At 48.4% G+C, this 70,756-nt stretch overlaps 3 protein-coding genes across 3 annotated transcripts; all 3 read right to left on the bottom strand.

Moving 5' to 3' along the window:
• Positions 1-13,027: 13,027 nt before the first annotated feature.
• On the bottom strand, positions 13,028-21,737 carry LOC128066734 (serpin A3-8). The gene is made up of 5 exons (XM_052659833.1): positions 21,674-21,737; positions 19,179-19,814; positions 17,083-17,356; positions 14,283-14,433; positions 13,028-13,222 (listed from the first exon to the last, which is right to left on the bottom strand). Exons 1-5 carry the CDS (start codon positions 21,735-21,737, stop codon positions 13,028-13,030), a joined length of 1,320 nt encoding a protein of 439 aa, XP_052515793.1.
• A 9,736-nt stretch (positions 21,738-31,473) lies between these two features.
• Positions 31,474-37,203, bottom strand: LOC128066732 (serpin A3-3). Its single transcript, XM_052659830.1, has 4 exons — positions 36,568-37,203; positions 34,459-34,729; positions 32,708-32,858; positions 31,474-31,668 (listed from the first exon to the last, which is right to left on the bottom strand). The coding sequence occupies exons 1-4, from the start codon at positions 37,199-37,201 to the stop codon at positions 31,474-31,476; spliced, it is 1,251 nt and encodes a 416-aa protein (XP_052515790.1). The 5' UTR covers positions 37,202-37,203.
• Positions 37,204-55,581: 18,378 nt separating this feature from the next.
• LOC128066736 (serpin A3-7-like) lies at positions 55,582-63,936 on the bottom strand. The gene is given in 6 exon segments (XM_052659836.1): positions 55,582-55,776; positions 56,817-56,967; positions 59,405-59,675; positions 61,317-61,952; positions 63,763-63,858; positions 63,861-63,936. Coding segments are annotated over 6 exon segments (1,425 nt in total).
• Between the last annotated feature and the right edge of the window lie 6,820 nt (positions 63,937-70,756).

The following is a 70,756-nucleotide window of genomic DNA, read 5'->3' as shown; positions in this document are numbered from 1 at the left end:
CTCTCACATACATACATGACTACTGGAAAAACCATAGCTTTGACTACATAGACCTTTGTTGGCAAAAAGTGATGTGTCTGCCTATTAATATGCCATCTAGGTTTGTCATAGCTTTTCTTCCAAGGAGTAGGCATCCTTTAATTTCATGGCTGCAGTCACTTCTCAGCGAGTTTGGAGCCCAAGAAAATAAAGTCTGTCACTTTCCATTTTTTCCACATCTATTTGCCATGAAGTGATGGAAGTGGATACCATGATCTTAGTTTCCTGAATGTTGAGTTTTAAGCCAGGTTTTTCACTTTCCTCTTTCACTCTTATGAAAGTAGCTGGTCTCCCATGATGGGGTGCTGGGGGCAGAGGGGTGGGCCTGGGGGGAGGAGGGCCCAGCTCAGCTGCAGGATGGAGATGCCCAGGGGCTGTGCCAGCAGAGGTCAGGGTCAAAGCCCCTGCTGGTGGGCACGAGGGCACATCCCAGGCCCTGGGGAGGAAGGAGTGAATCTGGGCATGGACCCAGAGCCCCTGGAAGTGGGCAGCAGGCAGCAGGGCCCCTCCCTGTTCTAGGCCTGTGGTCCAGTGGATTTGATCACAGGCACAAAGCCTGCTCCTGGGCTGGTTGTGGAGGCTGAGGCAGAGGGGTCCAAGGTCTGGGGTGGGCCGAGCATGTGTGGGAGGTCAGGGGCTTATCCTCGGGGCCCAGGCAGCAGCAGGGCATGGAGTCAGGCAGAAAAAGGTGGAGACACACAGGAAGGAGTGCTGTCCGAGGAAGGTGGTTTATTGCTGTGAAGGTCTCGGAGCCTCCTCGTGACCAGGACACAGACTCCCCATGCATGTGGAGGCCCCAGCAGAGTCACTGTCACCTTCCCAGGGGCGAGCAGGTGGGGACAGGCTGTGCTGAGGGACCTGGGCACCCAGTTCCTTACCACTCAGAGTGGAGCTCTAGGCTTCACTGGGGTTGATGACTTTGCCCCAAAAGATGATGCTCTCAGAATCTTTGCCGAGTATGGAAAATAGAAATGGCCTGTTTAAATGCACCGTGGTCATTGGGCATATGAATCTAGAGAACAGGTTAACTTTACTTCTTGCGGCAGCAGCTGCTGCTGTGCCCAGCTCCCGCACGTCCCCCTGTCGGGACACCAGAGCAGTACCCACCGGAGATGGGCTGGGCGGAGGTGAGCAGTCACCTAGCGCCTCTAAGGGGACACCTTCATCCCCCTTCTGCCACTGGCCTGTCACTACGCTGCTAACCTGTTCAGTTTGTCCACCCAACAGACCTCTCAGCCGGTTCATATAGACGTGACCCATGGCTGTGCAAAGTGCAGTCAAAGGCAGTAAGTCCTGGGCCCAGGGTCAGAGAAGCAAAGCGCAGGGGCTCCCTGATCTGGATTCCCCTCTGTCTGAGTCCAGAGACTCTGCTGTCCCCCAAACACCCTCTAGTGCAGGGGGAGGGACCACGTCAAGGCACTTTTATTTCAGCAACTGTCCACAGTCCAGCCATGTCGAAGCAGCAGATGAGTGGCACTGCTTTCTGCTCCTCTCTTGCCCTTGCTGACGTGTCCCTGAGTCCTCAGCTACCTTGCCTAGGATTGGCTTCCCAGCCCCGGACCGTGAGGCCCCATAGCCCCTGTGACTCCTTTACCGGGTCCTCTGGCAGGTGGGTGCAGGGGAGACTGCAGGGCTGCCCAGTCACTGACCCGCCGCTCCCCGACCGCCCCCCGCCCCCACCCCCCTGCCAACTCCTGGATTTACTCTAGCTTCTCTGTGGCTCAGAGGTTAAAGAGTTTGCCTGCAATGCAGGAGACCTGGGTTTGATCCCTGGGTCGCGAAGATCCCCTGGAGAAGGAAATGACAAGCCACTCCAGTATTCTTGCCTGGAGACTCCCATGGACGGAGGGGCCTGGTGGGCTACAGTCCACGGGGTCGCAAAGAGTCGGACACGCCTGAGCAGTTTCACTTTTCTTTCACTTTCTCTGCTTCTAGGACCGGAGTACCAGGACCCCTGTTGTTCTTCTCTAGTTTATAGTGCATTTTCATCACACTAGCCCTGAGCCACTGTTAGTCACTGCTGGGCTCTGCACATGAGCCAAGAAGTATCATGTTCCTTTTAAAAATGACAGGATTCAAGGGTAGAGGACTTTAGTTATTTGCTGCCATGGACAATATAATTGGAGCATGAAAGTTGAAATAGTGTTAGTCAGTTGGTTGTGTCTGACTCTCTAGAACCCCATGGACTATAGCTCGCCAGACTCCTCTGTCCATGGGATTTCCCAAGCCAGAATAATGGAATGGGTGGCCATTCCCTTCTCCAGGCGATCTTCCCAACCCAGGGATCCAACCTGGGTCTCTCTCATTGCAGATAGTTTCTTTGCCCTCCGGGCCACCAGGGGAGCCTCACTTTGGAGGGTGGGGATTCACTGCTGACCCCACAGCAGAGTCTTTCCAGTGACTGCTTTCTGGGTCACATTACATTTAGGGAAAATGGGGACCAGTCCCCAGCACTGTTGGACCACAGCTGTCCTTGGCTTGAGGATTTTAGAGTGAGGGTGATTTTATAATGAGAAATGCAGCTATTTTGCAAATTCAAGATTATCCAAAATCTGCCTGACCTTCCACATTTCAAGCTTTGATGCAGAGGATGAATTGTCGGAAGTTTAAAGACCTACCTGGGAAACTGCCCAGTTCTGGGCCCGTCAATCCTGCCAGGTCAGCCTCATGGGTGAAGACTTTTGTCACACCCAGCTGGGGAAGGATGTCGTCCAGGTGATAGTCCCTGGAGATGGAGAATTTTGGCAGATGGAGGTCACATATCTATGCCTAGGAAGTGAGAAAAAACTTGAACGTTCGCTTGACTCGGGGCCTGCCTGCCTTTCTGCCACCTCACAGAGGGTCTGGTTTTCATTCCTCCATTCGCTCCTCCCTGTGATGAGTGCCCCTTCCTCGGCTTCTAGACCCCTTGGGCTAACCCTCCTTAATTCATTAATAATCCATTCACATCTGCAGCTGTCTCACATGCCAGGTAGCGCGCCAGGGCTGGGCTGTGGTGGTTCCTGGGCCTGACCTTGTGAGCCCCTTAAGCCCCTCTTTGCAGGAAGCAGGTGGCTGACAGCGACCTTTTTGTCTTTCTCTGTAGCAAAGCTACGCATATGAATTCTTTCTGGTTGCTACCAAAAGTATTTGGTCTTCATCGCTACCCACCAGCCTTCTCTGGTTGCGGCGAGTGGGGGCTACTCTTTTTGCGGCGTGCGGGCTTCTCCAGCAGTGGCTTCTCCTGTTGTGGAGCACAGGCTCTCTAGACACGCGGACTTCAGTGGTTGTGGAGCACAGGCTTAGTTTCTCCACGGCATGTGAGATCTTCCCAGACCAGGGATCAAACCCATGCCCCCTGCATTGACAGGCAGATTCCTAATCACTGTACCACCAGAGAACTCCAAAGCTATAGCTTAAAACTTTTTACCAGGTGCCCCCATGCTTAACTAACCTCTGGTCTAAGCACCTATTCAAAAGCTCTTGATCACACAGCACCTTAACTAATCTCTGGATTCTTTTCTTTGATTAAAGAAGTAGAAATGAAGAATAAGGAATTATCAGGTGACTAGACCCTTTCCCCAGATTCCCCTTTGGTATCTGGGGAGCAGATGCTGTGAACAAGACAGTGTCTAAAAAAGGTCACAAGGAGTCCACAGGTGTGTACTCAGTGGGAGATGAAGAATCTGACCCATGACCTCTATGGTTAACTGAGACTACATCCCTTTTTTCCTTTTAAAAACTTTCATGGTCAACCAGAGTCTTAGGAATTGGTTCTAGAAAATGAATCCAACTTCTCCCCATGTTGCCAGACTCTTGAATAAAGCAAGCTTTCCTTCTCCAACCAACACTTGTCTCTCCAGTATTGGATTCTTGGTGGCCAGTAGCCCAAACCTGAATTCCATAAGAGCCCTGCTCCTCAAGCCTGCAGGGCATGGAGACACCTTCACTCCGATAGGGATCCATAGCTACTGGAAGACTATGCTGGTGGGGCTGCTTCACGGGCACCAGGAAGGCTTCCTGCAGGAGGTGGCATCCAGCCTGGATCCCAAGGAGAGGACTAAGCTGGCTGGGTGAAGAGGAGGGCAGGAGGCAGGAAGATGTACCTGTAGGAAAGAGAGAAGCAAGGGGGGCTGCTCCACAGCATGAGGGCAGCCTGAGGGTGGGCTGCAGGGAAGGGCGGGGCTGGGCAAGGACTTACTGAACGTCCTCCATGGGCCAGGTGTGTGTAGATCCACGTCCCCTCAGTGCTTGTAAATCAAGGTGTCTGATGAATATTCTGTCCATTTACAGCTATTCACTGAGCCCCCAAAATTAAAATAAAGTCAGCCACTGTTTCCCCATCTATTTGCCATGAAGTGATGGGACCAGATGCCAAGATCTTAGTTTTCTGAATGTTGAGCTTTAAGCCACACTTACTCAGTTCAGTTCAGTTCAGTCGCTCAGTCATGTCGGACTCTTTGAGACCCCATGAATTGCAGCACGCCAGGCCTCCCTGTCCATCACCATCTCCCAAAGTTCACTCAGAGTCATGTCCATCGAGTCCGTGATGCCATCCAGCCATCTTATCCTCTATTGTCCCCTTCTGCTCCTGCCCCCGATCCCTCCCAGCATCAGAGTCTTTTCCAATGAGTCAACTCTTCACATGAGGAGGCCAAAGTACTAGAGCTTCAGCTTTAGCATCATTCCTTCCAAAGAAATCCCAGGGTTGATCTCCTTCAGAATGGACTGGTTGGATCTCCTTGCAGTCCAAGGGACTCTCAAGAGTCTTCTCCAACACCACAGTTCAAAAGCATCAATTCTTCGGCGCTCAGCCTTCTTCACAGTCCAACTCTCACATCCATACATGACCACAGGGAAAACCATAGCCTTGACCAGACAGACTTTAGTCGGCAAAGTAATGTCTCTGCTTTGGAATATACTATCTATATTGGTCATAACTTTTCTTCCAAGGAGTAAGCATCTTTTAATTTCATGGCTGCAGTCACCATCTGCAGTGATTTTGGAGCCCCCAAAAATGAAGTCTGACACTGTTTCCACTGTTTCCCCATCTATTTCCCATGAAGTGATGGGACCGGATTCCATGATCTTCGTTTTCTGAATGTTGAGCTTTAAGCCCACTTTTTCACTCTCCTCTTTCACTTTCATCAAGAGGCTTTTTAGTTCCTCTTCACTTTCTGCCATAAGGGTGGTGTCATCTGCATATCTGAGGTTATTGATATTTCTCCTGGCAATCTTGATTCCAGCTTGTGTTTCTTCCAGTCCAGCGTTTCTCATGATGTACTCTGCATAGAAGTTAAATAAGCAGGGTGACAATATACAGCCTTGGCGTACTCCTTTTCCTATTTGGAACCAGTCTGTTGTTCCATGTCCAGTTCTCACTGTTGCTTCCTGACCTGCATACAGATTTCTCAAGAGGCAGGTCAGGTGGTCTGGAATTCCCATCTCTTTCAGAATTTTCCACAGTTTATTGTGATCCACACAGTCAAAGGCTTTGGCATAGTCAATAAAGCAGAAACAGATGTTTTTCTGGAACTCTCTTGCTTTTTCGATAATTCAGCGGATGACAGCAATTTGATCTCTGGTTCCTCTGCCTTTTCTAAAACCACCTTGAACATCAGGAAGTTCACCGTTCACGTATTGCTGAAGCCTGGCTTGGAGAATTTTGAGCATGACTTTACTAGCATGTGAGATGAGTGCAATTGTGCGGTAGTTTGAGCATTCTTTGGTATTGCCTTTCTTTGGGATTGGAATGAAAACTGACCTTTTCCAGTCCTGTGGCCACTGCTGAGTTTTCCAAATTTGTTGGCATGTTGAGTGCAGCACTTTCACATCATCACCTTTCAGGATTTGAAACAGCTCCACTGGAATTCCATCACCTCCACTAGCTTTGTTCGTAGTGATACTTTGTAAGGCCCACTTGACTTCACATTCCAAGATGTCTGGCTCTAGATTGGTGATCACACCGTCGTGATTATCTGGGTCGTGAAGATCTATTTTGTACAGTTCTTCTGTGTATTCTTGCCTCCTCTTCTTAATATCTTCTGCTTCTGTTAGATCCATACCATTTCTGTCCTTTATCGAGGCCATCTTTGTATGAAATGTTCCCTTGGTATCTCTAATTTTCTTGAAGAGATCTCTAGTCTTTCCCATTCTGTTGTTTTCCTCTCTTTCTTTGCATTGATCACCGAAGAAGGCTTTCTTATCTCTTCTTGCTATTCTCTGGAACTCTGCATTCAGATGCTTATATCTTTCCTTTTCCCCTTTGCTTTTTGCCTCACTTCTTTTCACAGCTATTTGTCAGGCCTCCCCAGACAGCCATTTTGCTTTTTTGCATTTTGTTTCCATGGGGATGGTCTTGATCTCTGTCTCCTGTACAATGTCGCGAACCTCAGTCCATAGTCCATCAGGCACTCTATCTATCAGATCTAGGCCTTTAAATCTATTTCTCACTTCCACTGTATAATCATAAGGGATTTGATTTAGGTCATACCTGAATGGTCTAGCAATTTTCCCTACTTTCTTCAATTTCAGTCTGAATTTGGTAATCAGGAGTTCATGATCTGAGCCACAGTCAGCTCCTGGTCTTGTTTTTGTTGACTGGATAGAGCTTCTCCATCTTTGGCTGCAAAGAATAGAATCAATCTGATTTCGGTGTTGACCATCTGGTGATGTCCATGTGTAGAGTCTTCTCTTGTGTTGTTGGAAGAGAGTGTTTGCTATGACCAGTGCATTTTCTTGGCAAAACTCTATTAGTCTTTGCCCTGCTTCATTCCACATTCCAAGGGCAAATTCTCCTGTTACTCCAGGTGTTTCTTGACTTCCTACTTTTGCATTCCAGTGCCCTATAATGAAAAGGACATCTTTTTTGGGTGTTAGTTCTAAAAGGTCTTGTACGTCTTCATAAAACCGTTCAACTTCAGCGTTCAGTTTCTTCAGCGTTACTGGTTGGGGCATAGACTTGGATAACAGTGATATTAGAAACCCAAGTAAGATGGTAGGTGTTGCAAGAGGCCATCAGAGGTCAGACACATTGAAACCATACTCACAGAAAACTAGTCAATCTAATCAGACTAGGACCACAGCCTTGTCTAACTCAATGAAACCAAGTCATGCCTGCGGGGCAACCCAACACAGGCAGGTCATGGTGGAGAGGTCTGACAGCATGTGGTCCACTGGAGAAGGGAATGGCAAGCCACTTTAGTATTCTTGCCTTGAGAACCCCATGAACAGTATGAAAAGGCAAAATGATAGGATACTGAAAGAGGAACTCCCCAGGTCATTAGGTGCCCAATATGCTACTGGAGATAACTGGAGAAATAACTCCAGAAAGAATGTAGGGATGGAGCCAATGCAAAAACAATACCCAGTTGTGCATGTGACTGGTGATAGAAGCAAGATCCGATGCTGTAAAGAGCAATGTTGCATAGGAACCTGGAATGTGAGGTCCATGAATCAAGGCAAATTGGAAGTGGTCAAACAAGAGATGGCAAGGGTGAACGTCGGCATTCTAGGAATCAGCGTACTAAAATGGACTGGAATGGGTGAATTTAACTCAGATGACCATTATATCTACTACTGCGGGCAGGAATCCCTCAGAAGAAATGGAGTAGCCATCATGGTCAACAAAAGAGTCCGAAATGCAGTACTTACTCACTCGCTAAGTATTTATTGAGTGCCCACTGTGTGTTAACCCCTGTTGTTGTTGTTCAGTTGCTAAGTCACATCCGACTCTTTGCAATCCCATGGGCTGTAGCATGCCAGGCTTCCCTGTCCATCACCAACTCCCAGAGTTTGCTCAGCATCAGTCCTTTCAATGTATATTCAGGCTTAACTCCTGTAATCTTATTGAGAATATAATCCTATACAAAAGTGTCAGAGTCCCCACTCTCGAAGAGTTTTGAGTGTAGTAATGGGCACTGATGAGTAAACTGGCAGTTAAAATACATATTGTGCTTTATTCTTTGTAACAGAGTGGGTCAGGTGGACTTCTATCTCAAACCATGTATAAAACTTAGCTCAAAGATTTCCCTGGTGGTTCAATGGCTAGAGCTTCACACCCAAGTGGAGGGGCTCAGGTTCAATCCCTGGTCAGGGAACTAGCTCTCACGTGCGGCAGCTAAGACTCTGTGCAGCTAAATAAAGAAATGTATATTTTTTTAAACTTTACTCAAAATAGTTCAAAGACCTAAGTATAACAACTAAACCCATAAATATCAGAGAAAAGCAAAATTAACATCCTTGGATTTGGCAACAGATTCTAAAATCTGACACCAAAAATCATGAGCAACAACAAAAAAGGAGATAAATTGAACTTTTTCAAAATTAGAATTTTTTTGCATCAAAAGACACTATCAAGAGAGCAAAAAGACAAATTACAAAATGAGAGAAAATATTTACAAATCAAATATCTGATGGGAAAATTGTATCTATAATACTGAGAGAACACTTACAACTCAACAATAAGACAATCCAATGAAAAATTAAACAGAGGACTTGAATGTCATTTCCAAAGAAGATACATAAATGGCTAGTAAAGACTTAACAAAATCTGTATGTGCGTGTGTGTGTGTGTGTGTGCTCAGTTGTGTCCAACCCCAAGGATTCTAGCCCACCAGGCTCCTCTGTCTGTAGAATTTCCCAGGCAAGAATTCTGGAGTGGGTTGCCATTTCCTCCTCCAGAGAATCTTCCCAACCCAGGAATCAAACCTGCGTCTCTTGCATCTCCTGCACTGGCAAGAGGGTTCTTTTTACTGGAGCCACCAGGGAGGCCACCTGGTCAGAAAAAAATCTGACCATCATTCATACATAGAGAAATGTAAGTAAAAAGCACAATGAGATACCACCTGATATCTACTAGAATAATAATGATAATGATAATAGTATATGCTGCTACTGCTGCTAAGTCGCTGGGATTCTCCAGGCAAGAACACTGGAGTGGGTTGCCATTTCCTTCTCCAATGTGTGAAAGTGAAAAGTGAAAGTGAAGTCGCTCAGTCGTGTCCGACTCTTAGCGACCCCATGGACTGCAGCCCACCAGGCTCCTCCATCCATGGGATTTTCCAGGCAAGAGTACTGGAGTGGGTGCCATTGCTTCAGGTTACATGTGCTTTAATAATATATAATACCAATAATAATGATAAATAAACAACCGGTGTTGTCAAGAATACGGAGTAGTTAGAACCCTCATACACTGCTGGTGAAAATAAAATGGTGCAGCTGCTGTGGAAATCAGCTTGGTGGTTCCTCAAAGAATGAAAGGTAGAGTTACCATATGACCCAGCAACTCCATTCCCATGTACACACCCAAGAAAAACGAAAATGCATTTTCACATTATAGCCTGTACCTGAATGTTTGCAGTAGCATGACCCCTCGAAACCTGAAACAGACAAATGACCAGCAACTGACAAATGGATAAACACAGTATGATATATTCAGACAACGGACCGAATTCAGCCAGTGGCATTCAGCCATGAAAAGGAATGAAGGACTGACACACGCAACCCGTGGATGAACCGTGAAAGCATCAAGCTAAGTGAATGAAGCCAGGGACGAAAGATCACATACCGTATGATTCCCTTTATAGAAAATGTGCAGACATTAAATCTGGAGACAGAGAAAGCATATTAGCAACTACTTCTTAGTGTTGGGGAAAGGCAGTAGTGCAGAGTGAGAGCTTAACGGGTATGGGGTCTCACTGTTTAGTCATTTAGTTGTGTCTGACTCTTTTTGGCAGCCCCCAGGGACTGTAGCCCACCGGGCTCCTCTGTCCATGGGATTTCCCAGGCAAGAATACTAGAGTGGGTTACCATTTCCTTCTCCAGGCGATCTTCCTGACCCAGGGATCAAACCCACATCTCCTGCCTTGTAGGTAAATTCTATACCAATGAGCCCACAGGGAATTTAGAGATGATTTTTTAAAAGTTGGAAAGTAAAACATAGTGATGATTGCACAGCAATTGAGACCGTACCAATTGCCATTGAATTTTACACTTTAAAATGATTAACTTTTAGGTATTTAAATATCATCTCAATTTCAGAGAGAAAGAAAAGAGAATTTGATGTAGGGTAACTAAACTCCCTGTGTAGCCATTGTTTGGATTCTAATTGAAAGAAACCAATTAAAAAAAACCACACAAATATTTGGGAACCACTGAGGGAAGCAAAGACTTGATATTTGAAAACATTAAAGAATTACGTTTTATTTTCAAAGTATGATGTACTATTTGGGGTATGACTTTTAAAATTCTAATAGTTAAAGTGTAAAGGATGTGTAGGATTTACTTCAAAACAACAAAAAGGGGGAAAGTGATTGAGAGGTAGAGAAAAATGACGCTGGCCGTATACTGATAATGACTGAAGCTGCTGATATGTGTGTGTGGGGGGGGGTCATTATGCCATCCTCTTTATTTTTGTATATATCTGAATTCTTCTGTAATAAAAATCTAAAACACACAAAAAAATCATTGAGGACAGGATTGTGCTTTATTCATCAGTACTGAATAGACCCTTGGCCTGAAGTGGGCACTCAAGAGAATGAATGAGTTAATAAACAAATGAATGGATAAAACCATGCATCTCATAGTAGCCCCTGCTGCGCCCTCCCTTTAGTGAACATCAGGAGAAAGAATCAAAGATCCTTAGAAGTCAAGGAAAAATGAGACTGGATATGTTTAAGTGCAGGCAATGGATGAATCAATTAAAAACAAAGTCAGAATGAACAAAGCTGGGAGAAAATTAAGTCTTGCTCACACACCTTTTAACCCATAAAACTCCTGCCTCTGCACTCTGTTTGGCAGCTACCATCCCTGCCACCAAGCCAGCTCAGGAAGGACAAGGCTTTTGAATTACAAAAGTTTTGCAAGCCCTCTTTCTGCTGCTGCTGCTGCTGCTAAGTCTCTTCAGTCATGTCCGACTCTGTGCAACCCCATAGATGGCAGCCCTCCAGGCTCCCCCATCCCTGGGATTCTCCAGGCAAGAACACTGGAGTGGGTTGCCATTTCCTTCTCCAACGCATGAAAGTGAAAAGTGAAAGTGAAGTTGTTCAGTCGTGTCCGACTCTTAGCGATCCCATGGACGGCAGCCTACCAGGCTCCTCCATCCATGGGATTTTCCAGGCAAGAGTACTGGAGTGGGGTGCCATTGCCTTCTCGGCTGAGTACCTATTAACTTTTCTGTTCACGCTGCATGAAAGTAGAAAGTTCAGTAGATTATTCATTACTATTTAAAAAGCACTCTAGCCAAAATGAAGAAGCTGCTATGACGTCACGATATTTGCAACAGTCATAAGCCAAGCTCCTAGCAGGCAAGATCAAGGACGTGAACCCTGTTCTCCACTCATCCCTCCTCTCCCTCTACAGCCTGGACCACTTTGGCCCCATTTCCTGCAACATCCCCTTTAAAGCCCAGCCTGCATCCTGTCCTGGCCCTGAAGCTCTTCTCTATACAGCAGCTGGAGTCATTTTCCTACCAGTCATTTTTCCTCATCTCGACCCTCTGTTTAAATCCCTTTAAAGCTTCCTAGGACTCTATGGAAACATTTCAGAATCCTTGCTGAGTGCCAGAGCCCTGGTTCTCCAGCGGCTCCATCATGGCCCCAACCTCCCTGCAGCCCCTCCACATCCTGCTTCAGTTGTGTCCAGTTTCTTTCCCTACTTGATACTGTCCCACTCATTTTTCTTTTTTTCCCTAGCTGGAAACATTCTCCACTCTGTTTACCCTCAACCTTCTATTTTTCCTCTACTGGCAGACCTGAGATCCCTTCCTCCAGGAAGCCCACCCTGACTTCCCCTGAGTTTGGTCCTCCCCTCTCAGCCTCCTTGTTTATCACCTATATTCCCCGTTATATCCTAAGTCCCACGAGGACCATAGCTGAAAATCCTTATGAGCAAAATGGCTTTGTGGTTTAGTGTTCCTCTGACATCCATCTGGTTAGGATAACATCCTGCCTGCCATAATCTCTAGCAGTATGGCCTTTTTAGGGAATTACAGAGCCTCTATTTCTTCATTGGTAAAATAGGATGAGGTACAGCAAGTATCTCGTGCGATCAGCTCAAGGACTAAATGGGTTATTTCAGGTAGCAGTCTGAGCAGGCTGCCTGGCAGAGAGACCTCAACCCTTCATTTGTGGATGATGTCATTATTGCCCGGAGATGTTCTCCCTGGAGGTGACAGAATCCCTGATCACAGCAAGGGGAGGCAGGGCTGGGTGTTGCTCCTGCAGCAGGTATGTGCTTACTGCTCTTTCACTCCCAGGACACCTCTTCTGCCTGCTGATGGGGATCCACTGTCAGGGGAGGAGGTGGAACTGGTCAGGAGGTGACGGAGCTCAGCTGAAAACCTGGAAGTAGCTGGTCTCCCAGGTTGGGGTGCTGGGTGGCAGAGGGGTGATCCTGGGGGAAGGAAGGCCCAGCTCAGCTGCAGGAGGGAAGGGTCCAGGGGCTGTGCCGGAAGAGGTCAGCGTTGGAGCCCTCTGCAAGCGAGCATGAGGGGACATCTCAAGTCTTGGGGAGGGAGGCGTGAACTTGGACCTGGAATCAGAGCCCCTGGAAGTGGGCTTTGGGCAGCCGGGCCTCTTCCAGTCCTGGGCCTGTGGTCCAGTGGGCTTGGTCACAGGCACAAGACTGGCTCCTGGGCCGGCTGGTGAGGCTGAAGCAGAGGGCCTCGGAAGTAGGGTGGGCCTAGTGTGTGTAGCGTGTCAGAGGGGCTTGTCCCTGGGGCCCAGGCAGCAGCAGAGCGTGGAGTCAGGCAGATCAGAGGGGAGACACACAGGAAAGAGTCCAGTCCCAGGAAGATGCTTTATTGCTGGTGTAGGGCTCAGTGCCTCCTCCTGAGCAGGGCAGACTCCGTGTGCACAGGGGCCCCCAGCATCACCACTGTCACCTTCCTGAGGGTAAGCGGGTGGAGTTGGATAGGGGGGCTGCTCCTCGGTGCACAGAGGTCAGGCTGCTCCGAGGGACCAGGGCACCCAGCTTCTTCTTCGGTGGATCCGCCATTCGGAGGGGAGCTCTAGGCTTGACTGGGGTTAGTGACTTTCCCCAAAAAGATGATGCTCTGGGTGTCTTTGAGAACTATAGCAATCAGGAAGGGCCTGTTGAAGCTCAAGGGGATCTTGTTTACGGACGTGATTCCCAGCTTGATTCCCGTGACAGCAGCTCCTTCCGTGCCCTCCTCGCCCACGTCAAGCACAGCCTTGTGGACCACCTGTGGGGACGCCGGAACATTACCCACTGGAGACAGGGTAGGCAGGGTGTGAGCAGGGGCCTGAGCTCCTCTGGGGACCGATATTCATCCACCTGCTCCTGGTCTGTCACTGGGCGGTCAACCTGCTCAGTTTGTCTGTCCTCCCATCAGACTGTCAGCTGGTTTGCCATCGTGATGCACAGGTGTGCAAAATGAGGTTGTCAGTGATGGGTCGAGGGTTAGAGAGGCACAGAGCCGGGACTCCCTGGTTCTGGAACCCTCTCTGAGTCCAGAGACTGTGCTGCCCCCGAATTCCCCCTAGTGTAGGGGCAGGGGGCACATCAAGGCATTTTTTTTTTTTTTTTTGCAGGGAACTGGCACAGTCCTCCAGGTCCAAGCAGCAGATTTGGGTGGAAACAGCTCTCCTCCTCTCCTGTCCCGGTTGACATGTCCCTGAGGCCTTGGCTACTTTGCCTAGGACGTGATCCCCCATCCCTGAACCCCTCTGGCTTCTTAGCACCCGTGTCTCCTTTATCAGATCCTCTGGCAGGTGGGGTGCAGGGGAGACTGCAGGGCTGTCCAGCACCTGCCCCCCTCATTCACTCTGATTCCTCTGCTTCGGATCACAGTACCAGGACCCCTGGTGTCCTTCTTTCCTGCTGTTAGTGTATATTCATCACGATGGCCCTGAGCCACCATTAGTACCTATTACTTCTTAACTGCTCTGCTAGACTCTGCATGCTGGGTAAGAACAATCACCTCCTTTTACAGATGAAGAAAACTGACGGCTATAGGATTTGCCTCTATAGGAGTGGAGAGTAGAGCTTGGCCTGGAGTCCACCACTGATGTGACCCAGGTCTTTCCCAGTGATGGAATCCGGGTCACATATTTCAGGGAATGTGGGGACTAGCCCCAGTATGATGATAACCCAGCTCTCCTAGGCTTGGGGAGTCCTGGGAAGGGCTACTGAATTATAGGAAATTCAAGGAATTTCTAAATTCAAAATTAGCCAAGTATCTGCCTGTGCGCCCCCATTCAAGCTCCTAGAAGAAGGATGAATCGTCCAAAATTTGGACTCACCTGGGAAACCTCTAGCTTGTGGTCATCTGTGATTCCTGACAGGTCCGCCTCCTGGGTGAAGACTTTCTTAATTTCCAGCTGGGAAAGTATGTCTTTCAGCTTATAGTCACTGGAGATGGAAAACCTCGGTAGGTTGAGTTCATGTATCCGTCTAGGAAATACAAAAAATGAACTCATGTTGACTCAGCTTGATCTTCCATGGTTTACTCTCCACCACCACCTTACCCCTGGGGGGAAAAGTACTCCTTTCCTCAAGTTTCTAGACCCATCTGGCTAACTCTTTCTAATTCATTAATTATCCTTTCCTTTCTGCAGGAGTCTAACCTAGGGACAGTGCACAGAGGTTGGGACCTGGCCCTGCTCCTCCCCTGCAAGCTTGCAGGGCACAGGAAACACCCTCCTCCAGCATGGATTCTACAACTGCTGGGAGACTGTGCTGCTCCACAGGCACCGGGAAGGCTTCCTGCAGGAGGTGGCATGGAGTCTGAGTCCTAGGGGAGGGGATGGATGTGACTGGGTGAAGAGGAGCCTGGGAGGAGGTGGATACACTAGCAGGAATGTGGGAAGCCAGAGGGGCTGCTCCACAGCACAAGGGCGGCCTGAGTGTGGGTGGCAGGGAAGGATGGAGCTGAAAGGGGCTTGGAGGGGACCTGGGGGGCTGGAGGCTGCAGTCAGGGGACTTGGGGACGTGAATCATCCAATTCAGAGTCTCTGTCTTGCCTTCCCGGTGAGTTCCTTGAGGGTAGAGCTGCTGCTTCTGAGCAGAGCCACCAGCAGATTCTTGGAGCAAGAGATGCTGTCTCCCACCCCGAGGCCTCCCTCCCTCCCTCTCTGTCTGTGTTTCCCTTAAGACTCTTGTCAGGGTGTCTGGTCTTACAAATGCCAAATATGAGGAGGCTGTGACTCCCCTTAAGCTCTGGGTCCATTTGGAGCACAGAGGTAACGATTCTCCTCATTGTCATTTCTCATTTAGTCATTCATCCTTTATCCATTTACTCAATAAGATATTACTGATCATCCTCCATGGGCCAGGAGTGTGTACATTGATGTCCCCTCAGGGCTTGTAAATCAAGGTGTGTGGTGAATATTCTCTCCATTTACCTCTATTCACTGCATCCCTACTCTGTGGTGGCTCTTGGGGTTGGAGAGGGAAGGGCTGGGAAGGGATCAGGGGCGAGGAGCTCCCCAGTCCTGGGTCTCTTGGGATCTATAGGGAGGAGGGGCTTGGAGTCAGGAGCCCCAGGGTGTCAGGTCCCCTGGAGAAGAGTCGGGAAGGGGCTGCAGCTTCTACATCACTTGTGGGAAGATCTCTGTCCCGTATGGTTTATAAAGTGCCTCCCACACCCATCCCCCCTGGGTCTGCCCATCCCACACTCAGAACAGAGGGTCAAGGACACCTCTCCCCTCGCAGCAGGGAGCTGAGCCCCAGAGAAGCACAGAGAGTGGCCGGGGGAGTGTGAGCCTGGGAGTGGGACTCTGGGTCTGGGGCACCCCCGCCCCCCTCATGCTGCCCACACCCCCTCCCTACCCGCCCCTGCAGACCCTGGCCCAGCACTGCCTCTCCCCTTGTGCCCCTGAGATCGGTCTCCGGAATCCCACCTCCTGGCCTGTGTGTCTACCCTCCGTTTACCCAGAGCCAGGCCCCTCCCCACACTTCCTGCTCCTCCTGGTCCAGCCCCCAGCGGCTCCCTTGGGTGACCCCATTGGGCTCCTGGTTGGCCTCCCTGCCTCCATGCTTGTCCTGTGCAGGCAGTTCTTCACTAGGCACCCTGGGCAATCCTTTTAAAACATTACTCGGATCATTCACCCTTTGGGCCAAAACCTTGTGATGAGTTTCCATTTCCCTTAGATGGGGGGAGTCAAGGGGTCTGCAAGGTCCCATGTAATCTGTATTCCCCATGGTTCCCCTGACCTTGCCCAACTTCCCCTCTCACTCCCTCTGCTCTGCTGCTCTGGCCTCACTAATGCTCAACCACACCAGACTGGCTCCTGCCTCAGAGGCTTTGCACTGGCTGTTCCTCGGCCAGGAATGCTTTTCCCAACACAACCGCATGGCTCACTCCCTCACCTCGAACATCACCCAAGGACGCTCTGTTTACAATCACAAACTGCCTTTGGGAATAATTATCTTTTTCCTTTATTATCCCTCACCTCTGCATTTCTCATCTCTCAAAGTAACAAACAGTTCCGTTATTTTATTTGTTTCTTGTCTATCTCCTGCAAATACAAAGTAAATGCTGTGAAGGTGGGGGATGTAGGGGCTTATTTGCCTACCTACCATCAGGGTTTAAATTATTGTTATTATTATGAGAATAGTCCCTGGGGCGTAGCATGTCCTCAATTAATCTGTTCAGCCAGTCTTAAGTGGATGAATGAATAAATGAGTGATTATGATGGAAAGACTATGCCAAGCTGGTCCTCAGCCTCTGTCTCACATGAGCCCTCAACTGCCTACAGTTCCATCTTCCTCCCTCCACCTACAGAGGGTTGCGCCAGGGAGAGAATGCGCATGAGTGTTGGGGGTTGTATTGAGGGTCCTCATGACTCAGCACATGTTAGAGGCAGAGGAAACCTCCGCCACTGTCCCCTTTGAGGTCATCATCTTGTAGAAGGAGAAAGTCAAGCCCAGAGCCACACAGGCAGCAAAGAGCAAGGTCATCGCAGGATGGGCTCTCCCGGCAGTTCCCACACCCCCTGGACATTCCTAAGGCCCTGTTGCTGGGGGTCAGGAGTCCAGGAAGAGGGGGAAGGACTGAGAAGGCAGGTGGGCCCACAGCCCTGGGTCCTGGGGGACAGTTACCTGGGGTACAGTGATTCTCGCCACCTCGTCAGCATCTCCGGGATCAGCTTGGCTTCCAAGTCCTGCATTTTGCCCTCGTCGGGGAGGATGAAGAGGGCGCTGTCATTGCTGGTGTATATGAGCTCCACTAGCGTGCAGCCCAGCTCCTCGTCCCGGAAGTAAGGGGTCACCAGGCCCCCAATGCTCATCATGGGCACCTCCACCGTCTCACTCTCGCTCACGTGGAACTGTGACTTGTAAGTTTCTTTGGGATCAAAGGGTGTCCTCCACTGGGCTGGAGGCGGAGGGACAGGTGAGGAGTCTGTGAGTGCAAAGACTGTGCCCTCTCCCTGCCCCACTCCCTGGTCCCTGAGAGGGAAGTCCCTCCCCACACCAGCAGCCCCCTATACCACGTGCCTCTAGGGATGGCCCTGCTAGGTGTGACCTGGGAAGGTAGGCAAGCACTGGGAATGCAAGTGAACACAGATCGGATTGAAAAGAGGAACACGAAGCAAAGCTGGTTAATTGACCTACATGAGCAATCAACAGGAATGTGGAGGGCATGGGAGAGATAGAGGTGAGGCTGGGCCTGGGGAGATACGGGACCTCCTGGTCCTTCAAGGGGACAAGTGACCAGGGGTTAGTTGTTGGCTTTTCAGGGAGGACACACGTCCCCACAGCCTTGTGAGCCTGGCTGGAGCAGGAGCCACACGGGGACCTGGAGGGCAGGGCCGGGTCAACAGAGGAGAGGACTCGGGTCTCCACACAGGAGGATGGATCCTCGCTGAGGCAGAGACCTCTAGGGGAGTTCAGGGCTCTGGGGCTTCAGGGAATGTGTATCCACCCCTGCCTCCTGCTTCCACCTCTGCTTCTGTCCTCCTGGTGAGAGGCAGGGGCGGGGGAAAGCAGGGCTGGCTGGGGTGCTCCTGGGAAGGAGATTTTGGAGGGAAAATGTCTCAGGATGGGATGGTAGGAGAAGAAAGCACAGTAGATACAGAGAACAATCCAGGGAAAATCAGCCCCGGATTCATATTTCAGAGCAATTCCATTCTCGGCCTTCATTTACAAATGAAAACAGTGGCCCCAGAGGGCCGTTCTGGGCTCTGCCAGGAACTCCTAGCTCAGGGCAATCTTGTGCTCACATTTGGTGGGTCTTAGACACCTGACCACTTCTAACTCAGTGATCCTCTCTGGGTCCCTATTGGCCCTTCTTGCTCCCTGTGCAAAACCCATCTGCCTCTACTCCGCCCCTTGTGAATATCCAGGCGGAGGTTTGCCATGCTGACCTCCTGACACCGGGACCAGGCATCAGACCAGCTTGAAGCCAGAAGAGGATCCTGTCTAGGAGGCTCCCTTCTGCAGAGGCTGTTCCCGGATGGTGGCCTGACCTGTTCCACCCTAAGTTGATAGAAGAGCACAGATGAAGACCCTGGGGACGCCCAGGCTCCTCAGAGTCTGTCTCACTATGAAGACCACCAGCCTCACCAGGAGCCTCCAGAAACCAAGTCCCCCGGAAGGTCAGAACCAGCCCATGGTGGGCACAGCTGAGGGTTCCCGAGGGCTCCAACACCACCTCATCAGGAAGGACACACATAAGAGTGATGGGAAGGGGAAGACCCTTCCTCTAGCAGCCGGGTAAGATGAAGTCAAAACAAAACTCTCCCTCTGCGTCAGACAAAGGGTTAGCAGCTTCCCTGCACTAATGTCCTGTAATGAGCATTGGAGTTTGCGAAATCCCAAAACACACAGAGCCTATGGTTGGGGCAGGGTCCTGATGCCCCAGCGTCCTAAACTGAGGACTCGTGTGCAGTCCCTAAGTCCTGTCTGACTCAGTGACCCAGTGGACTCTAGCCCACCAGGATCCTCTCTTCATGGGGTTTTCCAGGCAAGAATACTGGAGTGGGTGGCCAATTCCTCCTCCAGGGGATCTTCCCAATGTGGGAATCGATCTCATGTCTCCTGCATTGTAAGGCAGGTTCTTTACCACTGAGCCACCAGGGAAGTCTACTCCTATATAGTATTTTGCCTAATGTTGGCTGACCCAGAACAGAAATAGCCTGAAGTCACACACACACAAAAAAGTGCATTTCCTTCTGAATACCAATCCGGGCACCTACCTTTAAAGTAGATATAATTCACCAGAATCACCTTTGTGAGTGGGTCAAGGTCCATGAACAAGTCCACAATTTTCCCCTGAGTTTTATTCTTCACATAATCCTTTATTAGGCTCTTGGCAGCTTCAGGATCCTTGAAGTTGGTCGAGAAGGCCTCAGAGGCGTATAGCGCCAGGGCATCTTCCCTGAACTTGTCCAGCAGCTTCAGCCCCTCCTGCACAAACATGGCGTTGCCCACGCTCAGTTGCAGCTCATTGCTGGGTCGATTGAGCGTCTGCAGGAGGTGCTGGAAACCCCGGTGAATTTCTGTCTCGGGAGTCTCTGTGAGGTTGAACTTGAGACCTTCCAGGATCTCTGTCAGGGTGGAGCCACGGGCCCCCAGGGACAGGAAGGCCAAGGCTATGGAGATGCTCAGAGGGGAGAAGATGACATTCTTACTGGGGTTCTTCAAAGCCAACTGCTTGTAGAGGCTGAAGGCGAAGTCAGTGTTGCTGGAGGCTAATGCATGGTCATCCACAGCCGTCCCTTTGTGCTGTCCTTCTGGGGTCACATTCTCTGGGAGGCAGTGGACCCTGGAGCAGAGCGCAGCCAGCAGGAGCCCCAGAGCCAGGAGGGGGGCCATTCTCTCTGCCCTCGTGTCTGAAAAGCAAAGCTCCTTAAGTCTCCACGTGTCAGATGATGTCCGAACCCCCGCCCTCTGTCCCCCGTCGTCTCTGTTCTCTTGGCCCTGCTGCTCTGGGACCTCCCAGGAGTAGGCACACTGCTGGGCTCACAACACACACGAGGTAGCTCTGGGCTCCCTCTTACCCTTTGATCAAGTGCTGTGACCGTTAGCAATTTCCCCAGTGGAGAGACTAGGCACAGAGAGGGGAAGGGGCTTTTCCAAGGTCACACAGCAAGCAGTAGAGGAGTGGGGTTGAGGAGCCTGGGGTGCCTGGCTCCAGGGCAGGGAAGCTGGTGATGGGTGTGAGGTAACATCCAGTGAGAAGGCATCCCTCTCCCAGGACAGACTCCGTCAGAGGGCCCAGGAAGCAGGGCTCCTTTCCCACCGTGACCCCTCTCTGTCCCCCCAGGGAGGAGCCCTGCACTGATCAGAGGACACAGCACCTCTCCCCGCCTCTGAGGACAAGGGTGTGACCTCAGGGAGGCTCTCCTATCAAGGTGCTGGTCACAGTGAGGGTTCAGAAGAGAGGCTGCCACAGGCAGCGGGAGCTGTGCTATAGCCTGGCTGCCCTGAGGAGGGCTGCTGTAAAGAACAAGGAGGGCAGAGCGTTCTGCTCAGCCCCTGCCACGTGGACATGTGGAGGGTGTTTCCAACAAGAACCTGGAAAGGCCTCCTGGTGGGGAGAAGCAGGGTGAGCCGATTCTCAGAGACCTGGTCGAGGATTTTGTTTGGACCACTTGTGAGTGCTGTGTGGTGACGAGCAGTAACTGCACCTCTCTGATCCTCAGTTCCCACCTCCGTCCAACACGTGGACCAGCTCAGGAGACATATAGGAAGACGCTGGGCTCCTAAGGGGACTTCCAGAAATGTCACCCCCTCCACTGGCCACCCTTTAGGACTCTACAAGCCAGACTGTGATCCCTGGGGACAGAGGACTCAGAGCTACTGCCCAGAAGCCTCAGGAGAGACTGAGGTCAAACTGGTGACCTCAGTAAAGAGGGCTGTTTCCCTGCAGCCTCTGCCCCTCATCTCAGAAGACAGAGAGCTGCTGGGGTGGGAGCGGGGAAGGCGAGAGAGACAAGAGGCAGAGATGGGAGGAGATTGGAGGGGAGAGAAGGAGGGCTGTAGGGTAGGAAGCTGAGCTGATTCTTGTCCAGAGACCAGGGGAAAGGCCTTCACACCAGCCTGGGGAGAGAGGCGATCGATTGCCTAAACTCATAGTTTACTCAGGAGTGGTACAATGGTTTTGGCCAAATGAGCTAACCGTTTGCTTCCAAAACTATTCCTGGAGTATTCATTTGTCTGATGGCCGGGCTGCCTCTGCTTCTGAGCAGTCTGTCCTTTCAGTGCTGGACAGACTCAGCTCCTGTCTGCTTGCTGGGGTCCCTGGAGGGACAGTGGAGCCCAGGAAACCCCCCCGGTGACCCCGGAGCCTCGGTCCAGAGGGACCTGGTGCACTAATTCTGTCTCCAGAACTATATGGGAGCAGCGCCCTGTGCCGGGCAAGGAGATGCACCTCAGGGCCCTCGGGGAGCTCTGACCTGATGCTGGATGCACAGCTGGATGGGGCACAGCTGGCTCGAATCACAACTCCAAAGACTCAAAGGCAGAAATTCTCCCAGAAGCCCTGGTGGCACATCCCTCCCTTTGCAGGATAAACACTGAGACTCAGAGAGAGGACTGGTCTTCAGAGGACTCAGAACCCTCCAGCATCAGACACACGTCCTCCCGCCTCCCTCATGCCTCAGGCCCTACCGACCCCTGATCGAGGCCAGAACCACCCTGGGAAAGGGGTCCCTTGGCACCCAGTGTGGGAGCGTCACGGATTACCTGCCTGCGAGAGCGGGATGTGGGCAGTGGATCCAGAGCCGCCGCTTGCTCAGATATTGTAGTTTCATCTGTTTGTCTATTTATCCTGCAAAGATCTCTTCTCTGGCTTGCGAAATATAGGAGGGAACAAGACCTCAGCCTGGAAATGGGCAGATGAACATTTCTGGTAACAGGATTCATTAGGTCTATGCAAATAATTTGGTTACCGAAATAAGTTTTTGGGTTTTTTTCCCTTAAAAAATAGCCAGTAAATAAACCCACAAAAAAATCTTTCCCATGTTAGAGTTCTCTTCTGTTTATGAAATACTCACTGAGGAAATTGTGACAACTCAGAAAACATCAAATGAATCATTGAAAACTACTCCAAATTATTGTTCTTTTTAAAGAGTTATTGACTCTTATTAGTGTTTTATTCCTGGTCTGATATCATCTTTAAGGATCATGGAGAAACCCTGAAAATGTAGAGACAGGCTTGTAAAATATTTCCCAGAATGCTAGCGCCCAGGGAAATCCAAGTTAACATTGTGCTGTGTTTCTTTATTACTCACTTTTCTTTGAAGTGTGTGCATGTGTGTGAGTGTGCACATTTGCATATGTGATAGGACATGATTTTAAAATGCAATACACTATTTGTTTACAACTTGATTTGTAAGTTGAAGCACTCCTCCCCCACTCCCACAGAAGGGGTGTGAGCCCGAGGTCCCCAAAGGGTGTCAGGAGTACAAGTGTCTGGGGCCTCCAGTCTCCAGCACCATCTGTTTGGGGGACCTGCTGTGACTTGGACATTGCTCTGCTCTCCTTCACTGTTGGTTCACCCTAGGAGCTAATTGTCCTCCCTTTTTGACCTTGAGGTCTCCTTAGCTGTCTCAATGAGATAATTTCAGGTATTTCCTGGGCTCATGGGAAAAATCTGTCCCTTCATCCATCATCATCACATCCCTCCAGCCATGACAATCCCTAACAATCCCTGCCAGGCTTCTGGAGATTCCTGGGGTTCTACCAAGCACAGTCTGCAAACCGCTGACTTAGGGATGTTGAGCTTCCTCGATGGCTCAGCAGGAAAAGAATCTGCCAGTAATACAGGACACCCGGGTTCGACTCCTGGGTCAGGAAGGATCCCTGGAGCAGGAAATGGCAACCCGCTCCAGTATTCTTGCCTGAAAAATCCCATGAACAAAGGAGCACAGCAGGCTACGGTCCAGAGAGGTTGCAAAAAGTTGGACACCACTGAGCATGATGACGGCTTTGAGGTGAGGGTATGGCTTTGGCATGAGGTAAGAGAGCTGACTGTGGCTTAGATCATGAACTCCTTATTACCAAATTCAGACTGAAATTCAAGAAAGTAGGGAAAGCCGCTAGACCATTCAGGTATGACCTAAATCAAATCCCTTATGATTATACAGTGGAAGTGAGAAATAGATTTAAGGGCCTAGATCTGATAGATAGAGTGCCTGATGAACTATGGAATGAGGTTTGTGACATTGTACAGGAGACAGGGATCAAGACCATCCCCATGGAAACGAAATGCAAACAAGCAAAATGGCTGTCTCGGGAGGCCTTACAAATAGCTGTGAAAAGAAAGAAGCAAAAAGCAAAGGAGAAAAGGAAAGATAGAAGCATCTGAATGCAGAGTTTGAAAGAATAGCAAGAAGAGATAAGAAAGCCTTCTTCAGCAATCAATGCAAAGAAATAGAGGAAAAGAACAGAATGGGAAAGACTAGAGATCTCTTCAAGAAAATTAGAGATACCAAGGGAACATTTCATGCAAAGATAGGCTCTATAAAGGACAGAAATGGTATGGACCTAACAGAAGCAGAAGATATTAAGAATAGGTGGCAAGAATACACAGAACCGTGCAAAAAAGATCTTCATGACCTAGATAATCACGACGGTGTGATCACTCATCTAGAGCCAGACATCTTGGAATGTGAAGTCAAGTGGGCCTTAGAAAACATCACTATGAAAAAGGCTAGTGGAGGTGATGGCATTCCAGTTGAGCTATTTCAAATCCTGAAAGATGATGGTGTGAAAGTGCTGCACTCAATATGCCAGCAAATTTGGAAAACTCAGCAGTGGCCACAGGACTGGAAGAGGTCAGTTTTCATTCCAATCCCAAAGAAAGGCAATGCCAAAGAATGCTCAAACTACCACACAATTGCACTCATCTCACATGCTAGTAAAGTGATGCTCAAAATTCTCCAAGCCAGGCTTCAGCAATACGTGAATGGTGAACTTCCTGATGTTCAAGCTGGTTTTAGAAAAGGCAGAGGAACCAGAGATCAAATTGCCAACATCTGCTGGATCACGGAGAAAGCAAGAGAGTTCCAGAAAAACATCTGTTTCTGCTTTATTGACTATGCCAAAGCCTTTGACTGTGTGGATCACAATAAACTGTGGAAAATTCTGAGAGAGATGGGAATACCAGGCCACCTGACCTGCCTCTTGAGAAACCTGTATGCAGGTCAGGAAGCAACAGTTAGAACTGGACGTGGAACAACAGACTGGTTCCAGATAGGAAAAGGAGTACGTCAAGGCTGTATATTGTCACCCTGCTTATTTAACTTCTATGCAGGGTACATCATGAGAAACGCTGGACTGGAAGAAACACAAGCTGGAATCAAGATTGCCAGGAGAAATATCAATAACCTCAGATACGCAGATGACACCACCCTTATGGCAGAAAGTGTAGAGGAACTCAAAAGCCTCTTGAAGAAAGTGAAAGAGGAGAGCGAAAAAGTGGGCTTAAGGCTCAACATTCAGAAAATGAAGATTATGGCATCTGGTCCCATCACTTCATGGGAAATAGATGGGGAAACAGGGGAAGCAGTGTCAGAATTTATTTTTTTGGGCTCCAAAATCACTGCAGATGATGACTGCAGCCATGAAATTGAAAGACACTTACTCCTTGGAAGAAAAGTTATGACCAACCTAGATAGCATATTCTAAAGCAGAGGCATTACTTTGCTGACTAAGGTCCATCTAGTCAAGGCTATGGTTTTTCCAGTAGTCATGTATGGATGTGAGAGTTGCACTGTGAAGAAGGCTGAGTGCTGAAGAATTGATGCTTTGAACTGTGGTGTTGGAGAAGACTCTTGAGAGTCTCTTGGACTGCAAAGAGATCCAACCAGTCCATTCTGAAGGAGATCGGCCCTGGGATTCCTTTGGAAGGAATGATGCTAAAGCTGAAACTCCAGTACTTTGGCCACCTCATGCGAAGAGTTGACTCATTGAAAAAGACTTTGATGCTGGGAGGGACTGGGGGCGGGAGGAGAAGGGGATGATATGGCTGGATGGCATCACAGACTTGATGGACTTGAATCTGAGTGAACTCTGGGAGATGGTGATGGACAGGGAGGCCTGGCGTGCTGCGATTCATGGGGTTGCAAAGAGTCAGACACAACTGAGCGACTGAACTGAACTGAAATTTCGATCCTGAAAATACTGCTTACCAGCTGTGTGATCCCAGGATATTTATTGAATACCATGGACTTTAATCTCTTTATCTCTAAAATGCAGATAAGAAAGTTTCCCTGACTGGAAAGAGGTGGGGGAGGTGTCTCTATGAAGAGTTAGTCAAATAATACTAGGTTTAAGCTCTCAGTTCAGTTCAGTTCAGTCGCTCAGTTGTGTCTCTTTGCAACCCCATGGACTGCAGTATGCCAGGCTTCCCTGTCCATCACCAATTCCCAGAATTTACTCAAACCCATGTGCCTTGAGTCAGTGATGCCATCCAACTATCTCATCCTCTGTCATCCCCTTCTCCTCTCGCCTTCAATCTTTCCCAGCATCAGGGTCTTTTCAAATGAGTCAGCTCTTAACATCAGGTGGACGAAGTATTGGAGTTTCAGCTTCAACATCAGTCCTTCCCATGAACATTCAGGACTGATCTCCTTTAGGATGGACTGGCTGGATCTCCTTGCAGTCCAAGGGACTCTCAAGAGTCTTCTCCAACACCGCAGTTCAAAAGCATCAATTCTTTGGCGCTCAGCTTTCTTTATAGTCCAACTCTCATATCCGTACATGACCACTGGAAAAACCATACCCTTGACTAAACGGACTTTTGTTGGCAAAGTAATGTCTCTGCTTTTTAACATGCTGTCTAGATTGGTCATAACTTTTCCTTTCAGTCCTTTCAGTTCTTTTCCTTCCATGTCCTTTTAGTCTCCAGTAATTTCCAGAACTGACAGTATATTTTGAAGTTACAGAGAATCCCAAAGAAAATACTAGCTAAAATAGGACTACAGCTTATTTCTCTCTTGCAAGTCCTGATATTTTAAGCAGTGGGTTGACATGTTGATTCCAATTTGTCAGGGACTCAGGCTGCTTGTATTCTTCATGTTTTCTGCCAGGTGCCAGAGGGCTCATTGCCACATCCACCTTCCATTTAATGGGAGTCAAGAGGGGAAGCTGGCTTGAAACTCAACATTCAAAAAACTAAGATCATAGCATCCAGTCTCATCACTTCATGGCAAATAGAAGGAGATACAGTGGAAGCAATGACAGATACTATTTTATTGGGCTCCAAATCACTGTGGACAGTGACTGGTGGTGGTTTATTCACGAAGTTATGTCCGACTCTTGTGACCCCAATGATTGTAGCCTGCCAGGCTCTTCTGCCCATGGGGTTTTCCAGGGAAGAATACTGGAGTGGATTGCTATTTCTTTCTCCAGGGTGTCGACTAAATAATGATGTACAACTTGAGAGTTGTGACTTAAGTTTTATTTGGGGCAAAATGAGGCCTGCAGCCCTGGAGGCAGCATCTCAGACAGCTCTGAAAAGTCAATATATAAGGTTTTGGTGAGGGGGGAGTTCAGTACCATGAAGCACTCAATTTACAAAAGGTTTTTGTTAGTCATGAGGGTCTGATGTCAACTTGAAGGGAGTTAGTGCTTCTCTAGATATGAGGCGATGCAATGATTGAGATCATAAAATCTCTTCCTAAAAACCTCCAACTATCTAAAGACCTGTCCCACCAGATTCCCTGGAGCACAGAGTGCCTCACTCCACCTTGAACTCCCTCAGGGGTTGTTGAAAGTCAACAGCTATAGGAGCATGGGGTTCAACCTCCGTAGAGGCAGATGGCAAATGTCTTTGTTGTTCAGTTGTTGGCAATGATCTTGGTAAGTGCCAATTTGTAGTTGACAAGGGGATCTTCCCAACCCAGGAATCAAACCCGGGTCTCTTGCATTACAGGCAGATTCTTTTCCAACTGAGCTATGAGTACACCCATGAAATTAAAAGGTGCTTGCTCCTTGGAAGGAAAGCTGACAAAACTAGAAAGCATATTAAGAAGCAGAGACATCACTTTGTTCACAAAGCTCTGTATGGTCAAAGCTTGGTGTTTCCAGTAGTCATGTACACATGTGAGAATTGAACCATAAAGAAGGCTGAACTGTGAAGAATTGATGCTTTTGAATTGTGGTGCTAGAGAAGACTCTTGAGAGTTCCTTGGACAGCAAGGAGATTAAAACAGTCAATGCTAAAGGAAATCAACCCTGAATGCTCATTGGAAGGACTGATGCTGAAGTTCCAAATACTTTGGCCACCTGATGCAAAGAGCCGACTCACTGGAAAAGACCCTGATGCTGGGAAAGATTGAGGGCAGGAGGAGAAGTGAGCAGCAGAGGATGAGATAGTAGGATGGCATCACCAACTCAAGGCACATGAATTTGAGCAAATTGAAGGAAATAGAGCAGGACATAGGAGCCTGGCAAGCTGCAGCCCATGGGGTTGCAATGAGTTGGACATGACTTAAAGACTGAACAAAATAATTTTTAATGGTCTCATCTTATTAGGCTGGAAAACTAACTTTGTACCCAACACCCAATTTAGACCATAGAGAAAAGGAAAGACATACTAAACAAATAAATTAGACTATATATATATATATATATATATATATATATGTACATATACATATGTATATATACACACACACACAGAGTAAAAAAAGAAATTAAAAAAAGAAATTAATACAATTTTAGTCATAGTAGGAAACATAAGGAGAAGAAAAAGGCGTAAAAAGAAAGGAAAGCATCATAAATCTAAATGATAATATAGGGAATACTTAGGAGGAAATATTTTGCAAAGAGAACCAAAGCTATATTTCTCACCCAAGTATGTGATCTTGGCAGCTCCTGGCTGGGCCTGTATGACTGTCAACTGTTATGGAGGAGGACAAGTGATGCCTGTGATTTCTGAGTGTAGAACAGCAGTGTGAGGAAGGCCGAGACACATGGAAGTAACCCATGTATGTGTCCTGACCACAGTTCAGCTGAGATCTTTGCTCACAGCCAGCATCAACCACCAGGCATGTGAGTAAGGAAGTGTTCGGTGGCTTCAATCAGCCATGGTCCATGAGTAAGCACAGGAGACACCCAGAGTGAAAACAGCCTTACTGAGCCCAATCAGAATTGAATGCCAAAATTGTGAGAGACAATAACAAGAAATGATTGTTGATTTATAAGATCACATTTGTATAACCAGCAAAAACATTTTTTAATTGAAGGCAAAATATTGATTTTTTTAACAAACAAAATCTTAGACAATTCATTACCAGTATACCTGCATTACAAAAAGTGTTAAAGTAAGTTCTTGGGACAGAAAGTAAATAGGCAAATAAAAATTTGTACAGAGGAATAGAGTGCCAAAAATAGTAAAAAGTGTTTTTTTTTTTTCTTATTGTGAAACTCTTTGATGGGCAATTAACTCTGTGTAGCAAATAAAAGTTGCAATGTATTATGGAATTTAACACATGTAAATTATAGAGAACAATTGCACATGGGACAAAAGGATGAAAAAAGCAAGAATACTGAGGTAAGGTTTTATACTTTACTTGAAGTGATATAGTATTATCAGAAGATACATATTGATGAGTTCAAGATTTATTGTATATTCTCAATACACTGAAAAAATGCACAAAATAAAAAGTATAGGTTTTAATTCAACAGTTGAGCAAAACAAAAACATGAAAACTCCTCAAATAATCCAAAAATACAGCAAGAGAAAAAGAAAAAAAACAAAATACAGATGGATCAAATATAAAACAAATAGGAAGTTAGAAGATCTATGCCAGTCATATCAATAATACCTTTCTGTGACTAAAATTATAGTGATTTAATCACTCACTCATTCACTCATTTATTTACCAAATGTCCATTGAGTCCCCACTATGTGTAATCCTTGTGGTCCTGCTGAGAATTCAATGGTGTACAAATATCAGGATACCAGCTTTCAAGAAGCTTTAAATATTGTAATGGGCACAGATACTAAAGTGTCAATTAAAATACATTGTAATATATTTCTTTAAAAATAGAGTGGGTCAGGGTGATGGTTCACACCATATATAAAACAAGTCAAAATGGATCAAAGACCTAGGTGTAAATGCTAAACAGATAACACTCTTAGAATACATCATAGAAGTAAATTCTTATGATCTTGGATTTGCAATAGATTCTTAGATCTGACACCCAAAAGCATGAGCAGTAACAACAAAAATAGGCAAATTGGACTTCATCAAATTTAAAATATTTTGTGCATCACAAGTCAACTACCAAGAGAGTGAAAAGAAAACCTATGAAATGAGAGAAAATATTTGCAAATCATACAACTGATGAGTATGTCATCTAGACATACTCATGTAATCATACATCTAGAATATTTAAGGAATATTTACAGCTCAATAATAAAAGACAAAAAATCCAATAAAAAGTGGAAAAAGGACTTTAATAGACATTTTTTCAAAAAAGATACACAAGGGACTGCTAAGCACTGAACACATGCTCACCATCCTCAGAGAAATCAAAATTGCAGTAAGACATTAACTCAAATCGAAGAAGGCTGTATTAATAATAATAACAATAGAAAATCAACAGCACATGTTTCAAGAATATGGAGAAATTGGACCCCTTGTACATCGCTGGTGAAGAAGTAAAATGGTGCAGTTGCTCTGGAAATAGGTTTGGAGGTTCTTCAGAGGTAAATGTCAAATGACCTTGCATGCATGCTGATAATTTGCTTCACTGTGTCTGACTCTTCGCAACCCACCAATCTCCCTCTGTCCATGGGATTCTCCAGGCAAGAATACTGCAGTGCCCTCCTCCTCCAGGAGACCGTCCCAACCCAGGGATCAAACTCAGGTCTCCCACACTGCAGGCAGGTTATTTACCACCACATGAAAAAGGAATGAAATACTGAAACACAGGCAGTGTGGATGAATCTTGAAAGTATCATGCTAAGGGAAAGAAGCCAGTCACCAAAGGTCACATATTGTATCATTCCCTTTATATAAAATACTGAGATGTTAAATTCAGAGATACAAAAATTTCTATTAGTAGTTACCAGGTCCTGGGGAAAGGTTGTAATGGGCATTGAGAGCTTAATGGATATGGGATTTCCTTTAGGGGTGATGAAAACAGTCAAAACTAAAAAGAAGTGATAGTTGTACAGCATTGTAAATGTGTTAATCACCACTGAATTTTACGTGTTAAAGTGGCTAATTTTGTTATATAAATTTCACTTCACTACGGAGAGAGAGTTTTTCCAGTAGTCATGTATGGATGTGAGAGTTGGACTGTGAAGAAGGCTGAGCGCTGAAGAGTTGATGCTTTTGAACCATGGTGTTGGAGAAGACTCTTGAGAGTCCCTTGGACTGCAAGGAGATCCAACCAGTCCATTCTGAAGGAGATCAACCCTGGGATTTCTTTGGAAGGAGTGATGCTGAAGCTGAAACTCCAGTACTTTGACCACCTCATGCAAAGAGTTGACTCATTGGAAAAGACTTTGATGCTGGGAGGGATTGGGGGAGGGAGAAGAAGGGGACGACCAAGGATGGGATGGCTGGATGGCATCACTGACCCAATGGACATGAGTCTGAGTGAACTCTGGGAGTTGGTGATGGACAGGGAGGCCTGGCGTGCTGCGATTCATGGGGTCGCAAAGAGTCGGGCACGACTGAGCGACTGAACTGAAATGAACTGAACTGAACGGAGAGAGAGACTTCAAGATAAAGTAATTAAATGTCATGCGTAGACACTGTGTCTACAATGAATCCTAGTTCAGAAAAAAAAAATTAAGTTTAGGCACCACATAGGGGAGTAATAACTTGATATTGAATAATATTAAAGAATTATGTTTAAGTGATATGCCATTTTAAGTATTTTTAAGAATTCTTATAGTTAAAATAACAGGATGTGTAAGATTTGCTACAAAACAAACCCAAAAGAGGAAAGGGAGGGAATAATTATATTGGCCCCATGTTGATAATGACTGAAGCTGCTCACATGTACGTGAGGTTATACCATCCTCTCTGTTTTTGTAATGTCTGAGTTTTTCCATGAAAACAAAAAAGTCCTTGAGGGAGAGACTGTGCTTTGTTACCCAATTCGTACTGCATCCTCAGCATGAAGTGAATGCTCCATAGTGAATATTTTGCAAACATTCTATCTGCTGAGCACATATTAACTTTTCTGTTCATGCTGCATTAAAGTGGAAAGTTCTATTAATTTATATCAGTAAATAGATTTATCATTTAAAATCACTCTAGCCATAATGAAGTAGCCATCATGACATTTGAAAGGTCATAAGCCAAGTTCCCATGATGCGTGTAGCCTCACAGCAAGAGGTGACCCAGAGGACACAGACTCCCTGTGCACGTGGAGCCCCAGCATCATCACTGTCACCTTCCCAGGGGTGAGCAGGAGGGGACAGGCAGGGTGGATCCTCAGTGCCCAGGGGCCAGGCTCCACCCAGGGACCTGGGCACCCTGCTCCTTAGGGAGGGCACCCACAGCTCAGAGCAGAGCTCTAGGCTTGACTGGGGTTGGTGACTTTCCCCAAAAAGATGATGCTCTGGGTGTCTTTGAGAACTATGGCAATCAGGAAGGGCCTGTCAAGACGCACAGTGGTTCTCTGAAAGGCCAGTTTTTCGATGCTGATTCCCGTGGCAGCAGCTCCTTCCGTGCCCTCCTCGTCCACGTCCAGCGCAGCACCATGGACCACCTGCGGGAACACCAGAGCAGTACCCACCGGAGATGGGGTGGGTGGACGTGAGCAGTCACCTAGCGCCTCTAAGGAGGCTGACATCCACCCCACTGCTGCTGGCCTGTCACTCTGCTGTCCTCCCAACAAACAGCCCACTGTTTGCATACTTGTGATACACAGACGTGCAAACTGAAAGCCAAGAGTGTGAGTGATGTGCCCAACACCAGAGAGGCAAAGAACAGGTACTCCCTCTCCTAACCCAGAGACTGTGCTGCCTCTGAATTTCCCCTAGTATATGGGGAGGGACCAGGTCAAGGCATTTTTCTTGCAGGCAACTGTCCACAGTCCCTCCATGTCGAAGCAACAGATGGGTGAGCACTGCTTTCTGCTCCTCTCCTGCCCCAGCTGACGTGTCCCTGAGCCCTCAGCTCCCTTGCCTAGGATTGGCTTCCCACCCCTGGACCACGGAGCCCCATAGTGCCTGTGTCTCCTTTACCAGGTCCTATGGCAGGTGGGTGCAGGGGAGCCTGCAGGGCTGCCCAGCCACCCCCCACCCCACCACTCCCTCTGGCTCCCCTGCCTCTAGGATCACAGCACCAGGACACTGGGTGTTCTCGCATGCTCTCAGTGTGTTTTCATCACGGTTGCTTTACAGACTTTGTTAGAACCTATAACCTCTTACCTGCTCCGCTAGGCACCAAACAGGAACCAAGAAGTATATGCTCCTTTTAAAGATGAAAAGTTGGGGGCTGCAGAAATGTGATCATTCCCCTCTACAGGCAGAGAAAGATGGAGCCTGATATGGGGCCCACTGCTGTTTCCACTCCGGGTCCTTCCCAGTGACAGGCTTCTGTGTCACTTTATAATTCAGGAAATGTGGGACCTGACGTCACCGTGATTGTAACCCAGCTCTCCTGGGCTTGGGGAGTCCCAGGGAGGGAGACTGAGTTGCAGGAAAAGCAATTATTTTACAAATTCCAGGGGACCTGCCATCTGTCTGGCTTCCACATTTCACGCTCTGATAGGAGGATGAGCTGTCCACACTATAAAGACTCACCTGAGAGACTACCAGGTCCCTGGTCCCTGTGACTCCTGACAGGTCAGCAGCGTCAGTGAATATTTTCTTAATGCCCAGCTGGGAGAGGATGTCATTCAGTTCATAGTTGCTTTTGATGGAAAATTTTGGCAGGTAGAGTTCATGTATTCGTCTAGAAAACAAGAAAAACACATTTGAACACCTGCTTGAAAAGATGTTTGCCTTTTCCCACCTCACAGCACTGTCTTCCAAGGATTCCTCTTAACCAACCCCCTTCTCCCTGGAATAAGGACTCTTGTTCTCAGTTTCTAGATCCCTCGGGCTAAATCCCCTTATTTTGTTACTTATCCATTCCAATCTGCAGGAGTCTAGCATGCCAGGCAGGCACCAGGGCAGGGGGAGGTTAAGGAGTCTGCAAGGCCCCAAGTGACCTGAGTCCACCCCCGGGGGGACCCTGGCCTCGCCCAGCTTCCCCTCCACTCCTTCTGCTCTCCTCTGGCCTCACTAATCCTCAACCACGCCAGGCTCGCTCCTGCCTCAGAGGCTTTGCCCTGGTGATTCCCTTGCCCAGAAATGCTTTTCCCAACACATCCGGAGGGCCCAGTCTCTCACTGCAACTTCACCTAAGGGCCGCCCTGTATACGGTCACAAACTACCTCTGGATACGATTTTCTTCACCCTTTTACTGTGCTCTACTCTCCCCACCTCCCCATTTGTCCCCTCTCAACCTAACAAAGAATTTATATTCATTTCCAGCCGGTCTTCCACAATTAGAGAGTGCCATGAGGACAGAGAATTTAGCGTTTTATTTGCTGACCTACCACAGGGTCTAAGTTAGTCTCTGAGGCATAGTATGTCCTCAGTTAACCTATTCAACCAGTGCTGACTGGGCGAATGAATAAATGAGTGACTACAATGGAAAGACAGTGCAAATATGGTCCTCAGAACCCATCACCCCTGGGCCCTCACCTGATTCTATTTGATCCTTCTGAAGAGGAAAAATTAAAATTTTACATAACCTCCTGTCCATTCTGCCTCTGTAACTCAGCTTGCTTCTTCCAAAGCCTGGATCACATAGGTCACGTAGTCTCAGAAAGTGAGGACTTTGAATACTAGGAACTGGAGCTTATCTCACTCTCCCTTGCTCAGCTTTTTGCAATTGCCCAGCCCCTGCAAACCTGCTTAATCGTGCCTGTCCACGCAAAGGCCAGGCATCCTCCACCCCATCTTGACTGCTCTTCCCATGTGCATGAGATCCCTTAGATTAAACCAGCATATTAACAGCTAGTGTTGTCCACTATAGTCTGCTACAGTCTGTCTATAAAAACTTTGTCACCCCTTTGTTCAGGGCTCAGAGCTTAGAGTGTTAACTCCTCTGGGCTGACCGGCGTAATAAACCTGAGTTCTCCAACTCTCTGAGAGTGGTGCTTGGTTTCTTGCATACTGGTTTCTGCAACACTTCTACCTTCAAAAGGAGGAGTCGTGGGGAGAACCTGAGTGTTGGGCATCATGTTGAGTCCTCATGACTCAGCCCTTCTTAGTGTGAGGCGCGCCTTCTGCTCCCATCCTCTCAGATGTCATCATCTTACAGAAGGATTTAAGCACTGAGCCAGGCAGGCAGCAAAGGGCAAGGTCATCGCAGGATGGGCTCTCCCACCCTGCCCCTGCCCTGCACATTCCTGAGGCCCTGTTGCTGGGGGTCAGGAGTCCAGGAAGAGGGGGAAGGGCCGAGAAGGCAGCTGAACCCACAGCTCCAGGCCCTGGGGAGTCACCTGGGATGCAGTGATTCTCGCCACCTCCTCAGCGTCTCCGGGATCAGCTTGGCTTCCAGGTCCTGCATTTTGCCCTTGTCGGGGAGGATGAAGAGGGCGCTGTCGTTGCTGGTGTACGTGAGCTCCACCAGCGTGCAGCCCAGCTCCTCGTCCCGGAAGTAAGGGGTTTCCAGGTCAAGGGTCATCATGGGCACCTCCACCGTCTCGTTCTCGCTCACATGGAACTCTGCCTGCTCAGTGTGTTTGGGGTCAAAGCGGGTCTTCCACTGGGCTGGAGGTTGGGGGACAGGTCAAGAGTCTGTGAGTGCAAGAGCGGCAGTCTCTCCCTCCTCGGCCCTGGTCCTTGAGCAGGGAAGACCCTCCCCATGCCAGAGGCCCCCCATATCATGTACCTCTATGATGGGCCTGCTCGGTGTGCACGTACACCTGGGCAGCTGGGTAAGCCTTTGGGGACGGGGGTGAACCCCGCAGGTCAGGATTGGGAAGCGGCATATGAAACAAAGCTGGTTAGTTGTGCTAAAGGAGAAGTCGACAGAAGTGTGGAGGGCAAGGGAGAGATGGGGATGAGGCTGGGCCTGGGGAGATACGGGACCACCTGGTCCTTCAAGGGGACATGTTAGTGACCAGGCGTTAGTCGTTGGCTTTGTAGGGAGGACACATGTCCCCACAGCCTTGTGAGCCCGGCTGGAGCAGGAGCCACACGGGGACCCAGAGGGCAGAGGAGGGGGCTTGGGTGTCCCCCAAGGAAGATGGAGACCTTAGTGCCAGGGGTGGGCTTCTTGGGGAGATTGGAGCCCTGGGGCTTCATGGAGGATATACCCACCCTGCTTCCTGCTTTGTTTCCACCCCTGCCTGTGTCCCCATGGTTGGAGACGGGAGGAGAGGGGAAGCTGGGCTGGTGGGTACCCCTGGAGAGGAGAGAGTCCTGGGACAGGTCAGGGTGGCAGGAGATTAGAGCACAGAGAAGTCCAGGAAGAAACGTAGCAGATCCGACCCGGATCATTACCAGGTCTCCAGGGAACTGGGAACCTATGGCTTCATTTACAGAGGAAAACACAGATCCAGGAGGGCTACCCAGGGCTGTGCCAGGAGCTTCCAGTTCAGGGCGAACATGTCCCCCCAGCAGGTGCCCCTTAGGCACCCGACCACCCTCTTGCTCAATGATCACTCTTTGTGGCTTTATTCTGTGTCCTTTTGCACTGCTGGCTCCGCGTGTGAAATCTCTCTGCCTTCACTCTGCCCCCTTATGACCTTCCAGGATGAGGTTTGCAGTGTTGGGTTTCTACCGGTGGGACTGGGCCCTGGACCAGATAGAATCTGGAAAAGAGTTTATCCCAGGCATTGTCCTTCCCTGAGGCTTCCCTCTGGGGTTGGCCTTGCCAATGCTACCCTCATAGCTATGATGGAGCACAGTTGAAGTTCCTTGAGTTGGCCAGGCTGCTCAGAGGCTGTCACAGCGTGAAGCCGGTCGCCAGCCCCACCTCCACCCGCTGAGACCAAGTCCCCTTAGAGGGAGCCCAGGTCACACACAGCCCACAGTGTGCAGAGCAGTGGCCTTCTTTGTATGTGTTAAAATAAGCTGGTGTTCCCAGACACTCCAGACTGACCTTAGAGGAAAGCTCCTTTCTCCAGGCAGTCAGGCAAGTTTGAGAATAAAATGGCTCCCTGTGGCTCAGATGGTAAATAATCTGCCTGCAATGCGTGAGACCTGGGTTCGATCCCTGGGTTGGGAAGATCCCCTGGAGAAGGGAATGGTGACTCACTACAGTATTGTGACCTAGAGAATTCCATGGTCAGAGGAGCCTGATAGGCTACAGCCCACGGAGTCACAGAGTCAGACACAACTGAGTGACTTTCGCTTCACTGTGGCTCAGACAAAGGGTTAATGGCTCCCCCGCCCTTGTGTGTTGCAATGACAGCTGTGATTTAGAAAACCCCCAAATAGACAAAGACTATGACAGGGACAGGGTCTTAGTGCCCAAGCTGTCCTCACTGATGACATCTTCCTCTATAATGCCCAGCCACAGAATTGGCTGGGCTGAAATCGAAATAGCTCTGAAGACACAAAACCAGACGTTTGTTTCCTTCTGAGACAAACAGGGCACCCACCTTTAAAGTAGATGTAGTTCACCAGGACCAACACTGTTCTTGGGGAAAGGAACTTGAACAACTCCTCAATTTTCCCCTGGGTTTTATTCTTCACATAGTCATTTATTAGACTCCTGGCAGCTTCAGGATCCCCGAAGTTGGTCGGGAAGGCCTCGGAGGAGTACAGCACTTGGGCATCTTCTATGAACTTGTCCAGCAGCTTCAGCCCCTCCTGCACGAACATGGCGTTGCCCACGCTCAGCTGCAGCTGGTTGCTGGGTCGATTGAGCGCCTGCAGGAGGTGCTGGAAGCCCTGGTGGATCTCTGTCTCCTGGATCTCCGTGAGGTTGAACTTGAGACCTTCCAGGATCTCTGTTAGGGTGGAGCCACAGGCCCCCAGAGACAGGAAGGCCAAGGCTATGGAGACACTCAGCGGGGAGAAGATGACATTCTTATTGGGGTTCTTCAAAGCCAACTGCTTGTAGAGGCTGAAGGCGAAGTCGGTGTTGCTGGAGGCTAATGTGTGGTCATCCACACGTGCCCTTCTGTGTTGGTCCTTCACCACCACATTCTCTGGGAGGCAGTGGACACTGGAGCAGAGCCCAGCCAGCAGGAGCCCCAGAGCCAGGAGGGGGGCCATTCTCTCTGCCCTCATGTCTGAAAAGCAAAGCTCCTTAAGTCTCCGCGTGTCAGATGATGTCCCAGCCCCCGCCCTCTGTCCCTTGTGGTCTCTGTTCTCTCAGCCCTGCTGCTCTGGGACCTCGCAGGGGTAGGCACCCTCCTGGGCTCCCAACACACACGAGGAGGCTCTGGACTCCCTCTCACCCTTTGATCAAGTGCTATGGTGGTTACCATTTTCCCCAGTGGAGAGACTGGGCAGAGAGGGGAAGGGGCTTTTCCAAGGTCACACAGCAAGCAGTGGAGGAGTGGGGGTGAGAAGCCTGGGGTGCCTGGCTCCAGGGTAGGGAAGCTGGTGATGGGTGTGAGGTACCGTCCAGTGAGAAGGCATCCATCTCCCAGGACAGACTCCATCAGAGGGCCCAGGAAGCAGGGCTCCTTTCCCACCGTGGCCCCTCTCTGTCCCCCCAGGAAGGAGCCCTGCACTGATCAGAGGACACAGCACCTCTCACCACCTCTGAGGACAAGGGTGTGACCTCAGGGAGGCTCTCCTATCGAGGTGCCTGGTCACAGTGAGGGTTCAGGAGAGAGGCTGCCACAGGCAGTGGGAGCCGTGCTATAGCCTGGCTGCCCTGAGGAGGCCTGCTGTAAACAACAAGGAGGGCAGAGCATCCTGCTCAGCCCCTGCCATGTGGACAGGTGGAGAGTGTTTCCATCAAAACCTGGAAAGGCCTCCTGGTGGGGAGAAGCAGGTGAGCTCAGTCTCAGAGACCTGGTCGAGGATTTCATTTTGGCTTCTTGTGAGTGCTGTGTGGTGACGAGCAGTAACTGCACCTCTCTGATCCTCAGTTCCCATCTCCATCCAACATGTGGACCGGCTCAGGTGACATACCAGAAGAAGGTGCTGGGCTCCCAAGGGGACTTCCAGATGTGTCACCCCCTCCACTGGCCACCCTCTCTGGGACTCTACAAGCCAGACTGTGATCCCTGGGGTCAGAGGACAGAGCTACTGCCCAGAAGCCTCAGGAGAGACTGAGGTCAAACTGTGACCTCAGCAAAGAGGGCTATTTCCCTGCAGCCTCTGCCCCTCATCTCAGAAGAGAGAGGGCTACTGGGGTGGGAGGGGGGAAGGCAAGAGAGACAAGAGGCAGAGATGGGAGGAGACTGAGGGGAGAGGAGGAGGGCTGTAGGGCAGGAAGCTGAGCTGATTTTTGTCCAGAGTCCAGTGAAAGGCCTTCACACAAGCCTGGGGGAGAGAGACGATCGATTGCCTAAACTGTTAGTGTACTCAGGAGTGGTACAATGGTTTTTTTTCCCAAAGAAGTTAACCATTTTCTTCCAAAACTTATTTCTGGAGGAATAGTGCTTTTTCATCTGTTCTTGTTGGAGGGTTGCCTCTGCTTCTGAGAAGCCTGTCTTTTCAATTCTGAATAGACACATCTGGCAGCTTGGCCGGGGGCCTGGAGGGACAGTGAAGTGCAGGAATCGCCCCTGGAGACCCCTCTGCCCAGAGAGACCTGGGGCTCTAATTCCGTCCCCAGGGCTCTCTGAGGGCAGTGCCCTGTGCCAGGCAAGGAGACGCAGCTCAGGGCCCTCGGGGGACCTCTGACCTGACGCTGGATGCACAGCTGGATGGGGCACAGCTGGCTCGAATCTCAACCCCAAGTACTCAAAGGCAGAAATGCCCCCAGAAGCCCTGGTGGCACATCCCTCCCTTTGTAGGATGAAAACAGAGACCCAGAGAGAGGACTGGTCTTCAGAGGACTCAGAACCCTCCCAGCATCAGACACACATCCTCCCGCCTCCCTCCTGCCTCAGGTTCTACCAACCCCTGACCGAGGCCAGAACCACTGTGGGAAAGGGGTCCCTTGGCTCCCAGTGTGGGAGCATCACGGATTACCTGCCTGGAAGAGCGGGATGTGGGACGGATCCAAAGTCACCGTCTGCTTGGACGCAGGTGTTTCATGACTGCGTTTGTCTATTTATCCTGCAAAATCTCTTCTCTTGCTTGCGAAATGTAGGAGGGAACAAGACCTCATCCTGGAAATGGGCAGATGAACATTTCTGGTAACAGGATTTGTTAGGTCTATGCAAACAATCTAGTTACCGAAATACATGTTTTTCCCCTTAAAAAATAGCCAGTAAATAAACACACATAAAAATCTTTCTCATGTTAAAGTTCTCTTCTGTTTATGAAATACTCACTGAGGAAGATGTGACAACTCAGAAAACATCAAATGAATCATTGAAAACTACTCCAAATTATTGTTTTTTTAAAAGAGTTATTGACTCTGTTTTATAAGTGTTTTTTCCTGGTCTGATATCCTCTTTAAGGATCATGGAGAAACTCCAAAAATGTAGAGACGGGCTTCTGAAATATTTCCCGGAATGCTAGCGCCCAGCGAAATCCAAGTTAACATTGTGCTGTGTTTCTTTATTAATCACTTTTCTTTGAAGTGTGTGTGTGTGAGTGTGCAATACACTATTTGTTTACAGCTTGATTTGTAAGTTGAAGCACTCCTCCCCAACTCCCACAGAAGTGGTGTGAGCCTGAGGTCCCCAAAGGGTGTCAGGAGTACAAGTGTCTGGGGCCTCTGGTCTCCAGCACCATCTGTTTGGGGGACCTGCCGTGACTTGGACATCATCCTGCTGTCCTTCACTATTGGTTCACCCTAAGAGCTGATTGTCCTCCCTTCTTGACCTTGCGGTCTCCTTTGCTGTCGCGATGAGATAATTTCAGGTATTTTCTGTGCTCATGGGAAAAACCTGTCCTTTCATCCATCATAGTCACATCCCTCCAGCCATGACAATCCCTGCCAGACTTCTGGGGACCACTGGGCTCTACCAACCACAGTTTGCAACCAGCTGACTTAATGATGTTGGGCTTCCCCAATGATTCAGCAGGAAAAGAATCTGCCAGTAATACAGGGCACCAGGTTCAACCCCTGGGTCAGGAAGGATCCCTGGAGCAGGAAATGGCAACCCGCTCCAGCATTCTTGCCTGAAAAATCTCATGAACAAAGGAGCACAGCAGGCTAAGGTCCAAAGAAGTTGCAAAGAGTTGGACATGCCTGTGAAGGAAGGAGCACAGTGATAGCTTAGAGTTGAGGGTATGGCTTTGGAATGAGGTAAGTGTCAATCCTATGCAATATTGCTCTTTACAGCATCGGACCTTGCTTCTATCACCAGTCACATCCACAGCTGGGTATTGTTTCTGCTTTGACTCCATCCCTTCATTCTTTCTAGAGTTATTTCTCCACTGATCTCCAGTAGCATGTTGGGCACCTACTGACCTGGGGAGTTCCTCTTTCAGTATCCTATCATTTTGCCTTTTCATACTGTTCATGGGGTTCTCAAGGCAAGAATACTGAAGCGGTTTGCCATTCCCTTCTCCAGTGGACCATATTCTGTCAGACCTCTCCACCATGACCTGCCCACCCTGGGTTGCCCCATGGGCATGGCTTAGTTTCATTGAGTTAGACAAGGCTGTGGCCCTAGTATGATTGGATTGACTAGTTTTCTGTGACTATGGTTTCAGTGTGTCTGTACTCTTGCAACATCTACCATCTTACTTGGGTTTCTCTTACCTTGGGCATGGGGTATCTCTTCACCGCTGCTCCAGCAAAGCGCAGCCACTGCCCCTTACCTTGGACGAGGGGTATCTCCTCACTGCCGCCCTTCCAGACCTTCAACATGGGATGGCTCCTGTAGGCTCTTCTGCGCCCATGCAGCCACCACTCCTTGGATGTGGGGTTGCTCCTCCCAGCTGCCACCCCTGGCCTTGGGTGTGGGGTTGTGAACCTGAAATGTCAGGTCCATGAATCAAGGCAAATTGGAAGTGGTCAAACAAGAGATGGCAAGAGTGAACGTCGACATTCTAGGAGTCAGCGAACTAAAATGGACTGGAATGGGTGAATTTAACTCAGGTGACCATTATATCTACTACTGCGGGCAGGAATCCCTCAGAAGAAATGGAGTAGCCATCATGGTCAACAAAAGAGTCTGAAATGCAGTACTTGGATGCAATCTCAAAAATGACAGAGTGATCTCTGTTCGTCTCCAAGGCAAACCATTCAATATCACAGTTATCCAAGTCTATGCCCCAACCAGTAACGCTGAAGAAGCTGAAGTTGAACGGTTTTGTGAAGACCTATAAGACCTTTTAGAACTAACACCCAAAAAAGATGTCCTTTTCATTATAGGGGACTGGAATGCAAAAGTAGGAAGTCAAGAAACACCTGGAATAACAGGCAAATTTAGCCTTGGAATGTGGAATGAAGCAGGGCAAAGACTAATAGAGTTTTGCCAAGAAAATGCACTGGTCATAGCAAACATCCTCTTCCAACAACACAAGAGAAGTCTCTACACATGGACATCACCAGATGGTCAACACCAAAATCAGATTGATTCTATTCTTTGCAGCCAAAGATGGAGAAGCTCTATCCAGTCAACAAAAACAAGACCAGGAGCTGACTGTGGCTCAGATCATGAACTCCTTATTGCCAAATTCAGACTCAAATTGAAGAAAGTAGGGAAAACCACTAGACCATTCAGGTATGACCTAAATCAAATCCCTTATGATTATACAGTGGAAGTGAGAAATAGATTTAAGGGCCTAGATCTGATAGATAGAGTGCCTGATGAACTATGGAATGAGGTTCGTGACATTGTACAGGAGACAAGGATCAAGACCATCCCCATGGAAATGAAATGCAAAAAAGCAAAATGGCTGTCAGGGGAGGCATTACAATTAGCTGTGAAAAGAAGAGAAGCAAAAAGCAAAGGAGAAAAGGAAAGATATAAGCATCTGAATGTAGAGTTCTAAAGAATAGCAAGAAGAGATAAGAAAGCCTTCTTCAGCGATCAATGCAGAGAAATAGAGGAAAACAACAGAATGGGAAAGACTAGAGATCTCTTCAAGAAAATTAGAGATACCAAGGGAACATTTCATGCAAAGATGGGCTCGATCAAGGACAGAAATGGTATGGACCTAACAGAAGCAGAAGATATTAAGAAGAGGTGGCAAGAATACACAGAAGAACTCTACAAAAAAGATCTTCATGACCTGGATAATCACAATGGTGTGATCACTCATCTAGAGCCAGACATCCCGGAATGTGAAGTCAAGTGGGCCTTAGAAAGTATCACTATGAACAAAGCCAGTGGTGGTGATGAAATTCCAGTGGAGCTATTTCAAATCCTGAAAGATGATGCTATGAAAGTGCTGCACTCAATATGCCAGCAAATTTGGAAAACTCAGCAGTGGCCACAGGACTGGAAGAGGTCAGTTTTCATTCCAATCCCAAAGAAAGGCAATGCCAGAGAATGTTCAAACTACCGCACAATTGCACTCATCTCACATGCTAGTAAAGTCATGCTCAAAATTCTCCAAGCCAGGCTTCAGCAATACGTAAACTGTGAACTTACAGATGTTCAAGCTGGCTTTAGAAAAGGCAGAGGAACCAGAAATCAAATTGCCAACATCTGCTGGATCATGGAAAAAGCAAGAGAGTTCCAGAAAAACATCTATTTCTGCTTTATTGACTATGCCAAAGCCTTTGACTGTGTGGATCACAATAAACTGTGGAAAATTCTGAAGGAGATGGGAATACCAGACCTCCTGACCTGCCTCTTGAGAAATCTGTATGCAGGTCAGGAAGCAACAGTTAGAACTGGACATGGAACAACAGACTGGTTCCAAATAGGAAAAGGAGTACGCCAAGGCTGTATATTGTCACCCTGCTTATTTAACTTCTATGCAGAGTACATCATGAGAAACGCTGGACTGGAAGAAACACAAGCTGGAATCAAGATTGCCAGGAGAAATATCAATAACCTCAGATATGCAGATGATACCACTCTTATGGCAGAAAGTGAAGAGGAACTCAAAAGCCTCTTGATGAAAGTGAAAGAGGAGAGTGAAAAAGTGGGCTTAAAGCTCAACATTCAGAAAACAAAGTCATGGCATCTGGTCCCATCACTTCATGGCAAATAGATGGGGAAACAGTGTAAACAAGTGTCAGACTTCAGTTTTTTGGGGTCCAAAATCACTGCAGACGATGACTGCAGCCATGAAATTAAAAGACGCTTACTCCTTGGAAGAAAAATTATGACCAACATATTCAAAAGCAGAGACCTTACTTTGCCGACTAAGGTCCGTCTAGTAAGGCTATGGTTTTTCCAGTAGTCATGTATGGATGTGAGAGTTGGACTGTGAAGAAAGCTGAGTGCTGAAGAATTGATGCTTTGAACTGTGGTGTTGGAGAAGACTCTTGAGAGTCCCTTGGACTGCAAGGAGATCCAACCAGTCCATTCTGAAGGAGATCAGCCCTGGGATTTCTTTGGAAGGAATGATGCTGAAGCTGAAACTCCAGTACTTTGGCCACCTCATGTGAAGAGTTGACTCATTGGAAAAGACTTTGATACTGGGAGGGATTGGGGGCAGGAGAAGAAGGGGCTGACAGAGGATGAGATGGCTGGATGGCATCAGTGACTCGATGTACGTGAATCTGAATGAATTCTGGGAGTTGGTGATGGACAGGGAGGCCTGTTGTGCTGTGATTCATGGGGTCGCAAAGAGTCGGACAGGACTGAGCGACTGAACTGAACTGGTGTGTCAATCCAGATAGTACTGCTTACCCACTGTGTGATCCCAGGATATTTATTGAAAATCCGTGGACTTTAATCTCTATATCTCTAAAATGCCGAGAAGAACACTTCCCTTACTGGAAAGAGGTGGGGGAGGCATGTCTATGAAGAGTTAATCAAATAACACTAGGTGCAAGCTCCAGTAGAACAGAATTTTGTTTCTTTTTCATAGTGCTGCATGCTTACTGAATTTCATAGATATTCATTGACAGTAAGATACTGAGATGGTAAAAAAGAGTTTGGCCTCATCCATCCTAAATTCATTATCTGTGTCCTTTGAGTCTCTAGTAATTTCCAGAATTGACTGTATATTTTCAAGTTGCAGAGAACCCCAAAGAAAATAGTGGCTAAAACAAGACTACAGCTTATTTTTCTCTTGTCCTGATTTAAGCAGTGGTGGGTTGAAATGGTGATTCCAATTTGTCAGGGACCCAGAAGGTCCCAGAGGGCTCATTACCACAGCTACCTTCTATTTAATGGGAGTCAAGAGGGGAAGCTGGCTTGAAACTTAACATGTAAAAAAGTAAGATCATAGCATCCATTCTCATCACTTCATGGCAAATAGAAGGAGAAATAGTGGAAACAAAGGCATATTATTTTCTTGGGCTCCAAATCACTGTGAACAGTTACTGCATCCATGAAATTAAAAGATACTTGTTCTTTGGAAGGAAAGCTATGACAAACCTAGAGAGCATATTAAAAACAGAGACCTTACTTTGTTCACAAAGGTATGAATAGTCAACACTATGGTTTTTCCAGTAATCATATAAAGATGTGAGAGTTGGACCATAAAGAAGCTGAATGCTGAAGAATTGATACTTTTGAATTGTGGTGCTAGAGAAGACTCTTGAGAGTTCCTTGGACTGCAAGGAGATCAAAACAGTCAATCCTAAAGGAAATCAACCCTGAATGCTCATTGGAAAGAATGATGCTGAAGTTGAAGCTCCAAATAGTTTGGCCACTTGATGCAAAGAGCCAACTCACTGGAAAAGATCCTGACGCTGGGAAAGATTGAGAACAGGAGGAGAAGTGAGAAGCAGAGGATGAGATATTTGGATGGCATCACCGACTCAATGGACATGAGTTTGAGCAAACTTGGGGAGGTGGTGAAGATCAGGGAAGGCTGGCAATCTGCAGTCCATGGGGTCACAAAAAGACAGACATTACTTGAGACTGAACAACAACAATTTTGATGGTTTTATCTTTTAAGGCTGGAAAACAAACCCTAGATGTAAGGCAGGGGGAAGATAATATTCTATCTTGGTGGGGGGTGGGAGGAAGTACACTTTGGAGGGTGGTCCCAAGATGGCAGAGGAATAGGACAGGGAGACTACTTTCTCCCCTACAAATTCATCAAAAGATCTTTTGAATGCTGGGTGACTTCCACAAACCAACTTCTGAATGCTGGCAGAGGACACCAGACACCCAGAAAGGCAGCCCATTCTCTTCCAAAGGAGGTAGAACAATTTATAAAAGACAAAAAGAGAGACAAAAGAGTTAAGGATGACAGGGATCCATCCTGGGGAGGGAATCATGAAGGAGGAGAAGTTTCCACACAGCAGGAAACCCTTTCATCGGCAGGTGTGTGGGGAGTTTTGGAATCTCAGAGGGCAACATAACCAGGAGGAAAAAAAAAAAAAACCAAAATCCCACAGAATATGCACCTAACCACAACTGCCAGGAGAGAAGTGGCCCAGGTGCTCGCCTCTGCCACCAGCAAATGGAGACTGGACAGGGAGGCATGGGCTGCATGCTTAGGATAAGGACTGGGCCTGAATGCCCTGAGGACAATCTGAGGGAACTTAGGTGAGACAGCAACCCAAAATGTGGGATATCCAGAAGGAAAAAAAAGAGAGAGAACTTTCCAGCAAAAGGCTCTAACCTAATGTGCAACCTGGCCCTCTCACAGAACAAAGGATTGAGGGAACACCAAAGGAAAGCTAGCCGCCTGCATACAGGCCCCTCCCCCACCACCGGAGGCAGAGAGGCAGGCGCGCCATGGCCAGAGTTGGAAGGCAAGGGGCAATCTCGGCCCCAGAGATGGCACCCTCCACCAAACTGTGAGCAGTCTCTCAGTTGCTAACCATGTCTTCCTGGGATCCTGGACAGTTGACTTCCGCCAGGAGGGTCGCAGCCTGAGATCAGCTCCCCAGAGGAGACACATGGCACACACCTGAGACAGTGCTCTCCAGGGGGTGGGTGGGTTGGTAACAGAGCAGCTGGGACCGGGGAGGTGATTAAGATGCACGGCCCACCTGGGACAGTGCCCTCACCAAGCACCTGGTCACCTGAGCTGCTCAGACCTGGGAAGGGCACAAAACACGCCTAATTGAATCTGTGCCCTTGTGTAGTACACGAGAAATGAACCTGAGCATCTTAGACCTGGAAAGTGCATGAAATGCAGGCCTGCTTTGGTCAGTGCCCCTGCAGAGCAACCTGGAGCCCGAGCAGTGTAGACCCAGAAAGCACATGCCGCTGTGAGCTGGGGCAAACTCAGTGTGGTCCATACACTGCGAGCACCCCCAACACACTCCAGCGATATTTGTTTACAGTGTTCCTCCCTCCCCACAACACAACTGAACAAGGGACCCTAAATAAAGTGACCACCTTCACCCCCTTGTGTCAGGGCAGAAATTAGGCACTGAAGAGACTGGGAAAGAGAGGAAACCAAAATAAGCAAAGAAGAGGGAACTGCTCTGGAAATGACAGGTGCAACAGATTAAAACCTTGTAGTTAACATTGACTAAGCATTGGAGGGGACCTCTAGACCTTGAGAAGAAATACAAGCTGGAACAAGAAACTATCTAAAACTGAACTGACCCCACACTGCTCACAAAAGCTCCAGAGAAATTCTTAGATATATTTTTATTATTATCACTTTTTAATTTTTAAGTTCTTTATTACTCCTTTAATTTTCATTTTTATAACCTACTATTATCTTGAAAAAAAGACCCTATTTTAAAGGCAAATTCTATAAATTTTTAAAGAAATTTTGTGATTGATTTTGTTTTGTATTTTTAATATTCTTTTTTTGAGAGTCTAACCTCTACTCTCAAAATTCTCCAAGCCAGGCTTCAGCAATATGTGAACCGTGAACTTCCAGATGTTCAAGCTGGTTTTAGAAAAGGCAGAGGAACCAGAGATCAAATTGCCAACATCCGCTAGGTCATTGAAAAAGCAAGAGAGTTCCAGAAAAACATCTATTTCTGCTTTATTGACTATGCCAAAGCCTTTGACTGTGTGGATCACAATAAACTGTGGAAAATTCTGAAGGAGATGGGAATACCAGACCACCTGACCTGTCTCTTGAGAAACCTGTATGCAGGTCAGGAAGCAACAGTTAGAACTGGACATGGAACAACAGACTGGTTCCAAATGGGAAAAGGAGTATGTCAAGGCTGTATATTGTCACCCTGCTTATTTAACTTATATGCAGAGTACATCATGAGAAACGCTGGGCTGGAAGAAACACAAGCTGGAATCAAGATTGCCTGGAGAAATATCAATAACCTCAGATATGCAGATGACACCACCCTTATGGCAGAAAGTGAAGAGGAACTAAAAAGCCTCTTGATGAAAGTAAAAGAGGAGAGTGAAAAAGTTGGCTTGAAGCTCAACATTCAGAAAATGAAGATCATGGTGTCTGGTCCCATCACTTCATGGGAAATAGATGGGGAAACAGTGGAAACAGTGTCAGACTTTATTTTTTGGGGCTCCAAAATCACTGCAGATGATGACTGCAGCCATGAAATTAAAAGACGCTTACTCCTTGGAAGGAAAGTTATGATCAACCTAGATAGCATATTCAAAAGCAGAGACATTACTTTCCCAACAAAGGTCCGTCTAGTCAAGGCTATGGTTTTTCCTGTGGTCATGTATGGATGTGAAAGTTGGACTGTGAAGAAAGCTGAGTGCTGAAGAATTGATGCTTTTGAATTGTGGTGTTGGAGAAGACTCTTGAGAGTCCCTTGGACTGCAAGGAGGTCCAACCAGTCCATCCTAAAGGAGAGCAGTCCAGAGTGTTCATTGGAAGGACTGATGCTGAAGCTGAAACTCCAATACTTTGGCCACCTCATGCGAAGAGTTGACTCATTGGAAAAGACCCTGATGCTGGGAGGGATTGAGGGCAGGAGGAGAGGGGGATGATAGAGGATGAGATGGCTGGATGGCATCACCGACTCGATGGACATGAGTTTGGGTAAACTCTGGCATGCTGCGATTCACGGGGTCACAAAGAGTCGGACACAACTGAGCAACTGAACTGAACTAACTGATTAAAAAGAATGCATTTGAATCAGTTCTAATGAGGTGGATGAAAATGGAGCCTATTATACAGAGGGAAGTAAATCAGAAAGCAAAACACCAATATAGTATATTAACACATATATATGGAATTTAGAAAGATGGCAACGATGACCCTATATGCGAGACAGCAAAAGAGACAGAGATATAAACAGACTTTTGGACTCTGTGGGAAAAGGCGAGGGTGGGTTGATTTGACAGAACAGCACTGAAACATGTATATTACCGTATGCGAAATAGATCATCAGTCCAAGTTGGATGCATGAAACAGGGCACTCAAAGCCGGTGCAATGGAACAACCTGGAGGGATGGGATGCGGGGGAGGGAGGTGGGAGGGCGTTCAGGATAGGGGACACTTGTACACCCATGGCTGATTCATATCAGTTATGGCAAAACCACCACAGCTTTCAATTAAATATATTAATTTTTTTTAAAGTACACTTTGGATGAAAGACTTGGTATCTAATTTCCAAGAACATTTGTACCCAACACCCAATTTAGACCATAGAGAAAGAAAAGCCCTAATGAAAAGAAGGACATACTAAACAAATAAATTGAGTATGATATGGCAAAAAAGAAAGTAAGATAATTTTAGTCACAGTAGGAAACATAAGGAGAAGAAAAAGGAGTAAAAAGAAAGCAAAACATAAATCTAAATGATAATATAGGGAATACCTGGGAGAAAATATTTTGCAAAGAGAACCAAAACAATACTTTCCATCCTAGTATGTGATCTTGGCAGTTCCTGGCTGGGCCTGTATGACTGTCAACCGATATGGTGGAGGACAAGTGATGCCTGTGATTTCTGAGTTTAGAACAGCACTGTGAGGAGGGCCAAGCCACATGGAAGTAACCCATGTATGTGTCCTGACCACAGATCAGCTGAGATCTTTGCTCACAGCCAGCATCAACCACCAGGCATGTGAATAAGGAAGTGTTCGATGGCTTCAGTCAGCCATGGTCCGCGAGTAAGCACAGGAGACACCCAGAGTGAAAACAGCCTTACTGAGCCCAATCAGAATTGAATGCCAAAATTGTGAGAGACAATAACAAGAAATGATTGTTGATTTATAAGATCACATTTGTGTAACCAGCAAAAACATTTTTTAATTGAAGGCAAAATATTGATTTCTTTTGACAAACAAAATATAAGACAGTTCATTACCAGTATACCTGCATTACAAAAAATATTAAAGTAAATTCTTGGGACAGAAGGTAAATAGGCAAATAAGAATTTGTACAGAGGAATGAAGTGAAGTGAAGTCGCTCAGTCGTGTCCAACTCTTTGCAACCCGTGGACTGTAGCCCACCAAGCTCCTTCATCCATGGGATTCTCCAGGCAAGAATACTGGAGTGGGTTACCATTTCCTCCTCCAGGGAATCTTCCCGACCCAGGGATCGAACCCAGGTTTCCCACATTGCAGGCAGATGCTTTAACCTCTGCACCACCAGGGAAGCCCGTACAGAGGAATAAAGAGTGCCAAAAATAATTAAAAGTGTTTTTTTTTTTTTTTTTCTGATTTTGAATCTCTTTGATGGGCAATTACTGTGTGTAGAAAATAAAAGTTGCAATGTATTATGGGATTTAACACATGTAAATTACAAAAAGAGAACAAGAGCACATGGGATAAAAGGGAGAAAAAAAAACAAGAATACTGAGATAAGGTTTTATACTTTACTTGAAGTGATATAGTATTATCAGATATGTATTGATGAGTTAAAGATTTATTGTACATTCTCAATGCACTGAAAAAATACACAGACTAAGAAGTATAAGTTTTAATCCAACAGTTGAGTGAAACAAAAACATGAAAACGCCTCAAATAATCCAAAAACACAGCAAGAGGAAAAACAAAACAAACTACAGATGGATCAAATGTAAAACAAATAGAAAGTTAGAAGATCTACCCCAGTCATATCACTAATCCCTTCTTGTGACTAAAATTATAGCTGGACTATAGCCCAGCAGGCTGCTGTGCCCATGGGATTCTCCAGGCCAGAATACTGGAGTGGGTCGCCACGCCCTCTTCCAGTGGATCTTCCCGACCCAGGGATCAAACTCACCTCTTTTAGGTCTCCTGCGTTGGGAGGCTAGTTCTTCACCGCTAGCACTGCCCGAGAAACCCATCATTCACCCTTATGGAAATGCAAATCAAAACTATAGTAAACACTACCTCAAATCTAGGAGGGATATATTAATAATAATAATAGATACTAAACAACACATGTTGTCAAGGATATGGAGAAATGAACCCATCGTACATTGCTGGTGAGAAAGTAAAATGGTGCAGTTGCTCTAGAAATTGGTTTGGTGGTTCTTCAAAGAGCTAAATGTAGAATGAGCACATGAGCCAGCAGTTCCATGCCTATTACACACCCAGGGAAAATGGAAACGTGCCCACATAACAGCGTACACGTGACTGTCTAGAGCAGCTTATTTATAATACCCCAGAAACCTAAAACAGCAAAACGATCAGCAAAGTGACAGATAGACAAACACAGTGCTGTATACTCAGACAATGAAACACTCTTCAGCCACAGAAAGATACGAAATACTGATACACACGCAACGTGGATGAATCTTGAAAACATGATGATACGTGAAAGAAGCTGTTCACCGAAGGCCACGTATCGTATTATTCCCTTTATATAAAATATCCAGATGTTAAATCCAGAGATACCAAAATCATATTAGTAGTTACCATGCCCTGGGAAAGGGTATAACGGGGAGTGAGAGCTTAAAAGTTATGGGATTTCCTTTGGGGGTGATTAAAATTGTTAGAAACTAAAAAAAAAAAAACACGATAGTATCACAGCATTGTGAATGTGATAATCATCATTAAATTTTATACTTTAAAATGGTTAATTTTATGTTATGCAAATTTTGCTTCAGTAGAGAGAGACTTAAGGGGAGAGTAATTAAATGCCTTGTGTAGACATTGTGTAGACATTGCTTGGGTCCTAATTTAAAAAGAATTTGTTTTTTAAGTTTAGGCACCCATCAGGGTAGTGATAACTTGATATTTGATAATATTAAGGACTTATGTTTATTTTTTGGAGAAGGCAATGGCACCCCACTCCAGTACTCTTGCCTGGAAAATTCCATGGATGGAGGAGCCTGGTGGGCTGCAGTCCATGGGGTAGCTAAGGGTTGGACACGACTGAGCGCCTTCACTTTCACTTTTCACTTTCATGTATTGGAGAAGGAAATGGCAACCCACTCCGGTGTTCTTGCCTGGAGAATCCCAGGGATGGGGGAGCCTGGTGGGCTGCTGTCTATGGGGTCGCACAGAGTTGGACACAACTGAAGCGACTTAGCAGCAGCAGCAGCATGCTTATTTTTAAGCATGATATGCCATTTTAAGTATTTTTAAAATTCTTATGATTAAAATAACAAGATGTGTAAGATTTGCTACAAAACAGATCCCAAAGAGGGAAAGGATTAGGAGGCAGGGAATAATTGTATTGGCTCCATGTTAATAATGCTGAAGCTGCTGATATGTATGTGAGTTTATGTCAGCCTCTCTATTTTTGCAATGCCTGAATTTTTCCATGAAAACAAAAGTCCTTGACGGAGACACTGTGGTTTGTTTCCCAGTGCTTAATGCATTCTCAGCATGAAATGGGGGCTCAAGAGTGAATGAAGGAAGGAGGGAAGGCATGGATGCCACGCATGTCATCATAACCCTTGCGTTCCTTCCTTTTACAACATCAAGCAAACATCAAGAGAAAGAATTGAAGATCCTGACAAGTCAAGGAAAACTGAGACTGTGTGTGTTTATGTCCAGGCAGTAGATGAGCAGAATAAAAATAAGTCATGGGAAACAAGACTCTTAAGAGTCCCTTGGACTGCAAAGAGATCAAACCAGTAAGTTCTAAAGGAAATCAGTCCTGAACAATCATTAGAAGCACTGATGCTGAAGCTGAAACTGCAATACTTCGGCCACCTGATGCAAAGAACTGACTCCTTGGAAAAGACTCTGATACTGGGAAAGATTGAAGGCTGGAGGAGAAGGGGACAACAGAGGGTGAGATGTTCGGATGGCATCACTGACTCAATGGACATGAGTTTGAGCAAAGTCCGGGAGTTGGTAATGGACAGGGAAGCCTGACATGCTGCAGTCTGTGGGGTTGCAAAGCATCAGACATGACTGAGCGACTGAACTGAACTGACAGTAAACAAAACTGGGAGCAGATGAAGTCTGGCTCACACCCATTAACCCATGCTCACCCTGCTTCTGCACTCAGTCTGGAGGCCACCTGCGTGCCACCCCTGCCATCAGGCCAGCTAGGGGAGCAGAAGGCTTTCGAGCTGTAAAAGTTTTGCAAACACTCCCTCTGTTGAGTACATACTAACTTTTCTGCTGCATTAAAAAAAAAAAAAAGCTGCTCATCCCCCTCCAGGAACACCCAGACCTGGATGCAGATGCATCCTGGGCTGTGGTACCAGCTCCTTGCACACCTGGATCCAGGACAGGAGGGTCGCAGCCCCGAGCTGGGGCAGCTCACAGTCTCCTCCAGGGCAATGCCAGGTGGCCCCAGCCAAGGGGCAAACAGCTATGAGCACCAGCATTCAGGCAGGAGAGGAGTTAATTCTCAAGAGAAAGACTCTCAGGATGTTTGTATTGCCTCTGGAGCCATCCGACTCTGGAAGAACCATTTCAGTGACCCCCTATCTTCTCACACATGTTCATGCATGTACACACGCACACTCTCACACACACTCTCTACTGTTCATCCCACTGTCGATGAAGAAACTGAGGGCCAAGGAGGCCCACCCCTGTGCCACGGGGCAGAGTGGCCTTTCTCCATCTCACTGACACCCTCAGACTGTTTGTACCCATTCCAGTGACCCCACGTCTCTCACCCTCAACTCTTTCTGCCCTAGGCTGTGTCCTCCCACACTGGATCTCAGACCCACGACTGCGCGTCTCTCTGGGCCGTGTTTTCAGGCCTCTCCACCTCCATCCTCAGCCCTGCAGATGGCACCTCAAACTCCACAAGGAGGCTGCCAAGGAGGGAGACAGAGAGCCCATGACTCGGAAGGGCAAGCCCCAGGAATTCCTGGAATCAGACGTCAGGGAACCCCGTGCGGAGCCTGGCAGATCTGCAAGACATCATGGTCCCCTCTGTCCCATCTCAGGCTTCCCCCTACCCCACCTGCAGGGCAAATATCACTTAGCATGTGATGTTGGCTCCTACGCTGGAAATCAGCAGAGGCCTTGGAGCTAAGGAGACACCAGAGCATCCTATCAGGAAACCCACCTGTCCCTCACAGGAGAAGTCTTGACCTTAACTCTCATCCTCCACTGGTCAGGATCCCCTCCCACCTTCTCCATCCCAGGCACTCGGCTCTCTCCAGGGATTCTGGGCACCAGCCCCCTGGCTTCTTCCTGTGCAGCCCTGGTTAGCGGTGCTGTCAAGCCACATCTAATAACTATCCCTTAGGACTGTGCCATGCTGCAGCCTTGTGGCTGGTCACCCCACCCCCTGAATCTCTCCTAAGATCACACAAACAGACCCAAAGAACTAGCAGCATCTTTGTAACACACAAGCCAACTTCAGCCCAGCTCTTGCCCGGCTGAAGGCTGAACTCTAGAAAAGTTGACTGCACCCCCTCTTAGCTCTCCTTCTCTTACCTTCCAGTCAGGACGGGGCTTCCCTCATTCTGCTCACCTTGTCCTAGCTCCGCACCCCTGTGGCTTTAGATCACTGCATCCCAGGAACCACTCATTCTCCCCTTACCCCTAACTCGCCTTCCCTGTCCGCTGTCTGCCTCTCCTGTGGTCCTGGGGTGACGGATTTCCTCCCTGGCTCCCCGCTCCTCTCCACTCTGTTCCTCCCCCTGGTGCCTTGCCTTTTGGGGTGTCCTCCTCTTTGCACCCCTTGACACTCAGCTTAGGGGACCTCCTTCCATCCATGCTCATCTGTCCATCCTGGGAGGATCAATCCTGATGCTTTCCTCCTGCCTGATTCTCTCCTGAACTTCCCCTGAGCAGATCCCTTCGCTGCCTCCTGGGAACCATGCAAATCTCCTCACATGAACCCTCTGTTTAAACCCCTTTAAAGCTGCCTAGGACCCTATGGAATTTCCCAGAACCCTTGCTGAGTCCCAGGCCCCCGGTTCTCCAGTGGCTCCACCACGGCCCCGTGCTCCCTGCCGCCCCTCACTTTCTGCTCCAGTTGTGCCCAATTTCTTTCCCTTTCTTGAAAATGCCCCCCTCACATTTTCTCTTGCTGGCAACACTGCTCTCTGTTCACCCACAACCTTCTACCTTTCCTGGGCTGGCAGCTCTGCAATCCCCTCCTCCAGGAGGCCTTCCCTGACTTCCCGCTGAGCCTGGTCCTCCCCTCTCAGCCTCCAATCCCTTTGTTCATCACTCATCTTCCCCGTTATATTCTAAGTCCCATGAGGGCCATTGCTGCAAAAATCATTGTGGGTCGAGTGGCTTTGTGGTTTAGAGAGTTCCTCTGACATCCATCTGGTTGGGATAACATCTTGCTGGCAGTAATTTCTAGCTGTGGGGGAATTACTGAGCCTCTCTGTTTCTCAGTTTCCCCATTGGTAAAATGGATAAGTAACAGCAAGTATCTCATGTGACATAAACGTGTTATTCCAGGTAGAGGTCTTAGCAGCTTATTTGGAAGAGAGATCTCCAAGAGACGTCAGTTGTGGCTGACGTCATCGTTACCATGTGCTCTCCCTGGGGATCTCACAGCCCCAGTACATCAGGGAGATGAAGGACTGTGTGTTGCTCTTATTACACATTGTGTGTCTATTGCTCTTTCACTCCTAGGAACACCATATTGGCGGCTGATGGGGATCTTCTGCCAGGGGAGGAGGTGGAATTGGCCAGGCGGTGGAGGAGCTCAGCTAGGAGCCTTGAAGTAGCTGTTCTCCCAGGTTGGGGTGCTGGGGGGCAGAGGGGTGATCCTTGGGGAGGAGGCCCAGCTCAGCTGCAGGAAGGAGGGGTCCAGGGGCATGTGCCAGAAGAGGTCGGGGTTGGAGCCCCTGCAAGTGAGCACCAGGGCACATCCCAGGCCCTGAGGAGGAAGGAGTGAACCTTGACCTGGACCCAGAGCCCCTGGAAGTGGACAGCAGGGGCCCCTCACAGTTCTAGTCCTGAGGTCCAGTGGGCTTGGTCACAGGTGCAAAGCCTGCTCCTGGGCCGGCTGGTGAGGCTGAGGCAGAAGGGCCCAGTGGTGGGGTGGGTTGAATGTGTTGGTAGGTTGGGAGGCTTGGCCTTGGGGCCCAGCAGCAGGGCGGAGACGCACAGGAAAACATCCAGTCCAAGGAAGGGGCTTTATTGTTGTTCTGTGGCTCAGAGGCCCCTTGTCACCAGGACATACAGCCCCTGTGCACCTGGAGCCCCTAGCACTGTTGCTGTCATCTTCCAAGGATGAGCAGAGGGGGCCAGGCTACTCCCAGGGACCTGGGCACCCAGCTCCTTAGGGAGGAGGGGAGCTCTAGGCTTCCTTGGGGTTGGTGACTTTGGCCAAAAAGATGATGCTCTGAGTGTCTTTGCAGAATATGGAAATCAGAAAGGGCCTGTTGAAACTGACAGTTAACGTGTGCAAGGCTGAAGTCATCATTACGACGGCTGTGACAGCAGCTCCTTCCGTGCCCTCCTCGCCCACGTCGAGCACGGCCTTGTGGACCACCTGTGGGGACGCCGGAAGATTATCCACTGGAGACGGGGGAGGCAGGGTGTGAGCAGGGGCCTGAGCGCCTCTGGGGACCGACATTCATCCACCTGCTCCTGGTCTGTCACTGCACTGTCAACCTGCTCAATCTGTCTGTCTTCCCATCCAACTATCAGCTGGTTTGCCGTTGTGATGCATGGATGTGGAAAGTGAAGATGAGAATCCTGGGCCCAGGGTCAGAGAGGCAAAGAGCAGGGGCTCCTGGACCTGGATCCCTCTCTGTCTGAGTCCACAGACTCTGCTGTCCCCCAAGCACCCACTAGTGTAGGGGGCGGGCAGATCGAGGCACTTTCCTTGCAGGGAACCGTCCACAGTCCTTCCATGACGAAGTTGCAGATGAGCGGCACTGCTTTCTGCACCACAGTGGCCCCAGCTGGTGTGTCCCTGAGCCCTCAGCTACTTTGCTTAGGATTGGCTTCCCAGCCCTGGACCACAAGGCCCCATGGCCCCTGTGTCTCCTTCACCAGGCCCTCTGGCAGGTGGGGTACAGGGGAGACTGCAGGGCTGCCCAGCTACCCCCATTCATTCTAACTTCTCTGCTTCTAGGATGGCAGTACCAGGACCCATGGTGTCCTTCTTTCCTGCTCTTAGTATATATTCATCACGATGGCCCTGAGCCATTGTTAGTACCTCTTACCTGCTCTGCCAGTTTCTTTATGCTGGGTAAGAACTATCACCATATTTTGTAGATGAAAAAAACTGAGGGCCACAGGACTTTAACTATTTGCCTCTTTAGGCGTGAAAAGTAGAGCTTGGCACAGGGTCCTCCACTGATTCCACTCCAGGGGAATTCTTTCCCACTGATTGACTCCTGGTCACATTATATTTCAGGGAAGTTGGGGACAACTCCCAATATGATTGCAACCCAATCCTGGGGAGGGTGATTGATTTATAGGAAATTCAATTAATTTGCAAATTCAGAATTAGCCAAACATCTGCCTGTCTGCCCCCATTCAAGCTCCTATACAAAGGATGAATTGTCCAAAGTTTAGACTTACCTGGGAAACTGCCAGCTTGTGGTCATTTGTGATTGCTGAGAAGTCCGCATCGTTGGTGAAGATTTTCTTCATACCCAGGTGGGAAAGGATGTCTTTCAGCTGATAGTCGCTGGAGATGGAAAACCTTGGCAGGCTGAGTTTATCTATATGTCTAGGAAATGAGAAAGATAAACTTGAACTCACGCTGGACAGTGTCTGCCTTTCTTTCATCTCACAGTTTGATCTTTTGTGGTTTCATCTCCAACCACCTCCTTAACACTGGAAAGATAAACTTTCTTCCTCAGTGTCTAGACCCCTCAGGCTAACTCTCCTTAATTCCTAATTATGCATTCCTGACTGCAAGAGTCTAATGTCCCTAGGGCTGGGGCTGCGGTGTTGCCCACAAAGGTCCTTGCCTCTCCCCTGCAAGGTTGCAGGCAAGGAAAATACCCTCCTCCGACAGGGATTTCACAGTTGCTAGGAGATTGTGCCCGGGAGGCTGCTCCACAGGCACCGGGAAGGCTTCCGGCAGGAGGTGGCATGGAGCCTGAGTCCCAGGGGAGGGGATGGATGTGACTGGGTGAAGAGGAGCCTGGGAGGAGGTGGGTGCACTTACAGGAATGTGGGAAGCCAGAGGGGCTGCTCCACAGCACAAGGGCGGCCTGAGTGTGGGCGGCAGGGAAGGAAGGAGCTGAACAGGGGCTTGGAGGGGACCTGGGGGGCTGGGGGCTGCAGTCAGGGAACTTGGGGACATGCATCATCCAATTCAGGGTCTCCATCTTGCCTTCCCAGTTGAGGAGAGGACAGCTTCAGCTTCTGAGCAGAGCCGCCAGCAGGTTCTTGGAACAAGAGATGCTGTCTCCCACCCGGAGGCCTCCCTCCCTCTCTCTCTCTCTCTGTATTTCCCTTAAGACTATTGTCAGGCTATCTGGTCTTAGATGCCAAATATGAGGAGGCTGAGACTCCCCTTAAACTGTGGGGTGTCCCCCCATGGCTGCCTGCACCCCCTCCCTACCTGCCCCTGCAGACCCTGGCCCAGCACTGCCTCTCCTTCTTGTCCCCCTGAGATCAGTCTCCTGAATCCCACCTCCTGGCCTGTGTGTCTACCCTCCATTTACCCAGAGCCCAACCCCTCCTCACGCTTCCTGCTCCTCCTGGTCCAGCCCCCAGTGCCCTCCCCTGGGTGACCCCCCTGGGCTCCTGGTGGCCTCCCTGCCTCCATGCATGTCCTCTGCCATCTGCTTTCCACTCGGCGCCCTGGGTGGTTCTTCTAAAACATCACTCAGATCTTTTACTCTTTGACTCAAAACCTTGTGATGAATTTCCATTTCCCTTAGATGGTGGGGGAGTCAAGGAGTCTGCAAGACTCCAACTGACCTTAGTCCTCCCTGAGGACCCCGACTTCTCCCAGCTTCCCTTCTCACTCCCTCTGCTCTCCTGCTCTGGCCTCACTAATCCTCAACCACACCAGGCTTGCTCCTGCCTCAGGGACTTTGCAATGGCTGTTCCTTTGGTCAGCAATGCTTTTCCCCACGACATCCACATGACTCAGTCCCTCACCTCAAACAACACCTAAGGGCTATCCTAATTATAATCACAAACTACCCCTGGGTCCAATTTTCCTTCTCTTTTTCCTTTATTTTCCCTCACCTCACCATTTCTCATCTCTCTGAGTACAAATTTAGTTATTTATTTCTTATCTGTCTCCCCCAACTACAAATTAAGTGCCACAAAGGTAGGGAATTTAGTGTTTTATTTGCTGAGAGTCCCTTGCACTGCAAGGAGATCCAACCAGTCCATTCTGAAGGAGATCAGCCCTGGGATTTCTTTGGAAGGAATGATGCTAAAGCTGAAACTCCAGTACTTTGGCCACCTCATGTGAAGAGTTGACTCATTGGAAAAATTCTGATGCTGGGAGGAATTGGGGGCAGGAGGAGAAGGGGACGACAGAGGATGAAATGGCTGGATGCCATCACCGACTCAATGGATGTGAGTTTGAGTGAACTCCGGGAGTTGGTGATAGACAGGGAGGCCTGGTGTGCTGAGGTTCATGGGGTTGCAAAGAGTTGGACAGACTGAGCGACTGAACTGAACTGAACTTGCTGACTCAGGATCCAAATTATTCCCTTAGACATAACATGATCTTCATTAATTAATTCAACCAGTGCTAAGTGGATAAATGAATAAATGAGTGACTATGATGGAAAGACAGTGTAAAGCTGGTCCTCAGAGCCTGTCTCACTTGAGCCGTCACCTGATCCTGATTCTATCCCTTCCTCTCCACTGTCGAAAGGCGGAGCCAAAGAAACAACTGCCTGAGCGTTGGGTGTTCTGTTGAGGATCCTCCTGACTCAATACATGTTGATGTGAGAGGAACCCTCAGTCCCCTTGCTGTCCCTTCCTCTGATGTCATCATCCTATGGAAGGAAAAATTTTGCCCCCAAATCCCTAAGTTAGCAAAGGGCAAAGTCATCTCAGAACAGGTTCTCCCACCATTGCCCTGCCCCCGGACATTCCTGAGGCCCTGTTGCTGGGGGTCAGGAGTCCAGGAAGAGGGGAAAGGACCAAGACAGCAGCTGAATTCACAGCTCTGGGTCCTGGGGAGTTACCTGGGCTGCAGGGAGTTTCGCCACCTGGTCAGTGTCTCCGGGATCAGCTTGGCTTCCAGGTCCTGCATTTTGCCCTCGTCGGGGAGGATGAAGAGGGCGCTGTCGTTGCTGGTGTACATGAGCTCCACCAGCGTGCAGCCCAGCTCCTCGTCCCGGAAGTAAGGGGTTTCCAGGCCAAGGGTCATCATGGGCACCTGCACCTTCTTGTCCTTGCTCACGAGGAACTCTGAGTCATAAGTATGGTTAGGATTAAATGGCGTCTTCCACTGGGCTGGAGGAGAAGCAATAGATGAGGACTCGGTGAGTACAAAGGCTGTGTCCGCTCCCTCTTCTGCCCTGGTCCCTCAGTGGGGAAGACCCTCTATGCACCAGCTGTGCCCCTGTACCACGTGCCTCTGGGGTGGGCCTGCCAGGTGTGCACATACACCTGGGCAGGTGGGTAAGCCCTTGGGGATGGGGGTGAACCCTGCAGGTCAGGATTGAGAAGAGGGGCATGAAACAAAGCTGGTTAGTTTTTCCTGTTGACTTTTCTGCAAAGTCAACAGGAAATATGGAGGGCAAGGGAGAGATGGGGATGAGGCCGGGCCTGGGGAGATACAGGACCTCCTCGTCCTTCAAGGGAACATGTTAGTGACTGGGTTAGTCATTGGCTTTTCAGGGAGGACACACATCCCTGCAGCCTTGTGAGCCTGGCTGGAGCAGGAGCCACACAGGGATCCGGAGTGCAGGGTGGGGTTAACAGAGGAGAGGACTCAGGTCTCCACCCAGGAGGATGAATCCGCGCTGAGGACAGGACTTCTAGAGGAGTTCAGGGCTCTGGGACTTCAGGGAATGTGAATCCACCCCCACCTCCTGCTTCATTTCCACCCCTGCCTGTGTCCTCAAGGTTAGAGGCAGGCATAGACGGAAAGGGAGGCTGCTTGGGGTGCCCCTGGGGAAGAGACTTGTAGGGAGAAAGTCCTAAGGTGGAAAAGGAAAGGGAAGCAAAGAAAACTCAAAAAACAAACATAGCAGGACAGGCCTGGATTCATTTTTAAGAATAATTCAGTTCTAAGCTTTTATTTAGAGACAACTACAGTGGCCCAAGAGGGCTGCTCTGGACTCTGACAAGAGTCCTCAGCTCTGGACTAACTTGGCTCCAAGAGCTGGTGCCTCTTACACAGCTGACCACTTCCTGACTTGATAATCTATCTCTGGGTCCCTATTGGCCCTTGTTGCTCCCTGTGCAAAATCCATCTGCCTCTACTCCGCCCCTTGTGAATATCCAGGCGGAGGTTTGCCATGCTGACCTCCTGTCACTGGGACCAGGCATCAGACCAGCTTGAAGCCGGAGGAGGATCCTGTCTAGGAGGCTCCCTTCTGCAGAGGCTGTTCCTGGATGGTGGCCTGACCTGTTCCACCCTAAGTTGATAGAAGAGCAGAGATGAAGACCCTGGGGGTTCGCAGGCTCTTCAGAGTCTGTCTCACCCTCAAGACCACTGGCCTCACTGGGAGCCTTCAGAGACCAAGTCCCCCGGCAGGTCAGAGCCAGCCCATGGTGGGCACAGCTGAGGGTTCCCGAGGGCTCCAACACCACCTCATCAGGAAGGACACACGCAAGAGTGATGGGAATGGGAAGACCCTTCCTCTAGCAGCCGGGTAAGATGAAGTCAAAACAAAGCTCTCCCTCTGTGTCAGACAAAGGGTTAGCAGCTTCCCTGCACTAACATCCTGTAACAACCATTGGAGTTTGGGAAATCTCAAGACAGTCAAAGCCAATGATTGGGGCAGGGCCTTAGTGCCGAAGCCCCTTAAGCTGAGGGCAGCCTTCTCTATAGTGTTTGGCCTAATGACAGTTGACTAAGCCAGGAAATAGCCCTGAAGCCTCAGAAAATAAGTATTTGTTCCTCTGAACCCCAAACTAGGCACCTACCTTTAAAGAAGATATAATTCAACAAGATTAAATCTTTGAGCTGGTCATGATCATTGAACAGCTTCTCAATTTTTCCATGAGTTTTATTCTTCACATATTCATTGATAAGCTTTACAGCAGCTTTGGAATCCTTGAAGTTGATGGACAAAACCTCAGAGGCATAAAAAGCCTCGGCATCTTTCCTGAATTTGTCCAGCAGCGTCAGCTCCTCCGGCACAAACACAGCGTTGCCCACGCTCAGCTGCAGCTGGTTGCTGGGCTGATTGAACGTCTGCAGGAGGTGCTGGAAGCCCTGGTGGATTTCTGTCTCGGGGGTCTCTGTGAGGTTGAACTTGAGACCTTCCAGGATCTCCGTCACAGTGGGGCCACGAGCCCCCAGGGACAGGAAGGCCAAGGCTATGGAGATGCTCAGAGGGGAGAAGATGACATTCTTATTGGGGTTCTCCAAAGCCAACTGCTTGTAGAGGCTGAAGGCAAAGTCGGTGTTGCTGGAGGCTAATGCATGGTCATCCACAGCCGTCCCTTTGTGCTGTCCTTCTGGGGTCACATTCTCTGGGAGGCAGTGGACCCTGGAGCAGAGCGCAGCCAGCAGGAGCCCCAGAGCCAGGAGGGGGCCCATTCTCTCTGCCCTCATGTCTGAAAAGCAAAGCTCCTTTCAGTCTCCACGTGTCAGATGACGTCCCAACACCCGCCCTCTGTCCCTTGTGGTCTCTGTTCTTTCAGCCCTGCTGCTCTGGGACCTCGCAGGGGTAGGCGCCCTCCTGGGCTCCCAACACACACGATGAGGCTCTGGGCTCCTTCTCACCCTTTGATCAAGTGCTGTGATCGTTAGCAATTTCCCCAGTGGAGAGACTGGGCAGAGAAGGGAAGGGGCTTTTCCAAGGTCACACAGCAGGCAGTAGAGAGAGTGGGGGTGAGGAGCCTGGGGTGCCTGGCTCCAGGGCGGGGAAGCTGGTGATGGGTGTGAGGTGCTGTCCAGCGAGAACCCATCTCCCTTCTTCTGGGAGGAGACTCCATCAGAGCACCTAGGAAGCAGGGCTCCTTTCCCACCGTGCCCCCTCTCTGTTCCCCCGGGAAGGAGCCCTGCACTGATCAGAGGACACAGCACCTCTCCCCGCCTCTGAGGACAAGTGTGTGACCTCAGGGAGGCCCTCCCATCGAGGTGCCTGGTCACAGTGAGGGTTCAGGAGAGAGGCTGCCACAGGCAGTGGGAGCCGTGCTATAGCCTGGCTGCCCTGAGGAGGGCTGGTGTAAAGAACAAGGAGGGCAGAGCATTCTGCTCAGCCCCTGCCATGTGGGCACGTGGAGGGTGTTTCCATCAAGAATCTGGAAAGGCCTCCTGGTGGGGAGAAGCAGGGTGAGCTCAGAGTCTCAGGGACCTGGTTGAGGATTTTGTTTGGACCACTTGTGAGTGCCATGTGGTGACAAGCTTGACTGCACCTCTCTGATCCTCAGTTCCCACCTCCGTCCAACACGTGGAACGGCTCAGGTGACATACAGGATGAAAGTGCTGGGCTCCTAAGAGGAGTTCCAGACATGTCACCCCCTCCACTAGCGACACTTTCTGGGACTCTACAAGCCAGACTGTGATCCCTGGGGACAGAGGACAGAGCTACTGCCTGGGAAACCTCCAGGAGAGACTGAGGTCAAACTGGTGACCTCAGCAAAGAGGTCTGTTTCCCTTCAATCTCTGCCCCTCATCTCAGGATTCAGAGGAGAGAACACTGCTGGTGTGGTGAGGGGGGAAGTGGGGAGATTGAGGAGGGGAGGAGCCTGAGCTGAGTCTCAGCCAGAGCCCAGGGTAAAGGCCTTCGGACAAGCCTGAGGACAGGGGCGATCAACTGCCCCAACAATTTAGTTTTCTCAGGGCTAATGCAATGGTTTCTTTCAAAAAGAGTGAAATATTTTCTTCTGAAATTATCCTGAAGGAATGGTGCTTTTTTATTTAGCCAGGTTAAAGCTCTATTTCTAAGCAGACTCCCCTCCCTTCTGCTTGGCCAGGGGCCCTAGAGGGACAGTGGAGCCTAGAAAACCCCCCCTGGAGATCCTCTGCCCAGAGGGACCTGGGGCACTAATTCCATCCCCAGGGCTCTCTGAGGGCAGCGCCCTGTGCCAGGCAAGGAGACGCACCTCAGGGCCCTTGGGGGAGCTCTGACCTGACGCTGGATGCACAGCTGGATGGGGCACAGCTGGCTCGAATCTCAACCCCAAAGACTCAAAAGCAGAAATGCCCCCAGAAGCCCTGGTGGCACATCCTTCCCTTTGCAGGATGAACACTGAGACCCAGAGAGAGGACTGGTCTTCAGAGGACTCAGAACCTTCCCAGCATCAGACACACGTCCTCCCACCTCCCTCGTGCCTCAGGCCCTACCGACCCCTGATCGAGGCCAGAACCACCCTGGGAAAGGGGTCCCTTGGCTCCCAGGGTGGGAGCATCACAGATTACCTGCCTGCGAGAGCGGGATGTGGGCAGTGGATCCAGAGCTGCCACCTGCCCAGATGCGGGAGTTTCCCGGGAGCTGCTGCCTATATATCCTGCAAACCCTCCTCCAGGCTTGTGAAACATAGGCGGGGACAATACAGGACTCTGTCCTCTGACTGGAAATGGGCAGATGACCATTCCTGGTAACAGGTGTCATTAGATCTACTCAAACAATCTAGTTACCAAAATTGCTTTTTCCCCCTAAAAAAATAACCACAAAATTAGCACACACAAAAAAGCCTATCCTGTGTTAGACTTTTCTTCTGTTTATAAAATACTCATTGAGGAACGTGTGACAACTCAGAAAATATCAAATGGACCACTGAAAATTTCTCCAAATTGTTGTTCTTTTTAAAGAGTTATTGACTCTTATTGGTGTTTTATTCCTGTTTCTGATATCCTCATTGAGGATCATGTAGAAACCCCGAAAAAGTAAAGAAGAGCTTGGAAAATATTCCCCAGAACTCTATTCCCCAGGGAAATCCCGAGTTAGCATTGTATTGTGTGTCTTTGTTGATCAATTTTCTGTGAAGTGTGTATGTGTGCACGTGTCTTTATGTGATAGGAATCTCCAAACACAAACTCACACATGTTTTTCTTTGTTTTGTTTTTCATTTGGCTACGCTAGGTCCTGGTTGAGGCAGGTGGGATCTTCAGTTTTGGCATGTGGGATCTAGTTCCCTGACCAGGGATCAAACACAGGCCCTCTGTATTGGGGGCGCTGAGTCTTAGCCCCCAGACCACCAGGGAAGGCCCTCACACATGGTTGTTAATATGCTATAAACTATTTGTTTGCAGCTTGATTTGCAAGTTGAAACACTCCTTTCTCATTCCCACAGGGCTGATGTGAGCCTGAGAACCCCAGAGAATGTCAGGAGCTCAAGTGTCTGGGGCCACTGGTCTCGGCCTTGACCTTCATCCTTCTGCCCTTCACTATTGGTTCAACGAAAGAGCCGGTTGTCCTCCACCCCTGATATTGATGTCTTAGATGTCTCATTGAGCCAATCTCAGGTATTTTCTGGGAATTTTTCTGGAATTTTCAGGGAATAAACCTACCCATTCATCCCTCATAGTCGCCACCCTCGAGCCATGACAACCCCTGACAGACCCCTGGGGGCCACTGGGGGTTCCATCAAGCACAGTTTGCAAACCACTGGCTTCGAGATGAGGTTATGGCTTTTACATGAAGTAAGCTTCAATTCTGAAAGTACTATTCACCAGCTGTTTGAACCCAGGAAATTTACTGGAAATAAATCAACCTTAAACTCTTCAACTCTAAAATCCAGATAGCAACACTTGCCTGACTGGAAAGGGGTGGGAGGACATCTCTGTGAAGATTTAGTCAAATAATACTGAATGTGAGCTCTAATAGAACAACTTTTTGTTGTTGTTTTGCATAGTGTGGCATCGTTTGTTGTTCAGATGCTAAGTTGTGTCCAACTCTTTGTGACACCATGGACTGTAGCATGCCAGAATTCCCTGTCCTTCACTATCTCCGAATTCAGTTCAGTTCAGTCACTCAGTCATGTCTGACTCTTTGCGACCCCATGAATCGCAGCACGCCAGGCCTCCCTGTCCATCACCAACTCCGGGAATTCACTCAGACTCACGTCCATCGAGTCAGTGATGTCATCCAGCCATCTCATCCTCTGTCGTCCCCTTCTCCTCCTGCCCCCAATCCCTCCCAGCATCAGAGTCTTTTCCAATGAATCAACTCTTTGCATGAGGTGGCCAAAGTACTGGAGTTTCAGCTTTAGCATCATTCCTTCCAAAGAAATCCCAGGGCTGATCTCCTTCAGAATGGACTGGTTGGATCTCCTTGCAGTCCAAGGGACTCTCAAGAGTCTTCTCCAACACCACAGTTCAAAAGCATCAATTCTTCGGCGCTCAGCCTTCTTCACAGTCCAACTCTCATATCCATACATGACCACTGGAAAAACCATAGCCTTGACTAGACGGAACTTAGTCAGCAAAGTAATGTCTCTGCTTTTGAATATGCTATCTAGGTTGGTCATAACTTTTCTTTCAAGGAGTAAGCATCTTTTAATTTCATGGCTGCAATCACCATCTGCAGTGATTTTGGAGCCCAAAAAAATAAATTCTGACACTGTTTCCACTGTTTCCCCATCTATTATGTTTGGGTTTTTTTTTTTTTAATTGGTTTCTTTCAATTAGAATCCAAACAATGTCTACACAGAGAGTTTAGTTACCCTACGTCAAATTCTCTCTTCTTTCTCTCTGAAATTGAGATATTTAAATACCTAAAAGTTAATCATTTTAAAGTGTAAAATTCAATGGCAATTGGTACGGTCTCAATTGCTGTGCAATCATCACTATATTTTACTTTCCAACTTTTTAAAAATCATCTCTAAATTCCCTGTGGGCTCATTGGTATAGAATTTACCTACAAGGCAGGAGATGTGGGTTTGATCCTGGGGTCAGGAAGATCGCCTGGAGAAGGAAATGGCAACCCACTCTCGTATTCTTGCCTGGGAAATCTCATGGACAGAGGAGCCCGGTGGGCTACAGTCCTTGGGGGTTGCCAAAAAGAGTCAGACACAACTAAATGACTAAACAGTGAGACCCCATACCCGTTAAGCTCTCACTCTGCACTACTGCCTTTCCCCAACACTAAGAAGTAGTTGCTAATATGCTTTCTCTGTCTCCAGATTTAATGTCTGCACATTTTCTATAAAGGGAATCATACGGTATGTGATCTTTCGTCCCTGGCTTCATTCACTTAGCTTGATGCTTTCACAGTTCATCCACGGGCTGCGTGTGTCAGTCCTTCGTTCCTTTTCATGGCTGAATGCCACTGGCTGAATTCGGTCCGTTGTCTGAATATATCATACTGTGTTTATCCATTTGTCACTTGCTGGTCATTTGTCTGTTTCAGGTTTCGAGGGGTCATGCTACTGCAAACATTCAGGTACAGGCTGTTATGTGAAAATGCATTTTCGTTTTTCTTGGGTGTGTACATGGGAGTGGAGTTGCTGGGTCATATGGTAACTCTACCTTTCATTCTTTGAGGAACCACCAAGCTGATTTCCACAGCAGCTGCACCATTTTATTTTCACCAGCAGTGTATGAGGGTTCTAACTACTCCGTATTCTTGACAACACCAGTTGTTTATTTATCATTATTATTGGTATTATATATTATTAAAGCACATGTAACCTGAGGCAATGACACCCACTCCAGTACTCTTGCCTGGAAAATCCCATGGATGGAGGAGCCTGGTGGGCTGCAGTTCATGGGGTCACTAAGAGTCGGACACGACTGAGCGACTTCACTTTCACTTTTCACTTTCACACATTGGAGAAGGAAATGGCAACCCACTCCAGTGTTCTTGCTTGGAGAATCCCAGCGACTTAGCAGCAGTAGCAGCATATACTATTATCATTATCATTATTATTCTAGTAGATATCAGGTGGTATCTCATTGTGCTTTTTACTTGCATTTCTCTATGTATGAATGATGGTCAGATTTTTTTCTGACCAGGTGGCCTCCCTGGTGGCTCCAGTAAAAAGAACCCTCCTGCCAATGCAGGAGATGCAAGAGACGCAGGTTTGATTCCTGGGTTGGGAAGATTCTCTGGAGGAGGAAATGGCAACGTACTCCAGAATTCTTGCCTGGGAAATTCTACAGACAGAGGAGCCTGGTGGGCTAGAATCCTTGGGGTCCGACACAACTGAGCACACACACACACACACACAGATTTTGTTCAGTCCTTACCAGCCATTTGTGTATCTTCTTTGGAAATGACATTCAAGTCCTCTGTTTAATTTTGCATTGGATTTTTCTTATTGTTGAGTTGTAAGTGTTCTTTAAGTATTCTAGATACAATTTTCCCATCAGATATTTGATTTGTAAATATTTCTCTCATTTTGTAATTTGTCTCTCTTGATAGTGTCTTTTGATGCAAAAAAATTCTAATTTTGGAAAAGTTCAATTTATCTCCTTTTTTGTTGTTGCTCATGATTTTTGGTGTCAGATTTTAGAATCTGTTGCCAAATCCAAGGATGTTAATTTTGCTTTTCTCTGATATTTATGGGTTTAGTTGTTATACTTAGGTCTTTGAACTATTTTGAGTAAAGTTTAAAAAAATATACATTTCTTTATTTAGCTGCACAGAGTCTTAGCTGCCGCACGTGAGAGCTAGTTCCCTGACCAGGGATTGAACCTGAGCCCCTCCACTTGGGTGTGAAGCTCTAGCCATTGAACCACCAGGGAAATCTTTGAGCTAAGTTTTATACATGGTTTGAGATAGAAGTCCACCTGACCCACTCTGTTACAAAGAATAAAGCACAATATGTATTTTAACTGCCAGTTTACTCATCAGTGCCCGTTACTACACTCAAAACTCTTCGAGAGTGGGGACTCTGACACTTTTGTATAGGATTATAGTCTCAATAAGATAACAGAAGTTAAGCCTGAATATACATTGAAAGGACTGATGCTGAGCAAACTCTGGGAGTTGGTGATGGACAGGGAAGTCTGGCATGCTACAGCACATGGGATCGCAAAGAGTCAGATGTGACTTAGCAACTGAACAACAGCAACCGGGTTTAACACACAGTGGGCACTCAATAAATACTTAGCGAGTGAGTAAGTGTTGGCTTCAAGCTCAACATTTAGAAAACTAAGCTCATGGCATCTGGTCCCATCACTTCATGGCAAATAGATGGGGAAACAGTGGCTGACTTTATTTTAATTTTGCGGGCCCAGTGAATAGCTATAAATGGACAGAATATTCATCAGACACCTTGACTTACAAGCACTGAGGGGACGTGGATCTACACACACCTGGCCCATGGAGGACGTTCAGTAAGTCCTTGCCCAGCCCCGCCCTTCCCTGCAGCCCACCCTCATGCTGTGGAGCAGCCCCCCTTGCTTCTCTCTTTCCTACAGGTACATCTTCCTGCCTCCTGCCCTCCTCTTCACCCAGCCAGCTTAGTCCTCTCCTTGGGATCCAGGCTGGATGCCACCTCCTGCAGGAAGCCTTCCTGGTGCCCGTGAAGCAGCCCCACCAGCATAGTCTTCCAGTAGCTATGGATCCCTATCGGAGTGAAGGTGTCTCCATGCCCTGCAGGCTTGAGGAGCAGGGCTCTTACAGAATTCAGGTTTGGGCTACTGGCTACCAAGAATCCAGTACTGGAGAGACAAGTGTTGGTTGGAGAAGGAAAGCTTGCTTTATTCAAGAGTCTGGCAACATGGGGAGAAGTTGGATTCATTTTCTAGAACCAATTCCTAAGACTCTGGTTGACCATGAAAGTTTTTAAAGGGAAAACGGGGATGTAATCTCAGTTAACCATCGAGGTCATGGGTCAGATTCTTCATCTCCCACTGAGTACACACCCGTGGACTCCTCGTGACCTTTTTTAGACACTGTCTTGTTCACAGCATCTGCTCCCCAGATACTGAAGGGGAATCTGGGGAAAGGGTCTAGTCACCTGATAATTCCTTATTCTTCATTTCTACTTCTTTAATCAAAGAAAAGAATCCACAGATTAGTTAAGGCACTGTGTGATCAAGAGCTTTTGAAAGGGGTGCTTAGACCAGAGGTTAGTTAAGCATGGGGGCACCTGGTGAAAAGGCTAGATATATCTTTGGAGTTCTCTAGTGGTACAGTGATTAGCAATCTACCTGTCAATGCAGGGGCCATGGGTTTGATCCCTGGTCTGGGAATGCTGTGGAGAAACTAAGCCTGTGCTCCATAACCACCAAAGTCTGCGTGCCTAGAGAGCCTGTGTTCCACAACAGAAGCCGCTGCTGGAGAAGCCCGCACACTGCAAAAAGAGCAGCCCCCACTCGACGCAACTAGAGAAGGCCGGTAGCGATGAAGACCCAGAGCAACCATATGCGTAGCTTTGCTACAGAGAAAGACAAAAAGGTTGCTGTCAGCCACCTGCTTCCTGCAAAGAGGGGCTTAAGGGGCTCACAATGTCAGGCCCAGGAACCTCCACAGCCCAGCCCTGGCGCGCTACCTGGCATGTGAGACAGCTGCAGATGCGAATGGATAATTAATGAATTAAGGAGGGTTAGCCCGAGGGGTCTAGAAGCCGAGGAAGGGGCACTCATCACAGGGAGAAGAGAATGGAGGAGAGAAAACCAGACCTGCTGTGAGGTGGCAGAAAGGCAGGCAGGCCCCGAGTCAAGCGAACGTTCAAGTTTTTTCTCACTTCCTAGGCATAGATATGTGACCTCCATCTGCCAAAATTCTCCATTTCCAGGGACTATCATCTCGAGGACATCCTTCCCCAGCTGGGTGCGACAAAAGTCTTCACCTGCGAGGCTGACCTGGCAGGATTGACAGGGGCCCAGAACTGGGCAGTTTCCCAGGTAGGTCTTTAAACTTCCAACAATTCATCCTCTGCATCAAAGCTTGAAATGTGGAAGGTCAGGCAGATTTTGGATAATCTTGAATTTGCAAAATAGCTGCATTTCTCATTATAAAATCACCCTCACTCTAAAATCCTCAAGCCAAGGACAGCTGTGGTCCAACAGTGCTGGGGACTGGTCCCCATTTTCCCTAAATGTAATGTGACCCAGAAAGCAGTCACTGGAAAGACTCTGCTGTGGGGTCAGCAGTGAATCCCCACCCTCCAAAGTGAGGCTCCCCTGGTGGCCCGGAGGGCAAAGAAACTATCTGCAATGAGAGAGACCCAGGTTGGATCCCTGGGTTGGGAAGATCGCCTGGAGAAGGGAATGGCCACCCATTCCACTATTCTGGCTTGGGAAATCCCATGGACAGAGGACTCTGGGGAGCTATAGTCCATGGGGTTCCAGAGAGTCAGACACAACCGACTGACTAACACTATTTCAACTTTCATGCTCCAATTATATTGTCCATGGCAGCAAATAACTAAAGTCCTCTACCCTTGAATCCTGTCATTTTTAAAAGGAACGTGATACTTCTTGGCTCATGTGCAGAGCCCAGCAGTGACTAACAATGGCC

Source organism: Budorcas taxicolor, chromosome 21, assembly GCF_023091745.1.
Source record: "Budorcas taxicolor isolate Tak-1 chromosome 21, Takin1.1, whole genome shotgun sequence".
Classification (NCBI taxonomy): Eukaryota; Metazoa; Chordata; class Mammalia; order Artiodactyla; family Bovidae; genus Budorcas; species Budorcas taxicolor.
The sequence above is the reverse complement of the archived record's forward strand: the minus strand, read 5'-3'. Positions and strand labels throughout refer to the sequence as shown.

What these genes read in the sequence shown, in the direction of transcription:
- LOC128066734 (XM_052659833.1), bottom strand. Translation starts at nt 21,737, where the DNA reads ATGAAACTACAATATCTGAGCAAGCGGCGGCTCTGGATCCACTGCCCA. An exon ending in CCCACATCCCGCTCTCGCAG is followed by an intron (nt 19,815 to 21,673) that starts GCAGGTAATCCG and finishes TTTGCTTTTCAG; the next exon opens with ACACGAGGGCAGAGAGAATG. An exon ending in CGAGAATCACTGTACCCCAG is followed by an intron (nt 14,434 to 17,082) that starts GTAACTGTCCCC and finishes TGTATTTCCTAG; the next exon opens with ACGGATACATGAACTCAACC.
- LOC128066732 (XM_052659830.1), bottom strand. Translation starts at nt 37,201, where the DNA reads ATGAGGGCAGAGAGAATGGCCCCCCTCCTGGCTCTGGGGCTCCTGCTG. An exon ending in GAACTACATCTACTTTAAAG is followed by an intron (nt 34,730 to 36,567) that starts GTGGGTGCCCTG and finishes CCCAACCTCCAG; the next exon opens with CCCAGTGGAAGACCCGCTTT. An exon ending in GGGACCTGGTAGTCTCTCAG is followed by an intron (nt 31,669 to 32,707) that starts GTGAGTCTTTAT and finishes GTGTTCCCGCAG; the next exon opens with GTGGTCCATGGTGCTGCGCT.